At 34.2% G+C, this 52,416-nt stretch overlaps 4 protein-coding genes across 4 annotated transcripts; 3 read left to right on the forward strand and 1 right to left on the reverse strand.

Annotated features, from left to right (window-relative positions):
* The first annotated feature begins 23,202 nt into the window (after positions 1 to 23,202).
* On the forward strand, positions 23,203 to 30,145 carry LOC124444583 (intraflagellar transport protein 52 homolog). The gene is given in 11 exon segments (XM_046995230.1): positions 23,203 to 23,259; positions 23,609 to 23,736; positions 23,817 to 23,904; positions 24,484 to 24,613; positions 24,698 to 24,773; positions 25,117 to 25,138; positions 25,141 to 25,187; positions 25,437 to 25,579; positions 29,271 to 29,340; positions 29,410 to 29,496; positions 29,595 to 30,145. Coding segments are annotated over 11 exon segments (1,017 nt in total). The 5' UTR covers positions 23,203 to 23,229; the 3' UTR covers positions 29,791 to 30,145.
* A 6,006-nt stretch (positions 30,146 to 36,151) lies between these two features.
* On the reverse strand, positions 36,152 to 39,434 carry LOC124442524 (sphingomyelinase phosphodiesterase D-like). Its single transcript, XM_046993031.1, has 7 exons — positions 39,324 to 39,434; positions 38,659 to 39,049; positions 38,283 to 38,588; positions 38,017 to 38,191; positions 37,028 to 37,122; positions 36,574 to 36,789; positions 36,152 to 36,499 (listed from the first exon to the last, which is right to left on the reverse strand). The coding sequence occupies exons 1-7, from the start codon at positions 39,348 to 39,350 to the stop codon at positions 36,219 to 36,221; spliced, it is 1,491 nt and encodes a 496-aa protein (XP_046848987.1). The 5' UTR covers positions 39,351 to 39,434; the 3' UTR covers positions 36,152 to 36,218.
* A 52-nt stretch (positions 39,435 to 39,486) lies between these two features.
* LOC124445922 (FGGY carbohydrate kinase domain-containing protein-like) lies at positions 39,487 to 45,175 on the forward strand. Its single transcript, XM_046996742.1, has 14 exons — positions 39,487 to 39,779; positions 41,084 to 41,436; positions 41,524 to 41,588; positions 41,677 to 41,754; positions 41,966 to 42,094; positions 42,191 to 42,285; positions 42,787 to 42,894; positions 42,996 to 43,057; positions 43,196 to 43,346; positions 43,725 to 43,799; positions 43,870 to 43,990; positions 44,124 to 44,218; positions 44,449 to 44,510; positions 44,709 to 45,175. The coding sequence occupies exons 1-14, from the start codon at positions 39,597 to 39,599 to the stop codon at positions 44,785 to 44,787; spliced, it is 1,656 nt and encodes a 551-aa protein (XP_046852698.1). The 5' UTR covers positions 39,487 to 39,596; the 3' UTR covers positions 44,788 to 45,175.
* A 1,202-nt stretch (positions 45,176 to 46,377) lies between these two features.
* LOC124446023 (tachylectin-2-like) lies at positions 46,378 to 50,704 on the forward strand. Its single transcript, XM_046996847.1, has 3 exons — positions 46,378 to 46,480; positions 46,925 to 47,038; positions 49,872 to 50,704. The coding sequence occupies exons 2-3, from the start codon at positions 46,942 to 46,944 to the stop codon at positions 50,600 to 50,602; spliced, it is 828 nt and encodes a 275-aa protein (XP_046852803.1). The 5' UTR covers positions 46,378 to 46,480; positions 46,925 to 46,941; the 3' UTR covers positions 50,603 to 50,704.
* Positions 50,705 to 52,416: the final 1,712 nt, after the last annotated feature.

Below are 52,416 nucleotides of genomic sequence, written 5' to 3' on the forward strand. Positions count from 1 at the left end.
TCCCCTCCCTACTGTCTAATTCATGGACTATCCCACATGTCTCTTGAATTGCAACATATATATATGTGTATCACATACATGGGTGAATACGAAATTCTGTTTTTCGCCCCCCTCCGCCTCCTACCTCCCACCCACCTAGTCTCCCATGTATTTCCTTATAGCCAATTTCTTCATTTGACAATCGCGGTATGACACACATCCAACGCGTGCGCTCAGCTCCACATCGTCCTATATATAGAAGAAATGTCATATTTTTATCCCACATTCGTTATCATTCATGAATAGTATATAATGCACCACCATATAGACGCTTGTATCACTCTTGTAGAGTCATACTCCTTGCAGTGCACAAGGCAGGCAGTGTTCATCTTTGCCAAAGCTGAAGATATGTTTCGGCAACAAACGTTAGATCGCAATCGATCGATGTCCTAAAAGAATTGTTGTCTCCTTGTTTGTAATTATATATCAACTTAATAAACATTAGAAACACAGAACGTTTGATCGCGATCAATTGATGTCCTAAAAGACTTGTTCTCTCCTTGTTTGTAATTATTTATCAACTTTATAAACATATTTCACGATTTCAAGCAATAACATATATTTATCGAACTAAATTCACGATCGACATTCTTCTTAGAAGCTTTCTGTGTTGAGTCTCTTAAAAAACAAACTTACTCCTTCAACAATAAAATAAGACCAAATAAGACCAAAGAATTCTAATCAAAGATAATCGAACTTATTTTACGATCGACATTACATCGTGATCGATTTCCTAAAAGTTATCTCCTGAAATTATCTCCTTGTTTCTAATGATTTCCTTATCTGCTTTACCTTTTAACTGAAAACATTTAAGGCAGAACAATTCCTCATAGAACATATTAAACAAATCAACAAATTGTCTCCACAAAAAGCGATTCGCTTTTCTTCGCTTTCTTCTTCGTAATAACAACATGGCTGCCATACTTTGCAGTATTTATTACCACAACTCAGTGCTTCCACTTCCACTATAAAAACTTTATTTCCCCCATCTCCTTATTTTCCCCCAATACCTTATATATAAATATCAATCAATATTACATTTTTTTGCAACTACATCAAAACATCATTCAATATTAACATCTTAGAGCAGGTGCTCTAAAACCTGTGATTACTTCTATAGGATTCACCATTACTTTTAGATCAATCCCCCTTAATTTTAAATGACTCCTTACTCTTACATCACTCATCCTTACTTTGATAAGACACACCCTTACTTTTTGAAGACAAACCCTTACTTTTAGATGACGCACCATTAGTTTTAGAAGACTCATCCTTAGTTTTAGATGACTTACCATTACTTTTAGAAGACACACCCTTACTTTTAGGTGAATCACCCTTACTTTAAGAAGACACACCCTTACTTTTAGGTGATTCACCATTTCTTTTAAATGACTCACCCTTACTTTTACATCACTCACCTTACTTTTACATGACTCACCCTTACTTTTACATGATATTGTATTTATTAGTATTGCTTAATGTGATACATAATTACATAGTATTTTCGGCAAAAATGTGAATAGACATTCCATTTGTAAACGATTTTCCTTTCTCCCTACCAAGAGATCCATATTGTTGTGCATCATACTTTGTTTCCCCCCAAATAAATCACCTCTTTAGCTGACTTTATAGATCAGTCAGTATTACATTTTTAAATATCATTCATCAATGAAAAATAAACATTCTTTGCCATGTATCACAATGACACATAACTACTAAATAAAAAGAATAATTGAAGTGAATGACACAGGTGATAAACAAACTTTTGAAACTACAACCTTCCACATTTGACAATTTAACAACAACAGATGGCACAAGAAATTTCAAAGCATCAAATTTTTAAATAAAGCATTTTCGACTAAAAGCTTTAATATTTACATCGTAGAGAACATGCTCTATCTAAAACTTTATGTTTTAATATTGTTAAAGTAAGCATTAGTCACCTAAAAGTAAGGAAGAGTCTTCTAAAAGTGAGGGTGAGTCATGGAAACGTAAGATCGAGTCATCTATAATTAAGGGTGTGCTTTCTAAAAGTATTGGTGCATCATCTAAAATTAAGGGTGAGTCATCTAAAACTAAGGATGAGTCTTCTAAAAGTAATGGTGAGTCATCTAAAAGTAAGGGTGAGTCTTCAAAAAGTAAGGGTGAGTCATCTTAAAGTAATGGTGAGTCTTCTAAAATTAAGCGTGAGTCATCTAAAAGTAAGGGTGAGTCATCTAAAACTAACAGTAAGTCTTCTAAAAGTAAGGGTGTGTCTTCTAAAAGTAATGGTGAGTCTTCTAAAAGTAAAGGTAACTGGTGTAAAAGTAAAGGTAAGTTCTCTAAAATTAATGGTGAGTCCTCTAAAAGTAATGGTGAGTTTTCAAGAAGTAAGAGTGAGTCTTCTAAAAGTAATGGTGAATCTTCCAAAAGTAATGGTGAGTCCTCTAAAAGTAATGGTGAGTCCTCTAAAAGTAAGGGCGAGTAGTGTAAAAGTAAAGGTGAGTGGTGTAAAAGTAACGGTGAGTGGTGTAAAAGTAATGGTGAGTGGTGTAAAGTAAAGGTGAGTCTCTAAAAGTAAGGGTGAGTGGTGTAAAAGTAAGGTGAGCAGTGTAAAAGTAAAGGTGAGAGTGGTGTAAAAAGTAAGCGTGATGTCCTCTAAAAGTAATGGTGAGTCCTCTAAAAAGTAAGGGCGGAAGTCTAAAAGTAAAAGGTGAGTTATTGTAAAGTAAAAGGTGATTGGTGTAAAAGAAGTAAAGGTGGGTCTTCTAAAAGTAAAGGGTGAGTCCTCTAAAAGTAAGGGGCAAGTAGTGTAAAGTAAAAGGGTAGTGGTGTAAAAGTAAAGGTGAGTCCTCTAAAAGTAATGGTGAGTCCTCTAAAAGTAAGGGCGAGTAGTGTAAAAGTAAAGGTGAGTCCTCTAAAGTAAAGGTGAGTCCTCTAAAAGTAATGGTGAGTCCCTAAAAAAGTAAATTGAGTCCTCTAAAAGTAATGGTGAGTCCTCTAAAAGTAAAGGTGAGTCCTCTAAAAGTAAAGGCAAGTGGTGTAAAAGTAAAGGTGAGTCCTCTAAAAGTAATGGTGAGTCCTCTAAAAGTAATGGTGAGTCCTCTAAAAGTAAGGGCGAGTAGTGTAAAAGTAAAGGTGAGTGGTGTAAAAGTAGGGTGGTGGTGTAAAAATGTGGTGAGTGGTGTAAAGAAAGAAGTGAGTCCTCTAAAAGTAAGGGCAAGTAGTGTAAAAGTAAAGGTGAGTCCTCTAAAAGTAATGGTGAGTCCTCTAAAAGTAAGGGCGAGTAGTGTAAAAGTAAAGGTGAAGTGGTTGTAAAAAAAGTAATGGTGAGTGGTGTAAAAGTAAAGGTGGAGTCCTCTAAAAGTAGGGAAGCGAGTAGTGTAAAAGTAAAGGTGAGTGGTGTAAAAGTAAAGGTGAGTCCTCTAAAAGTAATGGTGAGTGGTGTAAAAGTAAAGGTGAGTCTTCTAAAAGTAAGAAGTGATGAGTGTAAAAGTAAAGGTGAGTGGTGTAAAAGTAACGGTGAGTGGTGTAAAAGTAATGTTGAGTGGTGTAAAAGTAAAGGTGATTCCTCTAAAAGTAAGGGCAAGTAGTGTAAAAGTAAAGGTGAGTCCTCTAAAAGTAATGGTGAGTCCTCTAAAAGTAAGGAGGCTGATCAGTGTAAAGTAAAAGGTGAGTCCTCTAAAAGTAATGGGTGAGTCCTCTAAAAGTAAGGGTGAGTAGTGTAAAAGTAAAAGGTGAGTGGTGTAATAAAATTAAGTGTAGTGTAAAAAATAATGGTGAGTGGTGTAAATAAAGTGAAGTGGTCTTAAAGTAATAATGAGTGGTGATTATAAAAGTAAAGGTGAGTCAAAAGTAATGGTGGTCATAAAAGTAAAGGTGGAGTCAAAGTAATGGTGAGTCCCTAAAAGTAAAAAGGTGAAGTAAAGGTAAAGAAATAAAGGTAAGAGTGAGTGCTACTAAAATTGGAGTGGTGTAAAAATAATGAAAGGTGAGAGTAGTTCTAAAAGTAAAGGTGAGTCCTCTAAAAGTAAAGGGAGTAGATAAAGTAAAATTGAGTGGTGTAAAGTAAAAGGTGAGTCTTCAAAGTAATGGTGAGTGGTCTAAAAGTAAAGGTGAGTGATTAAAAAGTAATGGTGAGTCTAAAGTAAAGTAAGGAAATGAGTGTAAAAAATAAAGGTGAGAGTGAATTATAAAAGTAATAATGAGTGAATTATAAAAGAAGTAAAAGGTGGAGTGTAAAAGTAAAAAAGGTGAGTCTTCTAAAAGTAATGGGAGTCCTCTAAAAGTAATGGGTGAGTCCTCAAAAAGTAAAGAACAGTAGTGTAAAAGAAGTAAAAGGTGAGTGGTGTAAAAGTAACAGTGATTGGTCTAAAGTAATGGTGAGTGGGTATAAAAGAAGTAAAAGGTGGAGATCCTCTAAAGTAATGGGTAGTCCTCAAAAGAAATGAAGGCAGTAGTCTTAAGAAATAAAGGTGAGTGGTGCTAAAAGTAATTGAGGTGGTGTAAAGTAAGGTGAGTGAGTGTAAAATTAAAGTGAGTGGTGTAAAAGTAATGGTGAGTGGTGTAAAAGTAATGGTGAGTGGTGTAAAAGTAAAGGTGAGTCCTCTAAAAGTAAAGGGTGAGTAGTGTAAAAGTAAGGGTGAGAGTAGTGTAAAAGTAAAGGTGAGTGGTGTAAAAGTAAAGGTGAGTCCTCTAAAAGTAATGGTGAGTCCTCTAAAATTAAGGGCGAGTAGTGTAAAAGTAAAAAGGTGAGTGAATTGTAAAAGTAGGTGAGTGAGATTATAAAAAGTAGTAATTGAGAGGTGTAAGGAAAGGTGAGTCCTCTAAAAAGTAAGAGTGAGAGTAGTGTAAAAGTAAGGGTGAGTGGTGTAAAAGTAAAGGTGAGTGGTGTAAAAGTAAAGGTGAGTCCTCTAAAAGTAATGGTGAGTCCTCTAAAATTAGGGCAGTGAGTGTAAAAAAGTAAAAGGTGAGTGGTGTAAAAGTAAAAAGGTGAGTGGTGTAAAAGTAAAGGTGAGTGGTGTAAAAGTAAAGGTGAGTGGTGTAAAAGTAAAGGTGAGTGGTGTAAAAGTAAAGGTGAGTCGTGTAAAAGTAAGGTGAGTCCTCAAAGTAGGGAGGTTGTGTAATAGGAAATAAAGGTAGGTATTGTAAAAGTAAAGGTGATTGGTGTAAAAGTAAAGGTGGGTCTTCTAAAAGTAAAGGTGAGTCCTCTAAAAGTAAGGGCAAGTAGTGTAAAAGTAAAGGTGAGTGGTGTAAAAGTAAAGGTGAGTCTTCTAAAAGTAATGGTGAGTGGTGTAAAAGTAAGGGTGAGTTGTGTAAAAGTAAGGGTGTTTCCTCTAAAAGTAAAGGTGAGTCCTCTAAAAGTAAAGGTGAGTCTTCTAAAAGTAATGGTGAGTCCTCTAAAAGTAAAGGCGAATGGTGTAAAAGTAAGGTGGAGTCTTCTAAAAAATAATGGTAGTCCTCTAAAAGTAATGGTGAGTCCTCTAAAAGTAAGGGGAGAGTAGTGTAAAAGTAAAAGGTGAGTGGTGTAAAAGTAAGGTGAGTGAGTTGTAAAATGGTGAGTGGTGTAAAAGTAAAGGTGAGTCCTCTAAAAGTAGGGCAAGTAGTGTAAAAGTAAAGGTGAGTCCTCTAAAAGTAATGGTGAGTCCTCTAAAAGTAAATAGAGTCAGTGGTGTAAAAAGTAAAGGTTGAAATTAGTTGTAAAAGTAAAGGTGAGTCTGTAAAAGTAACAATTGAAGTGAATTGTAAAAAGTAATGGTGAGTGGTGTAAAAGTAAAGGTGAGTCCTCTAAAAGTAAGGGCGAGTAGTGTAAAAGTAAAGGTGAGTGGTGTAAAAGTAAAGGTGAGAGTGAGTTGTAAAAGTAAAGTGGAGTCCTCTAAAAGTAAAGGTGAGTGGTTCTAAAAGTAATGGCAGTGAAGTTAATAAAAGAAATAAAAGGTGGGATCCTCTAAAAAGTAAGGTGAGTAGTGTAAAAGTAAAAGGTGAGTTGGTGTAAAGTAAAAGGTGAGTGGTGTAAAGTAAAAGTAGGTCCTCTAAAATAGGGCAGAGTAGTGTAAAGAAAGGGGCAGAGTAGTGTAAAAGAAATAAAAGTAAGGTGTAAAAATAACAGTGGAGTGGTGTAAAGTAATGGTGAGTCATCTAAAAGTAAAGGTGAGTGGTTGTAAAGTAATGGTGAGTGAATTGTAAAAGTAAAAATGAGTCCTCAAAGAAATGGGACAAGTAGTGTAAAAGTAAAGGTGGAGTCCTCTAAAAAGTAAGGACAAATGAATTGTAAAAGTAAGGGCAAGTCTTTAAAAAGTAAAAGGTGAGTGGTCTAAAGTAATGGAGTGGTGTAAAAGTAAAGGGTGAGAGTGGTGTAAAAGTGTAATGAGGTGAGTGGTGTAAAAGTAAAGTTGAGTGGTGTAAAAGTAAAGGTGAGTCCTCTAAAAGTAAGGGCGAGTAGTGTAAAAGTAAAGGTGAATGGTGTAAAAGTAATGGTGAGTGGTGTAAAAGTAATGGTGAGTGGTGTAAAAGTAAAGGTGAGTCCTCTAAAAGTAATGGTGAGTCCTCTAAAAGTAATGGTGAGTCCTCTAAAAGTAATGGTGAGTTCTCAAGAAGTAAGAGTGAGTCTTCTAAAAGTAAGGTGAGTCTTCTAAAAGTAAAGGTGAGTCTTCTAAAAGTAATGGTGAGTGGTGTAAAAGTAATGGTGAGTGGTGTAAAAGTAAAGGTGAGTGGTGTAAAAGTAAGAGGGAGTCTTCTAAAAGTAAGCGTGAGTCTTCTAAAAGTATGGGTGAGTCTTCTAAAAGTAATGGTGAGTCTTCTAAAAGTAAGGGTGAGTCTTCTAAAAGTAATGGTGAGTCTTCTAAAAGTAATGGTGAGTCCTCTAAAAGTAAAGGTGAGTCCTCTAAATGTAAAGGCGAGTGGTGTAAAAGTAATGGTGAGTCTTCCAAAAGTAATGGTGAGTCTTCTAAATGTAATGGTGAGTCTTCTAAAAGTAAGGGTTACTCTTCTAAAAGAAAGGGTGTGTCTTCTTAAAGTAAGGGTGAGTCTTCTAAAAGTAACGGTGAGTCTTCTAAAAGTAAGGGTGTGTCATCTAAAAGTAAGAGTGAGTCTTCTAAAAGTAATGATGAGTCATCTAAAAGGGTGAGTTGTGTAAAATTAATGGTGAGTCTTCTAAAAGTAAGGGAGAGTCCTCTAAAAGTAATGGTGAGTGGTGTAAAAGTAAGGGTGTGTCTTCTAAAAGTAGTGTGAGTCTTCCAAAAGTAATGGTGAGTCTTCTAAAAGTAATGGTGAGTCTTCCAAAATTAAGGGTGAGTCTTCTAAATGTAATGGTGCGTCCACTAAAAGTAAAGGTGTGTCATCTAAAAGTAAGGGTGAGTCATCTAAAGGAAAGGGTGAATCACCTAAAAGTAAGGGTGAGGCATCTAAATATAAGGGTGAGACACCTAAAAGTAAGGGTGAGTCTTCTAAAAGTAAGGGTGAGTCATCTAAAAGTAAGGGTTACTCTTCTAAAAGAAAGGGTGTGTCTTCTTAAAGTAAGGGTGAGTCTTCTAAAAGTAAGGGTGAGTCTTCTAAAAGTAAGGGTGTGTCATCTAAAAGTAAGAGTGAGTCTTCTAAAAGTAATGATGAGTCATCTAAAAGGGTGAGTTGTGTAAAAGTAATGGTGAGTCTTCTAAAAATAAGGGTGTGTCTTCTAAAAGTAAGGTTGAGTCGTCCAAAAGTAAGGGTGTGTCTTCTAAAAGTAAGGGTGTGTCTTCTAATAGTAAGGGTGAGTCTTCTAAAAGTAAGGGTGAGTGGTGTAAGAGTAAGGGGGATTGCTTTAAAAGTTAGGGTCAGTAGATGTAGATGAGTAAATTTATAGTTAAATACATACCGAAACAATAATACATAGTGCCACACCGCTGAACTTATGTAACTGTGCCATTAAACTTTAATGTCAAAACCCTGTCTGTTCTTCTTTTGTAATTTGTTGACCTTCGGGATGGCTGTGATTCAAATTATATCCGAAATTCTTTTGATTTAAAGATGATTGAATATAAAGTTTTAATGGCTTGACATTTCTTATCCTCATCCTCTAATTGATATATAAACAACAATCAAGCATTATTATGTTAACCATGAAAAGATAAAGCAGTCGTAATTAAAAAAAATTTAAAAAAAAATGAAAATGAAGTTTTGTATTGTTGTTGCTTTTTTGGATTGTTCATTCTGAAACAACAACCCACCAATTTTACCATAAACATGTTTCGACTTGTTTAAGTCATCATCTTTTAGTATGCGAATGAAGTAAGTTGTTTACAATGTCAAATTTATAATATAGGAGGATGCATTTTACATGATACATATAAGTTAATAAAAGTATACTAAAAACTGAACACATTTCATTCTTAATTTTCATACTGAAGATGTATGACTTTATGTAAGTTTATGGTAAAAAAAGTTTTTGTTTATTTTAAATCCTTCTTTAAAAATAAAAACATTGTTGTCTTCTTTATAACAAAAACAAACAATTGTTCTGTTTAACAACAACAACCTTGTTGAGTGTCCTCTCTCTAGACGTAGCCGTTAGGAGTTCTCATATCGACGACGCGACGAGGATTTCAGCATAAAAATAGCTCTTTTTATTCTTTTTCATAGCATTATTCCGCGATCAGCAAAATGCCCTCACACTTGGCGACTTATAAAATGTAACAAATTTCCCTTACTATCTATCGTCGACGTAATTTGCGCTCAAACGCTCATTGACAAAGATCTCTTTTTACTTTGGGATATAAATTTGATTCTCTGTCGTGTGATAAAACGACAAAAAATGTTAAAAACTTCAATAGATCACACAAAGATGATCACATTCATTTGCCCGCCATTCCAGAGTTGCAGGCTCATCATGCTTTCAAAATGTTTTCCTCCCCTCCTGATTTCAATCAACAAGTATTATTCTGTGCTTCTTTCTTATAAAAAATCTGACAAGTAGGGTTTCAAGCACACCCTTTGTTGGTAAGAAAGATTCCCATTGGATACACGTTAAGAGAAATGGAAAAAAATTGTATATATCTCGTTATGAAATATGTTCATTGAAACTCTTTGAGCAAGAAATCTTTTTGAAACATACCTTTTGTCATCTCCTCGTAGTCATTTTAAATCATAAAGTTCACTTCTGCTTATAACAGCATCAAATTAAACCCACCGAGCCATTATCAAATGTTCTCACACAACAAAATGGCCGCCATCTATTCAGATCGGCCCCCCTTGACTTACTTAATACTGCAGATTATATTACAGGTCACGATATTCATCAAATTATACAAATTATGTAGTAAATCATTTAAATTATTCATACCACTACAATATTGTTTTATTGCATTTATTTATCAAATTGTGTGGGACAATTTTGACAGACAAAGCATTTAACTTAAACTTCATCTAAATAAAACTTATAGTGGAGCCAACAAATTGCGAATGTTACTAAAAGAATGTATAATCTTTGAAGATGAGTCATCTCAAAAGCAATATCTGCGAATTATCATCAAAAACAAGCATCGTAAGGCAAAAAGTGCGACGAAGTTTTACTCCCAATTACTCCATTTGCAGCCAGAGTCCATTGATTTTATTTCTTCTTTTTAAAAAAACAGGCATCAAAAACATAAACCATCTGAAGAGACAATAACAAAACATACCAATTCTGTTTTTTATCCAGTTTCTTCCCCTAAAACATCAACATTTCATTGAAATAGTCATTTAGTCCAACTGCTGAGATGTTCACAACTCACAGCGCGAGGTAAATTACTCCAAGTTATTGTACTTTTGGTGAAATTCAACAAACATTACAGTCATAAAACACAAAATAATTCAAACATAATATTACAACAAGCATCACAGCTTTAGTTGTTGCTAACAACCAACCAGTTTTTGACGTTACAACTCCTTTCATTTATTGCAGCATGTTCTTCTTTCTTATAAGGGAGTCCCACACACAAACGAAATCCATCACCTTCTTCCTTTGTGCTTAAAGAGACAAAATACAATTAGTAACATATCAAAACAGTCGTATTAATTGAACTACAGAAATAACAACTTCCCTTTTATTCGGATCGAGAGAGAGGTATATCCTACCTAACCTACCTAACCTTGAGAATGTTAATAAATCTTTTTGTCATTTTGGTACAAGTAGTAACAAGTTGTAATGCTCCTTACTTGTTTGGTAACGATAATTAATACAGAACTGCAAACAAGCAAACTTACCTCAGCAATGCAAGTTTCTTCCATTGTTGCTGAGATGCTTTGTAGCTAAAGGGAGGGAAAAGGAGTTAGTATTAAATGATATGTTTCATTATTAACAATCAATTAATGACCAACAACAGTAACTGTTTTAAAGTGTGTGTGTATTTTTATTACATATTCATGAAAGATTATTATTCTTCGTTTGTGGCTGTGACAACAAAACTACAACGAGAATTTCTTCTTTTAATTTATATTGCTCTATAAATGTATCTTCTTTGAATACGAGATGACTTTCATCACAATACCTTTTTTAAACGTATTCCTGACGCTGGCAAACGTGAAAATCAAGTTGTTATAATGGCCTTTTGCTATCTATAAATACAACAAACAAAACACACTTACTTCTCTAGCAGACTTCCGACCTACTTAACTCCAAATATTGATAAGGATATGCCTTTCAATTTGATTTTCTGTCATGTAATAAAATGACACCACTCCAGTTGATTTTATAGATCAGTCTGTATAAAATTTTAAAATATCATTCAGTAACATAATTTATTCATTTATTGTACAATTTACAATCATAATAATCAAAACTAATTACATTCAATACAATACTTTCAAAGAAATAATATAATTAATAATATAATTGATGATATAATTAATAATACAAATAATGAATCAATTATAGACAATATCTAATATCCATATAATTTTATCATGATATGAGTGCAGTTTAAGTTGATATGAACTTGATAGCAGATATATTATATACACAACTTCGAGGAAAGGAAAAGGGACTCCAATACCCCAGTTATATCATCACTTAAAGATTGCTTAGTGCAGAGTTGATCATCTTCGATTATCAGTGGATATTCCATATAACAATGGGGCCCATCATCATTATATGAACAAACAACTGACATCAAGAATGAATCAAAACTACACATAAACAATCTTGGCCATGAATCACCATGACACATTCGTAATGAAAAACTAGTAAGAGTAATTGAAGCAAAGGACACAGGTGGCAAAGGAACTTTCACAACTACATCCATGTTGGATCTACAATACAAGAAAACATGAAATAATGATATGCAAAGGATTAAAATAATTACACTTCTTCTTCGATAAAAACACAAAATTTACCTTTCTTTGTACAACGTTAAAGTGACTCTTGCAATTGTTAACATTTCTTTAATTGACATCACGACACCTTTCACAAAGACAATAAGTAAACCTTTATACAGCTCTCATTTATTGCAAGTCTACAGCACAATCTGAGAAAACTGTACCTCTATGCAATTACCATTGAGATTAAAAACCATTGAGATTTTCACAAGAACAATAGAGATAAATCAAGTAGCATATAACAAAACTCTTTCCATCTTCTTTTGTAGCTACTTTTTCCACTCATTTGCTTTGATGTTGAAAGAATATCGTAACATTTATATACACAACAACTTCGAGAAAGGAGAAGGGACTTCAATACCCCAGTTATATCATCACTTAAAGATTGATTAGTGCAGAGTTGATCATCTTTGATTATCAGTTGATATTCCATATAACAATGGGGCCCATCATCATTATATGAACAAACAACTGACATCAAGAATGAATCAAAACTACACATAAACAATCTTGGCCATGAATCACCATGACACATTCGTAATGAAAAACTAGTAAGAGTAATTGAAGCAAAGGACACAGGTGGCAAAGGAGCTTTCACAACTACATCCATGTTGGATCTACAATACAAGAAAACATGAAATAATGATATGCATTTCTTTCATATTATATTACATTGACTCCCAAAAACTGTTATAGTCTAAGCCCCTACCTAAATCACAAATATTATAATGAATCCACCTAACTCACTATACTTCCTGCACCTCACACTCAAAAACTACAGTTTATGTTACGAGATGACGTTCATCACAATACCTTTTTTAAACGTATTGCTGACGCTAACTTATATCTGCAAAATATGATTGAAGAAAAACATCGCTTTAAACTTCATCGATAATGGCTTCTACACCAAACTTCAACGAACGGGAATCCAATGATATTATTTTGTAAGGAGTCCATCAGCATGGCGCATATGAAAACCACCAAAAACGGATCGCTTTCAAAACGTTCAAAACGCATCGCTTTCTTCTATGCCAATTGCATGTTAAAAGTTCATTGCCAATGGCTGCTTCATCAAACTAAATGTAATAAAAAAACTGCAACGTCAATTTAAATTTATTGCAATACCAATCAAATTGATTACACTAGTTTAAATTCATAAAAAAATTTTAATTTTCAATCCGTGCCACGCCTTAACACCTTTCTCTTAATTATCTACTAATCTTCCAAGTTTACTTTTTGTAAAGCATTGATATGTGGTTATTCTCGCGTATTTTGTTGTATTAGACAGAATATTTCACAATAAAAAAACCGTCTGTGAAAAACTACACTTTTAAAATTGTAGTTGCGCTATTCACGACAGCTTATCTCTCCGGTAATAAATAAGTAATGATGAGCAAAGTACATACAACATGTGCCTTTCAGCTTCGTAAACATTGTTCTTCGTTTGTGGCGGTGACAAAACTACAACGAGAATTTCTTCTTTAAAGTACATGTTATTACTCTATAAATCTATTCAAATAATCGCGATGATTCTACTGCCCTGAAGCAATTGAATGAAAATTGATGAGACTTGCGGCTCCTTGCGAGATGCGGCCCCTTGCTGCAGAGTATTTGTCTCGCGGAAGATCTTCCACTAATTAAATATAATAGATTTTTATGACATGACTTTCATCACAATATAAAAATAATATAGAAACATAACATAACCTTACCACATCGCTTTCAACTTCATTGACAATGGCTTCTTCAGCAAACTTCAACGAACGAATTGATTCTCACATTCAAAATTTACCTTTCACGGTTTTCAGCCAAAGCTGCTTGTTGCTCTTTCTTGTCTTCATCTCTACAGGCGAACATTAATAATAATTTTGAAAACAGCAATTCTTGGTTTTTATGTGTGTCTTAAGGGAATAACAGACAAAGAAAGGGCATCCACAAATTAATATTTCCATAAATTAACCAATTCACAGTTTAGTTTGAAAACGGGAGGTCATTACCTCACAGTCCAAATTCACTTTAATTCACATACATATGATGAGAACTTAATTTAAATGAATTTTTCATCCGTGCCACGCCTTAACAGCTTTTTCTAATCTTCCAAGGAAGCAATACGAGACGTGTCGGACGTCATTATCTCACAGTCCAATTACTTTACACGTTTAGTATTAGCATGATAATTAATGAATAGTTTGTATATGTTAAGTACCATTATTATAATAATCCATTTTATGTTAATTACTGTCAAGTATATAAGAGTTTAGTATTTGAGATATTAAAGCAGAAGTCTGCAAGGCTTGAAGACTTGAAAGATACGTGAAACACATAGTTAGAATTTGAAATTGCCCAAAACAGATGGAACCAAATAAAAAGATATTCCATCAGAAAGATCTGCCAAAGATAAGGGAAACAAGACGAAAGAAAATGAGACGTGCATCGAACCTAATGATAAAGAACCAAAATTCCGCGCGCACGTGGCTGATGTCGTGAAAGAAATGAGAGAACGGTCCATGGCCAAGATCATGACAAAGTCCTGCTACTCTGATACATTTGGTGTATTTGGTGAAGTCAAAACCAAATAAAAGGCTACCCTTATTCCAGTTTGACTCATTGAAATCGAAATTTGTTGCATCTTTGGTGGGCTCAAAGAAATGAGAGAACGGTCCATGTCCAACGGATCATGACAAAGTCCTGCTACTCTGATGCATAAGCATTCTTTATCAATGATTAGAAATTCTCCTTGACAATGTTCGACCTGCTGTCTTCATTCTCTTCTTATTCATTATCGCAAAAAGAACCTTCGAGTGCAACTGGTTTCATTCACTCTTTTGCTGTTGGGCTCATCAACACTCTTACCAGTTTCTTTACCGACTTTCTCGACGACCTAGGCAGAGTAAGAAACGTTACTTCTGAATAATTCATGCTTCAACGTTTTCTCTCAGACTTGTTTAAACAAATTTAATTGCGCTCTACACAAAATCAAAATCTTTGGATTGTAGTGCAGAGTCATGAAGACATGAACTGATGAACAAGAAGAAAAACTAAAAATTGACTGAAACGCATACCTCATGAAACGTTTCATCGACAGATTTCTTTTCGTCCTTACATAAACTGACAGTGGCTTCGCCGAACAAAGCACCGTCTATCCACGCTTACAGATGCTGACGTTAAAAGCTTGATTCTGAAATTACCCAAAACAAATGAAACGAAAGAAAAAGATATTCCATCAGAAAGATCTGCCAAAGATAAGGGAAACAAGACGAAAGAAAATGAAACGTGCATCCATGGCCAAGATCATGACAAAGTCCTGCTACTCTGATGCATTTGGTGTATTTGGTGAAGTCAAAACCAAATAAAAGGCTAACCTTATTCCAGTTTGACTCATTGAAATCGAAATTTGTTTCCTTATTTTCACCACGTAACCTTTCCAGCAAGATTCCTTGTTGCTTACCAGAAATATACATATATGCTTGCAACTGAATGATGTCATATTCTGGTTGCATAAAATGATGTGCTCTGTTTTTCGCTTCAATAATTGTATCCTGGGCGAGATCATCTACTTCACCAACCAGTGACAATGTCCTATCTTTGTATGATATATCTTTGGTGAACGTTTCCTTTCTACAAACGGCTTTTTCTCAAGCATTGCCAAACTCCATGAAAACATCGTCATCATCACTACTTGAAGCAACAACATATGGGGCGCCAAATTAGACTTTATTCTAAACTTACAAGACAACATAACATACTAAAATTATACAATCCCTACTGCAGAAATCCAACAAGCTACGAAAGCTAGTCGGGGATGCACATTACTTGGGATCACCTTATCTATTTTTAATAGTTATCTTTACAAAAAGATTGCTTACATTTTTAAGGCCTTAATTATGTTTACAACATTTATTATACTGCCTTTATCTTTACAAGGTTGTTGACAGAGGAGTCCTGTTGGCAATATGCACCCTTCATCTTTGGAAAAAACCGAAACTGGCTCCATTTTTACGTCATTTGTAGGACGTACGCCATTTTTTGACCGCTTTTACCTGCGCTATTTTCCTAAGCGCATTCTGAGCTAACTAGCCATGCTGATCAGTGGCATGAAATAACCGATTGGAATGTCTACTACACTGTAAATTTTAGGGGGTAAAAGTTATCTTTTTTTAGGGTAATATTTACTACCTTCAGATGGGTAATTGACTAAAGGGTAATAATTACTCGAAAATCTTGGGTAGTTTGCTATCCGTGGCTTAAATTTTACCATCAACATAATGGTAATGTTTACAATGACCCTCATTGGGTGTAAATGCAACATATGGGTAATATGCCACAACTTAATAGTGGTCTCAAAGCGTGTAAGAAATTATCTCTATTTTAATGTAAGTACTGCCTGATTGTTTAGTCTTATAGTTCTCTAATTACATAACTGTCATTTCCGCTTGTAAATATTATTAAAAGTTTCGCAGCCTGCATTGTAAACTATAAGTCTGATGATATCTTTGGAAAGCAAAATGTCGAAAACGCATAACAAAAATATTGGGTAAGGAGTAAAACGATTTTTTGCCGTTTGTAAAAAGGTTCGTACCTAGAAAAATACTACATTTTATGGCTATTTTTACATCCTTGTTTGTTATATTAAATCCCCATCAATATTTATTGTCTTCTCGGGAATTTCAATGATGGTTATGCTCATTGGTTATTCAAAAATACGTGTTGTCGTTATTTTGATGATTGTTTAGGTGACAAGCAGATGAAAATGCTTAAGTATCTGTTCAAGGATTATCGACAGTGGTAGTAATTATTAAAATTTTTTTTTCTCATTCTTTTTTTTGCTTTACATGATCATCCTATTGTACAAGGCCTGCTCCTTTTCCCTTTAGCTAAGTGCGAAGAGAAAAGTTTTCTTAACGAGCGCCGGTTTGCGAGTTCTTCGTAACAAACTGGCATGGTATGTTTGTTAATGAGATATGTTTAACGGCACACTCGTTTCAGATAATTTTTAAATTCAGCGGCGTTTTATCAATATGCGATTTTTGCTCCTTCGTTATGTTTTCCATCTGAAATTTTGTCGCACTTTTTGCCTTATGATGCTTGTTTTTGATGACAATGCGACTTCTGCAGAACTCTTTAAAAAATGAGTTCACTTTGTTGTGTCAATTATTGAAGCGTTGTTGTAAATGGTTGTAATTTGCAGATATTGCTTTTGAGATGACTCATCTTCAAAGATTATACATAGTAGTAACATTCTTTTTTGCAATTGTTTGAAAAAAGACGAAGAGCAATTTGAATAATGGTAACGGTATTTTTTTGCGTGTTGTATATGTTACAAAATGATCAACCCGATTGAAACATGAAAAATGTTCATTTTTTACTTCATCAAATTGAAATATGTTTAATATAACTTTTTGTGTTTAAAAATCTATTGCAAACACATTCTATTTTCAGATGGCAATATAAGTGAAATTGAAGGGAAACGATGATAATACTGCTGCTAATGGTAATTGTTCAAGGAAAACGAGCCCAGAATGATGTTCAGTGAATATTGCTTGTGGTAATATTGCTTGTGCAATTCCTGTTTTCATTCAAATAAAATCAAAATAGCATGTATACTTACGATAAAAACGTTGGTCATCTTGTACTTGAATCTGTTCTTCTATCAAGATATATTCTTTTTGGATGAAAAATTTAGCGACGACTTCCAACTTGTAATGAAAAAACGATATGACAATAGTGTGCAAAATAATAATGTGAGCAAGCAAATTGGTCTTACAACCATTCTCTTGAGATGTACCAAACAATGTTACACGCCCTCGTCGGCTGGTGCCAACAATAACACTGATAAAATATTCTTTTGTATCACACCACCAACATGGCTGAATTGCAAGTCAAGAATACATCAAAATTTATATGGATATCACAGGTAATTTTCGTGCATGTCAAAATTTATATCTGAGTTTATATTTGTTTTTGTCTTCTTTTCTTCATTTGCAAGTAGAAATAAAACAATAAAAGACACTGGAACGTAAATTGATTTTAAAGGTGCCTGATTGCTTGCATTCTTGTGATTTTCCGTGTCGTGGCTTGTGAAGGATGATAGAAGGTAAGTATTTAAATCACATGGACGAATAGCTTTAGTCAGTTGAGTTTAAAAATCAAACAATGCAATCAGAACTTTCAAAAGATCAAAGGCTTAACATGGTGGTCAAAGCATTATACAGTGAAATCTTTCATAAACTAAGGCTACTACTACTTCATTTCTGCAAGTAACTCATACTTCAGTAATTCGTCAGTAAAAACATAATTTACCTTTCTTTCTACAATGTCAAATTGAGTAATTTTCCGTTGTTAACATTTCTTTATCTGACGTCATGACTAAAATTTTTATGGTGATTGGCTCCTTAGGAGCATGTCACCTATCATAAAGACAATAAGTAATCCTTCAATGTGTTTTGTTTTTAAAAATTAGATTTGATAGATCTCCGGTGGTTTGTTCAAGTAGGAATAATGAATGTCAAACAATCACGTGGAACAAATACACATAAAGGCATGCTTAGCACCATGCATAAAAATGCTATTCACTTCAAGTTTACCACAAATAAACCACGAGGCGTTGTAGAAAGGAGATGTTGTCGAAATGAGATGGAAGAAGACTGTACACATAGGCCACAAGTATAAAGATTTGTGACTGTGCAAAGCGAAATAAAGTTTGTTGCCTTCAACTGTCATCGATAACAAGTTACCGAAAGACTTCTCATTTGATTGCAGATGTATTTGAACGTGGTAAGAAATCAAGACCGCCAGCCAACATCTGTGAATGCGGCAGAACAAGAATTGGAATCTATGACAATGAAGAAACTTTTTTAACACATGGAAAAATACAGTTAACAATACGTTCATTGGACTGAAGTAGCCACAGAAGAAGATAGGAAAAGATTGGTTACAGCCGATAATTTGGGCGTAATCCGATCAACAGCAACTGGCCTTTTCCGATATTTGTAAGAAAACTCGGTTGATATTGATAAGCTACACGCGGAGACGGGAAAACAAGTCAAGTGAGTTTAAAACAGCAGTCAACGAAACATGCATGCGAAGATGAAACTGCTATCAGTATATTTTTTGAAATGTTTTACACACGTACACTGAGGATAAATGATTATTTGCTTTTTGATTTATCTATATTGTTCTTGTGAAAATCTCAATGGTTTCTGTTGATACTGCTGATTTTTGGTTTGTTTTTTAAATACCACATTAGTACATTACTGAATATGCAATGAATATAAATACACTTCATTCGCCATCTGTCAAAATTAGTCACTTTAACGTTGTAGAAGTAAAGGTAAATTCTGTCTTCTAACTGACGAAGTACCAAAGTATGAGCTACATGGAATTATCAATTAGTCTTAGTGTAGACCTTGTAATATGAATGATTTCATTGCAAAATGCTTTGACCACGAGATGTTAAGCCTCTGTTCGTTTGAAAGTTCTTTTCTATTTAACTATTTGAATAGTTAAACTGTGAAATTTGCTCATTCTCTATATATCTGTTTCATATTTTCTTATATTTGTAGATTCCACAAGGATGAAGTTGTGAAAATCCCTTTACCACCTGTGTCATTCACTTCAATTACTCTTACTAGTTTGTCATTACTCATGTGTCATGGTGATTCATGGCCAAGAATGTTCATTTGTAGTTTTGATTCTTTGTGGATGTCAGTTGTTTGTTCATATAATAATGATGGGCCCCATTGTTATATGAGCCCACCTAAAGGTGGCCAGCTGATACTCACAAAAATCAACTCTGCACTAAGCATTCTTTGAGTGATGATATAACTGGGGTACTGGAGTGATCCCCATTCCTTCGCTTAAAGTTACCACCAGAGTGCATTATAAATTGTAATCAATTGAAATGGCAATACAGGATATCAGTAGCTGCTTTATTGGTTAATGATACCGATAACTTCGTGGATGGAATGCTATAAACATATTGAATGGACATCGCATAAGGGCATATCTACGTAAGAAAATTCACAGAATATAATCTACGAAGATGGAAAACAAGCGAGTGGAAAAACACGTTCCATGTCTGGTGGTTTGTAAGTTGAGTAGATAAGTGTTAAAATTGACTTGCATGAGTACCTGCATGAGATAGTAAAGAAAGAATCCCGATGGTCTATTTTTATAATTTGAATCTTAATAATGAATAACACCCAAACTAAAAAAAATGTCAATATAAAATGTCTCTTGCTTTGAGATAATAGCTGGCTTTCACTCGCTACTTTTTACTAATTTTAGTTAACGTTTGTAAGAAAATTTCAATGCTGCAATTAGGGTTCATTAGATTTCTAAGATAAAAATGTTACAATAAGTTTTAAAAAAATACACGTAAAAACCGCGCGGTGAAAAAAAAAGAAGAGACCGACTAAGTCGCCTGGATTAGACGACCAGGACAGCACTTGGATATCAGGTATTAAAGTTTTGTTCTTTTCAATATATTTCATGTCTGTTTTTATTCATTCAACATGCTGACATTTATAATGTGTTTTTATAGAGTAGCTATGTCTGTATGCCTTCTAACTGGACAATGAATGTACAGACCCAGTCGGAAAGAATCACCAAGAATCAAGCGTCCTTATTAAGAGATTCATATTTGCGACTTCAGCAATGCATAATGTTCACCACTAGTACAGCGCATTTTTAAATTTAACCTTGAAACTTTCCGTAAAACATAATTTCTTATTTGTTAAATTTTCTGTCCAAAAACGTGAAAGCCAGCTATTAATGAAGGTCTCTTTTATCTAAGTCAAGACGTCACTTAGGTTATTTCATTTTTCATTGTTTTTGGTAGGTGCATGGTCTGGTCGTAGGTACTGAATGTTTTTTTCGTATGATTTATATATGGCTGCTTTTAGTTTTCATTTTTCGTCTATTTATTAAAATTTCAGTTAACACTCTGCGATCTTTCATTTTTTGTTCTATAAGTTTGCGTTTCTTTTGTTGTAACACAAAATATTTGTCGTGTGGATAGTGTAGTCAGCCTGCTTTTTATCGCTCTGTAAATTTAAATTTTCATACGACTGTAACGCACGATCTGACTACACTGCATGTTAAAGTAGATCATCGGGATTCAGGATCATTGAAAACAACAAAAATATGAAACATCTTAAAACTACAAAAATTTTAGGAAATTTTTCTAAATTTTCGCTCTTTTCTTTCATTTGAGGGTTTTTTACCGGATCCACCGGTTTTCCCTCCCATTTCGTTTTGTTTTGAAAAAAAAACAGTGTCCACATTTGGGGCCAAGTGATGTCATTTGTCATAACATTATTTATCGTAGTTATCATGGATATTCACGTTTCTTTTTCTTTTCTCGGCCTTCGGGTATATCTCCCGAAACACTGTGTTTATTAAATAGCATACATTCTAAAAAATAGGTACATGTGAAATGCGTACATGTTGGTAGCCTTCAAGTTTATAGAAATGCGTGCATGTTGGTAGCCTTCAAGTTTATAGAAATGCGTAAAATGTTGGTAGCCTTCAAGTTTATAGAAATGCGTGCATGTTGGTAGCCTCAAGTTTATAGAAATGCGTGCATATTGGTAGCCTTCAAGTTTATAGAAATGCGTGCATGTTGGTAGCCTTCAAGTTTATAGAAATGCGTAAATGTTGGTAGCCTTCAAGTTTATAGAAATGCGTGCATGTTGGTAGCCTTCAAGTTTATAGAAATGCGTACATGTTGGTAGCCTTCAAGTTTATAGAAATGCGTACATGTTGGTAGCCTTCAAGTTTATAGAAATGCGTACATGTTGGTAGCCTTCATGTTTATAGAAATGCGTGCATGTTGGTAGCCTTCAAGTTTATAGAAATGCGTACATGTTGGTAGCCTTCAAGTTTATAGAAATGCGTGCATGTTGGTAGCCTTCATGTTTACAGAAATGCGTACATTTAGGTAGCCTTCAAGTTTATAGAAATGCGTACATGTTGGTAGCCTTCAAGTTTATAGAAATGCGTACATGTTGGCAGCCTTCAAGTTCATAGCTACTGAGTGAAGTAGATCTAATCAACATAGTTAAAATAAAATTGTATTAAATATTATTTATGTTAAACTTGTTCAAGATTTGAATATGCTGTTTAGTTATATGACCAAGTAATTTCCTAACCCCAGAATCCAATATTTGCAGCTAAGTAATTGCAACTGCGGTAATCCGATACTGCAATCGTTGAAGATCGAAGGTGCAGAATTCCAGAATACCTCAAACATTTTCTTGTCTTATGAAGAAGAAAAGCCCACACCAAAGAAAATTTCTAAAATGCTTGATGCATCTCCACAAAATGACAACGAGCACGTAATGGTAGACCACTTGACCAAATTAAATCTCCTGAAAGTGACGTCATTGCATGTCTACAGTTTACTACTGGTCATACTGGAGGCAGTGTGGTTCTGCCATAAATGAAGTTGAAGATCACATTCACCGACTTAAATGGTCAACCGTCGGTCTTATGCTTATACTTGTGGTCCTTTACTTGAAGTTCCAAGCACTTGCCTATCAGTAATACAATTGACTAGTTGAAGAGTTTTCATCCATTCTTTGCGAGAAAAGTTCATGGACATGCGATATCGTCTAGTGGGACAATAATATCTTTGCATCTAAATATTATATGACATTCCAATCTTATATTTGTTGTTTGTGGTTAAATCCATAATATAAGTGGCATTGTTAGCAAAAAATGTTTAATCATGCCCATAATCATCATGAGGCGCCAACACTTATTTTCAAAATTTAGACCATCAATTACCCACAAAACGATGACAATTATCCAAGCAGTTAATTTTCAAGTAGCCCTTGGAATATACGAAAAAGATGCTTTTAAAAAGCAATATTCTGTTTAAATTAACAAAGCTGTGAAGATTAAGTCTTTTCCTTTGGAGTATTGTTTATAAAAAAGTAGAAAACTAACATGGACACAAGAAATATTCGCAGGTAAAATTGAGAATGCAATTTGTCACAATACAAGACTAAGGCTATTGACAGCACAATAAACAACATGAGCAAACTTGAAACATGTAACCATTTTATAGGTTGTCTTGATAACATAATCAAATTTTAAAACTGGTGGATGATTCATTTTTGTAAATATTCAGGTTGATAAGACAACGGATGTTTCCAACAAAGAGCAGTTAAGTACTTATGATTGTTTGCATAGAAAAAAAGTGAAACATCATTGATTTGTATATGGAACTAGCAACAGAATTGCAACTGGTTATCAGCATTAAAAAAAAGTATGTTGAATAAGCATAGAAAACTCAAAGGCACTTATTGAACAAATTGATGATGCAGCTGAAATAGCAGTTGCAGTTGTATTGCAACAACTAACAGCTACAAATCAAAGCCAACTTCAATGTTACTCCCCATATTATTCATGTGAATATTACTTTCTGCTTTTCAGTGGAAACATCAGTTGTCTCATCAACCCGTAGTCTAACTCCTTCAAAATTTTATCTTGTATGATGTGATCAAGTCAAGAAATCAACTCATTTTACGTATCTCGTGACATAATAGTACAACATGCATCCCATCACTCTTGAGCTGAGAAAATCCATTTTAGCAAAGCTCTTCAGAAAACTTTTCAATTTATTAATAAATTGTGAGAGAAATTATTCTTTCCATAATTTCATAGTAGCACAATAGTCATAAGTCATTTAAAGTATGCGACAAATTCTTTAAGGCAAACATGTTTCGGCATACTTTATGCCATATTTTATGCAAGAAGTGAATAGGAAGTTTACATGGATACAAAGTAACACCATCATCTTATCACGAGGAATCTCCCCCCTGATACCTTAACGTATAAAATTATAACCGGTGGGGACATATTTATTTTAAGTAAAGTATGGCTCCTATCGCTACAAATTCAGAGCAGGTAAACATATCAGTTTATTCACTTTTTCTGTTTATATTTCAATAGAATTTAGTTAAAACAGAAAGAGTGAAAGTTGACTCGATCACTTCTATACATTGTGCGAGGAATTGTGGAAATTGAGTAATTTTTTCATTAAAAGTTTGTGGTGCTGTTGCTTGTTGCCTATGGTAGATAAACAAAGCAATTTAACGGAATTACGTTTCATTGTGCCACAGCCTATAGTAGTGTGTATCTTAGTAATCTCTTTGTTCCTAAACAAAAAATGCGTAAAGATCGATGTAGATAACACATACTAAGTTCCTTGATTAATGTAGTTTTGTTTTTTGACTTTAATATTTGATTATGGAAGCGAACGGAGGACAGTTATGGTCAGAATAACACTATCGTTTTTAATGCATCAAAGAAAGAGCTCTTTACTCCAGCCAGTGGCTTTAGAAATCTTGTGAGGAAACTCAGAAATAATTGGAAAGTTATCATGTATGTTTGTGATACCTGTTTCAGAAAGGTTTAAGACAAATATGATGTGAAAACACTGATTAAATGATGTATTTTTACAGTAATAAGGATGAAATAACCTTGGAGAGATTGTTGTATGCCAATCTGTTTGTTCTTGCTGGACCAAGAGAAAAAATATCAGCAAGTGAAGTAAGTTTGGAGGATATGTATGTGTGCAAGTGTTATTGGGTTTTTCACTTGCTGCACATCAGCATTTTACTTAAACAATTTCTCATCACAAATCGCATTTTCTATTTTGCTTGACAGTTTTTGTGTGATGTTCATATCATTCTTGAAAACATTTCATATCTTAAACGTTTATTCTTCAGTAGAAATACCGCTAAACATGCTAGATATTGCAGACAGCTGAAATAAAATTTGTGGTACTTCATGCATATGTTTTTCTATAAATAAACCACCACAATTTCACATTTAGCCACTGTAACTAATTCAACGAAAAGATCACTTGCATGTAGGCTTGTATGTATAATAGTGTATAATTTGACAATCATTACAATGTAATAAAATACATGTATTTGTCCCCTCCTTCATACTTAGCCCCCTCATTATATAAGGACTAAATGCCCATGAAAACAGCTTGCAAACTTATAAAAGCTCAATGCTTGTAAGCAAAGGTTAACAATATGCATTTCGAAGCAAAGCAAGCATTGTGTCTTGAAACATTAATTAATTTTTTAATCTTTTGTTATACATATTAACATCTTGTAGTTTGAAGCAATGAAATCATATCTCGAGAAAGGTGGAAGTATCCTTGTTTTATTGGGAGAGGGTGGTGAGGTACACTTTAGTACAAATATCAATTTTTTACTTGAAGATTTTGGAATCATGGTTAATTGTGGTGAGGATATAAGATTGGTTTTTGTGATTTTAATCATCATTTCATGTGATCATCATTTCAATTTATAAAACATGTTATTTATAGATTCAGTTATACGTACATCTTATTATAAATACTTCCATCCAAAAGAAGTGTATATTTCAAATGGAGTTTTAAACAGGTACAGATGTCATCATCGTCATCATATCTTTTCGCGCCAGGGCAATCCAAACTCGGGCTGGAAGTTTGGAAGTATTGCGCGTGTTGTAGCAATCAGTCGAAGTCAGGGACGGCACGTGAAGCCTTGCTACTTGTCCCCGGTACAGATGTGAATTTATGGGAATATGTATTGTCTATAATGGATTCCTAGGAGTACATACTGTTCACTGCTGCATGTCCAAATAGTCTCATGTTAAAGTATTTTCTTGGATCAAATATAATTCATTTTCTTATGAGCTTTATTCATCAAAGTAGAGTATGTTTGAGACAGGTATCTTTTGAATATGAATTTTTTGATGTTTAAGAGAGATAAATAATGCTGCTGGTGTAAACATATTCCTGGTGATCTTGATAGTGACCTCTCCACATTCACTCAGTAAGTTCTTTCACTGTTACTATAAATCTTTCATCTTCATGATAGAAAAAGGATTGTATTTATTTTTATATATACCTAAGGGGGAGGGGGTTATTTTCATACATTTTTGCAGCATTGTCAGCAGCAGAAATTTTACAGTATAGTTAGCTTTTGAGGATGAACCTACTGACGCTAGCTATTATTTAGTTGCTGTAACAATTTATTTACTGAAATTTTACTTTGAAATTTGAATTGTTTGCTTTCTTATAGATCATTAAATTTTGTCTATCCATTTGGTGCGACGCTACATGTTGTAAAACCAGCGATTCCTGTGTTATCGACTGGGACAGTTTCATTGCCAGTAAATCGTCCGGTTTGTGCATTTCATTCTTCAAAGGCATGTGTATCATACTGTATTTCATTCTTATGTTTAAAATAAAATGCCAATTTTTACTTCGCGTCTCGGAAGTAATGGCAAAACAGAAATTGTTGAAAGTTTTTTCAATATATATGATTGAATAGATTAAATACAGCAGAGGTTTATAAACGTAACAAAAAGTTCCCGTCAATCGGAGAACATAGATGATGACGGTACAATGTTAAACTGTAAAACTGTATATGAAATGGTTGTTATTAATGTCATAACGTAGGATAATAATTTTGTGTTAGATGGTTGTTATTGACGTCATAACGTAGGATAATAATTTTGTGTTAGATGGTTGTTATTGACGTCATAACATCGTACAGTTTTTATTAAGTGAGATTTTATTTCGGCGATATTTTGTTTCTGTAGCGTTCCGGTGGAAAACTTGCAGTGATTGGTTCAGTTCACATTTTCACGATCAATATTTTTGATTAAGAAGAAAATACTAAAGTTCAAGTGAGACTTTTACATTAGATTTGGAAATAAAAATTTCAACTGAACATTCCTCTCAACGTTTTCTTTCTGATCCTTTTTTTAGGATGTCGTTTTTCAATGGTTGACGTCTGATGTGGTTTCGTCTTAACATCATTGATGCTGAAGATCCAGAGTTTGTTACAATATAAACAATCCGTAGGTTTTGTGTTCAACTGCTAAGATCTATACACATTTTATGAAAGAAAAAGTTGATAAAAAACCACGAGCTACAAAGTGAGAAATGATTCAAACATTTGACACATCAAAATTAGCTGAGAGTCCTAAAGTCTGTCTTCATGAAGGAGAGGAGGTAAATTATTGAAAAGAAAACTTTTACTCTCAAGAAATTTCTGTACAGAACCACAGTGTAGTGTATTTTATTCTGTCATCAACCATAGAGAAGTGTATGTTGCACTGTCATCAACCACAGAGAAGTGTATGTTGCACTGTCATCAACCATTGAGAAGTGTATGTTATACTGTCATCAACCCTAGAGAAGTGTATGTTACACTGTCATAAACCATAGAGAAGTGTATGTTACACTGTCATCAACCATTGAGAAGTGTATGTTATACTGTCATCAACTATAAAGAAGTGTATGTTACACTGTCATCAACTATAGAGAAGTGTATGTTCTACTGTCATCAACCATAGAGAAGTGTATGTTATACTGTCATCAACCATAGAGAAGTGTATGTTATAGTGTCATCAACCATTGAGAAGTGTATGTTACACTGTCATCAACCATTGACAAGTGAATGTTACACCGTCATCAATTATAGAGAAGTGTATGTTCTACCGTCATCAACCATAGAGAAGTGTATGTTATACTGCCATCAACCATTGAGAAGTGTATGTTATACTGTCATCAACTATAGAGAAGTGTATGTTATACTGTCATAAACCATAGAGAAGTGAATGTTACACTGTCATCAACTATAGAGAAGTGTATGTTATACTGTCATCAACCATAGAGAAGTGTATGTTCTACTGTCATCAACCATAGAGAAGTGTATGTTCGACTGTCATCAACCATTGAGAAGTGTATGTTCTACTGTCATCCATAGAGAAGTGTATGTTATACTGTCATAAACCATAGAGAGTGTATGTTACACTGTCATCAACCATGGAGAAGTGTATGTTATACTGTCATCAACCATTGAGAAGTGTATGTTGCACTGTCATCAACTATAGAGAAGTGTATGTTATACTGTCATCAACCATTGAGAAGTGTATGTTATACTGTCATCAACTATAGAGAAGTGTATGTTATACTGTCATCAACCATAGAGAAGTGTATGTTGCACTGTCATCAACTATAGAGAAGTGTATGTTATACTGTCATCAACCATTGAGAAGTGTATGTTATACTGTCATCAACCCTAGAGAAGTGTATGTTACACTGTCATAAACCATAGAGTGTGTATGTTACACTGTCATCAACCATTGAGAAGTGTATGTTATACTGTCATCAACTATAAAGAAGTGTATGTTACACTGTCATCAACTATAGAGAAGTGTATGTTCTACTGTCATCAACCATAGAGAAGTGTATGTTATACGTCATCAACCATAGAGAAGTGTATGTTATAGTGTCATCAACCATTGAGAAGTGTATGTTACACTGTCATCAACCATTGACAAGTGAATGTTACACTGTCATCAATTATAGAGAAGTGTATGTTCTACCGTCATCAACCATAGAGAAGTGTATGTTATACTGCCATCAACCATTGAGAAGTGTATGTTATACTGTCATCAACTATAGAAGTGTATGTTATACTGTCATAAACCATAGAGAAGTGAATGTTACACTGTCATCAACTATAGAGAAGTGTATGTTATACTGTCATCAACCATTGAGAAGTGTATGTTCTACTGTCATCAACCATAGAGAAGTGTATGTTCTACTGTCATCAACCATTGAGAAGTGTATGTTCTACTGTCATCCATAGAGAAGTGTATGTTATACTGTCATAAACCATAGAGAAGTGTATGTTACACTGTCATCAACCATAGAGAAGTGTATGTTATACTGTCATCAACCATTGAGAAGTGTATGTTGCACTGTCATCAACTATAGAGAAGTGTATGTTATACTGTCATCAACCATTGAGAAATGTATGTTATACTGTCATCAACTATAGAGAAGTGTATGTTATACTGTCATCAACCATAGAGAAGTGTATGTTGCACTGTCATCAACTAGAGAAGTGTATGTTATACTGTCATCAACCATTGAGAAGTGTATGTTATACTGTCATCAACTATAGAGAAGTGTATGTTATACTGTCATCAACCATTGAGAAGTGTATGTTCTACTGTCATCAACCATAGAGAAGTGTATGTTATAGTGTCATCAACCATTAAGAAGTGTATGTTATACTGTCATGAACTATAGAGAAGTGTATGTTATACTGTCATAAACCATAGAGAAGTGTATGTTACACTGTCATCAACTATAGAGAAGTGTATGTTGTACTGTCATCAACCATTGAGAAGTGTATGTTACACTGTCATCAACCATAGAGAAGTGTATGTTCTATTGTCATCAACCATTGAGAAGTGTATGTTCTACTGTCATCAACTATAGAGAAGTGTATGTTATACTGTCATCAACCATTGAGAAGTGTATGTTGCACTGTCATCAACTATAGAGAAGTGTATGTTATACTGTCATCAACCATTGAGAAGTGTATGTTGCACTGTCATCAACTATAGAGAAGTGTATGTTATACTGTCATCAACCATTGAGAAGTGTATGTTATACTGTCATCAACTATAGAGAAGTGTATGTTATACTGTCATCAACCATAGAGAAGTGTATGTTGCACTGTCATCAACTATAGAGAAGTGTATGTTATACTGTCATCAACCATTGAGAAGTGTATGTTATACTGTCATCAACTTTAGAGAAGTGTATGTTATACTGTCATCAACCATTGAGAAGTGTATGTTCTACTGTCATCAACCATAGAGAAGTGTATGTTCTACTGTCATCAACCATTGAGAAGTGTATGTTCTACTGTCATCAACCATAGAGAAGTGTATGTTATACTGTCATAAACCATAGAGAAGTTTATGTTTTACTGTTATCAACTATAGAGAAGTGTATGTTATACTGTCATCAACCATTGAGAAGTGTATGTTCTATTGTCATCAACCATAGAGAAGTGTATGTTATAGTGTCATCAACCATTGAGAAGTGTATGTTACACTGTCATCAACCATAGAGAAGTGTATGTTCTACTGTCATCAACATGGTAAACTTCTTAGGTAAACATGCTGTTGTAGCTTTAAGACAATCCCTGAATTTTATTCATGACTATCTGTGATTTCTTATAGGAGTTGTGATGAAATGCACGTGAAATACGAGGCTCTACAGTTGATTCCTCCCCAGTTTGAGACGCCGTTCCCTCCTTTACAAACAGCACTATGTTGTCACATAATCTCACCACAACTGACCTAAACTTAAATTGTAGGTCGAGAGGAGAAGCATGTATTTTTAATTTTTTTATTTCATGATTTCAGGTATTCCCGCCGACTTTTCGTGAATTGTCTGGTCCACCAATGGAACTTTTTGATTTAGATGATCATTTTTCATCAGAAAAAGTCAGAATTGCTCAAATCACCAACAAATGTACGAAGGAACTGAATGTACAACACGTCAATAATCTCTTTTACTTAGGTGTCCAACACACTACCTGCATAAATGACCAAGTCTAACCGTTTATAAGAATATTTATTCACTCCCTGATTATGTCAAGATTGTGACGTATGTGTAGTGTGAAGTGTCCTTCGACATTACTGACACAAACGATATTTTTGTGGATATTTGAATACAGTTTCGTTAGACTTTTTAGGTCTTTCAGATGACGACAGGGCAGTTCCTCGTGGCGTGGATGAACAGCAAAACTGAGGTATTTTTTTTAATTTGTGCGGTTGTAGATGATCAGTAATGTCGGCAATGAAATTTATTTACGCACTTCGTACAAAATATGTTTTTATATATTATGCATGTAAATTTACTTTTCATAATTTGGAAAGGTTGTCGTTTAAATAGATTCGTGCTCAGCTACAATTTTTTTCTATGAAAATTAGATTGTCCCCCCGCTTTCTAATTTTAATTAGAATCTTAGCCAATTGTGAAGTTGTTTCAAAGTAGTTTGCCACCTACTTCGAACTGCTGAGCACAAAGTAATTTCGCTAACTTGCAATGACTGTTCGTGCGTATATTTTGAAAATACTATAATTTATACACATAACTCCCAAAGACAAAATAAACCAAACTTTTAATGACTATACTTAACGCATTTAAGTCCAAAAACTTATTTCAAGCACCTAATTCCCAAAGACTGTTCATGCGTTCGTTTCTCCTCTCCGCGTGGCATCTTATGAACCGTATTTTCTTACAATTAGTGGAAAAAGGCCTGTTGCTGCTGATTTCATTTTGTCCATCTTAACTTTAATTTTATTTGCACAATCACTAATGTCTATAGTGTTGTTTTATCTCATTTGAACAACATCTGCTTTCCACGACGCCTTGAAGTGAATAGTATTTTTATGCATGAAGTTAAGCACGTCATTAAGAGTATTTGTTGCACATAATTGCTCAACATTAATTGTTCGTATTTGAACAAATTACTGGATATCCATCAAATCTAATTTTGAAAAATTGTAATTCTTATTGTCTATTTGAAAGGTGAAATGCTCCTAAGGACCCAATCACCGTAAAAAATTTTAGTCATGACCTCATTCCACCTAAGCACGTGTACTTTGATCCCGTTTCAATAAAGCAGCACTTGTTCCGCAGGTGTATAGTAAAACTCCTTTTTCGCTAATATTACGCTGAAAATAAGAAATGAAACAGGTCAACCATCGATCGAGAAATCGTGTTAAACGTGATGAACAAACATGTTGAATTATTCCTTGCCCAATTCCTATTTTCATTCAAATAAAATCAAAATAGCATGTATACTTTCGATAAAAACGGTGGTCAGCTCGTACTCGAAGCTGTTCTATCCATATATATTACTTTTTGATGAAAATTTAGCGACTGCTTCCCACTTGTAATGCGATAATGATAATAATGATAGGACAATTGTGTGCAAAATAATAATGTGATCAAGCAAGAAAATTGGCATTACCAACTAACTATTCTTGACTTTTGAGATGTACCAAACAATGCTAAACGCCCACGTCGGCTGGTGCCAACAATAACACTGATAAAATATTCTTTGTATCATACCACCAACATGGCTGAATTGCAAGTCAAGAATACATCAAAATTTATATGGATATCACGGGTAATTTTCGTGCATGTCAGCATTTATGTCTGAGTTTATATTTGTTTTTGTCTTCTTTTCTTCATTTGTATGTAGAAAAAATAAAACAATAAAAGACACTGGAACGTAAATTGATTTTAAACGTGCCTGATTGCTTGCATCCTTGTGATTTTCCGTATCATGGCTTGTGAAAGATGATGCAAGGTATATATTTAGATCACATGGACGAATAGCTTTAGTCAGTTGAGTTTGAAAATTGAGCGATGCAATCAGAACTTTGAAAAGATCAAAGGCTTATTATCGTGGTCAAATACTAGTTCATTTCTGCAAGTAACTGATACTTCAGTACATCGTCAGTAAAGAGACATAATTTACTTTTCTTTCTACAATGTTAAAGTGAGTAATTTTCCGTTGTTAACATTTCTTTAACCGTCGTCATGACTAAAATTTTCATGGTGATTGGTTCCATGGCAGCATGTCACCTATCATAAAGACAATAAGTAATCCTTCAATGTGTTTTGTTTTAAAAATAAGATTTGATAGATCTCCGGTGGTTTGTTCAAGTAGGAATAATGAATGTTAAACAATCACGTGGAACAAATACATGCTTAGCACCATGCATAAAAATGCTATTCACTTCAAGTTTACCACAAATAAACCACGAGGCGTCGTAGAAAGAAGAAGTTGTCGAAATGAAATGGAAGAAGACTATACACATAGGCGACAAGTATAAGGATTTGTAATTGTGCAAAGCAAAATAAAGTTTGTTGCCTTCAACTGTCATCGATAACAAGTTACCGAAAGACGTATCATTTGATTGCAGATGTATTTGAACGTGGTAAGAAAATCAAGACCGCCAGCCAACATCTGTGAATGCGGCAGAACAAGAATTGGAATCTATGACAATGAAGAAACTTTTTTAACACATGGAAAATTAGGTTAACAATACGTTCATTGGACTGAAGTAGCTACAGAAAAAGATTGGTTATAGCCGATAATTTGGACATAATCCGATCAACAGCAACTGGCCTTTTCCTTCAATATTTGTAAGAAAATTCGGTTGATATTGATAAGATACACGCGGAGAAGGAGAAACCAAGTCAAGTGAGTTTAAAATAGTTGGCAACGAAACATGCATGCGAAGATGGAACTACCATCAGTATATTTTTTTGAAATGTTTTACACACGTACACTGAGGATAAATGATTATTTTCTTTTTGATTTATCTATATTGTTCTTGTGAAAATCTCAATGGTTTCTGTTAATACTGCTGATTTTTGGTTTGTTTTTCCAATGCCATGTTAGTCATTACTGAATATGCAATGAATATAAATACACTTAATTCGTCATCTGTCAAAATTAGTCACTTTAACGTTGTAGAAATAAAGGTAAATTTGGTTTTCTCACGGACGAAGTACCAAAGTATGTGCTACAAAAATTATCAACTAGTCTTAGTGTAGACCTTGTAATATGAAAGGTTTCATTGCAAAATGCTTTGACCACGATGTTAAGCCTTTGTTTGTTTGAAAGTTCTTTTCTGTTTAACTATTTGAATAGTTAAATTGTGAAATTTGCTCATTCTTTATATTTCTGTTTCATATTTTCTTATATTTTAGATCCCACATGGAAGGAGTTGTGAAAGTCCCTTTACCACCTGTGTCATTGACTTCAATTACTCTTACTAGTTTGTCATTACTAGTAAGAGTAATTGAAGTCCATGACACAGGTGATTCATGGCCAAGAATGTTCATTTGTAGTTTGGATTCTTTGTGGATGTCAGTTGTTTCTTCATATAATGATGATGGGCCCCATTGTTATATGAGGCCACCTAAAGGTGGTCAGCTGATACTCACAAAAGATCAACTCTGCACTAAGCATTCTTTGAGTGACGATATAACTGGGGTATTGGAGTGATCCCCATTCCTTCGCTTAAAGTTACCACAAAAGTGCATTATGAATTGTAATCAATTGAAATGGCAATACATGATATCAGTAGCTGCTTTATTGGTTAATCATGCCGGTAACTTCGTGTATGGAATACTATAAACATATTGAATGGACATCGCATAAGGGCATATCTAAGTAAGAAAATTCACAGAATATAATCTACGAAGATGGAAAACAAGCGAGTGGAAAAACACGTTCCATGTCTGGTGGTTTGTAAGTTGAGTAGATAAGTGTTAAATTTGACGTGCATGATTAACTGCATGAGATAGTAAAGAAAGCATCCCGATGGTCTATTTTTATACTTTGAATCTTAATAATGAATAACACCCAAACTAAAAAAAATGTCAATAAAAGATGTCTCTTGCTTTGAGATAATAGCTGGCTTTCACTCCCTACTTTTTACCAATTTTATTTAACGTTTATGAAGAAAATTTTGATGCTGCAAGTAGGGTTCACTAGATTTCTAAGATAAAAATGTTACAATAAGTTTTAAAAAAATACACGTTAAAAAAGCGCGGTGAAAAAAAACGATACCGACTAAGTCGCCTGGATTAGACGACCAGGACAGCGTTTGGATATCAGGTATTAAAGTTTTGTTCTCAATGTATTTCATGTCTGTTTTTATTCATTCAACATGCTGACATTTTTTGTGTTTTTTATAGAGTAGATATGTCTGTATGCCTTCTAACTGGACAATGAATGTACTGACCCAGTCGGACCGAGTCACCAAGAAACAAGCGTCCTTATTGAGAGAATCACATTTGCGACTTCAGCAATGCATAATGTTAACCAGTATAGCGCGTTTTCTAATTCAACATTGAAACTTTCCGTAAAGCATAATTTCTCATTTGTCAAATTTTCTGTCCAAAAACGTGAAAGCCAGCTATTAATGAAGGTCTCTTTTATGTAAGTCATGACGTCACTTAGGTCATTTTATTTTTCATTGTTATTGGCAGGTGAATGGTCCGGTCGTAGGTACTGAATGTTTTTTTCATATGATTTACATATGGCTGCTTTTAGTTTTCATTTTTCGTCTATTTATTAAAATTTCAGTTAACACTCTGCGCTTTTTCATTTTTTGTTCTCCTATCTACTAAAGTTTGCGTTTCTTTTGTTGCAACACAAAATCTTTGCTGTGTGGATAGCGTAGTCAGCCTGCTTTTGTCGCTCTGTAAATTTAAATTTTTATACGACTGTAACGCACGATCTGACTACACTGCAAGTTAAAGTAGATCATCGGGATTCAGGATCATTAAAAACATCAACAGTATGAAACATCTTAAAACTACAAAAATTTGAGGAAATTTTCTAAATTTTTGCTCGTTTCTTTCATTTGAGGGTTTTTTTACCGGAGCAACTGGTTTTCCCTCCCATTTCGTTTTGTTTTGAAATAAAACAGTGTCCACATTTGGGGCCAAGTGATGTCATTTGTCATAACATTATTTGCTGTAGCTATCATGAATATTCACGTTTCTTTTCCTTTTCTCGGCCTTCGGGTGTATCTCCCGAAACACTGTGCTTATTAAATACAATGGCAACATTCTAAAAATAGGTGCGAAATGCGTACATGTCGGGAACCTTCAAGTGTATAGCTACTGAATGAAGGTACATGTGAAACGCGTACATGTTGGTAGCCTTCATGTTTATAGCTATTGAATGAAGGTACATGTGAAACGCGTACATGTTGGTAGCCTTCATGTTTATAGCTACTGAATGAAGGTACATGTGAAACGCGTACATGTTGGTAGCCTTCATGTTTATAGCTATTGAATGAAGGTACATGTGAAACGCGTACATGTTGGTAGCCTTCATGTTTATAGCTACTGAATGAAGGTACATGTGAAATGCGTACATGTTGGTAGCCTTCATGTTTATAGCTACTGAATGAAGGTACATGTGAAACGCGTACATGTTGGTAGCCTTCATGTTTATAGCTCCTGAATGAAGGTACATGTGAAACGCGTACATGTAGGTAGTCTTAAAGTTAGGGTGAGCTCATTTAATTGACTTTAAATTTAGGGTGAGCTCATTTATTTGACTTTAAAGTTAGGGTGAGCTCATTTATTTGACTTAAAGTTAGGGTGAGCTCATTTAATTGACTTTAAAGTTAGGGTGAGCTCATTTATTTGACTTTAAAGTTAGGGTGAGCTCATTTATTTGACTTTAAAGTTAGGGTGAGCTCATTTATTTGACTTTAAAGTTAGGGTGAGCTCATTTATTTGACTTTAAAGTTAGGGTGAGCTCATTTAATTGACTTTAAAGTTAGGGTGAGCTCATTTATTTGACTTTAAAGTTAGGGTGAGCTCATTTATTTGACTTTAAAGTTAGGGTGAGCTCATTTATTTGACTTTAAAGTTAGGGTGAGCTCATTTATTTGACTTTAAAGTTAGGGTGAGCTCATTTATTTGACTTTAAAGTTAGGGTGCGCTCATTTATTTGACTTTAAAGTTAGGGTGCGCTCATTTATTTGACTTTAAAGTTAACGGGCTCTTCCTTAAATGCTAGAAGATGGGAATGGTCGCGCAATGTCATGCGATATCCTTGTTCATGAACAACAAGCTACAGAATTCCAATCAAACTTCAACTTAAACGTAAATCTCATTGAATTTTAGAATTATAACATACAGCAATGACATATGTTTCACACTTGAAGAGCATAATTTGAGTTAATACACCATACTTGAAGTTAACTGTCATTAAAACACAATAAGACAAAATGTCTTTTTAAAGATGGCCTTTGTCAAATGTTCGGAAAGCTGGTTCAATCAATGAAAAGACTTGACATAAATGAAAAGGAGATCGAAGGAATTATGTCAGAAATATTTGCAGTTAAGAACTGACACCACAAAAAATACAGTATAAATCTCTGTTATATCATGAAAATACAATATACAAAAATATAAATTTGGGAAATATTCGTTTTTATCCACCGGGAACGAGATATTTTTTACGACATACATCAAACTCTTCTTGAGAGTAAAATGTGATGGCACAATAATATTCAAATCTAGAAAATGGATCCGGTTGATAATGGACTTGTCGTGAAGCAATGAATCCATTGAAGTAACTATCATTAAACTGATTAATTATGTTATCACTAAGATGCTTTATTCTTTTGCCGTTAATTACATTATCATCATCACCTTTTGCAGGATATCTCGAGGAGAATTTATAGTCTAGTTGCCACACAGGATTGTCGAATTCTAAACATTGGTATAATAACATTTGTAACATCTGCATGTATAAGAACAAACTTATACGAACAAAGAATTCTCACCAGTTGCCATTACAAGATTCATGTACCACTGCTCATAATCCGTGATGGCCAAAGCATTTGAGTCAAGATGGACTATGCGAAAACTGGGATTATTTTTATAGACAGGAGTAACAGCAGGAATAAGCAAAATATAGGAAGAGTTTCTAAATGACAAACTGTCTGTGTTTTTTTGAAGAAAACGAAAATCATCTTTGTGAAAATGTGCATAAATTTGACCTAGAAAGAAAAGCCCAATTGGAAATATTCACTCGATATAAAACTTTAAAACATTAAAAATTCTCATCGATTTACATGTACTAACTACTATATTATAAATTGTAAGCTACTTCTTGAAATTTTAATAACTGCTAATGCTTACAGTGTATCGAAAACGCCTTTCGAAAATCTTTTCACTCTCTTTTTTATTAGCTTATAAGAGCTTAGGATACGCTTTTAATAAAACAACAGTACTTACCTATCACAATGTCACTAAAATCGTTCGCGACGAGATTCATGTATATTTCTGTATAATTACTTAACCACAACGATTTTCCAGAATAAGAGTCGATGCTAAAGTAAAAAGGAGTATTCAATGTAATTAGCCTTTTATAATTTGTTGTGTAAAATCAACTGTTCACTTTATGAACTGAGTTTCTGATCATGAATTTGTAACAAATTCGAAATATAACTATTCAAATAAAAATTGCCTTGTTTCCTTCTCAAATAATGAGTTAAACATGAACATTTTATTCGGAGTATGCTTCATTTTGTTCCACATAAAATTGTTACTATAAATCTGATTATAGTGCGCTGTATATACTAAACGAGAGGAATCGAGCACAGCCTGTGTGTTTCACCATTGTACTGTAACACAAATTGTGACCTGTGGCATGCTTGGAAAAATTTCGCTATGAGGGGGGGAGGCTTGGCTAATCGCTTTTCACTCAAAACGCGCCATAAAAATATTGCTCTTTAGAAAGGAAGACAAACATCTGAGTTGCGCACCGAAAGTGTGAGTTGTGCTTGGGGAATCAGGGGCATGCTACTCCAGTAAATTTTTAAATTAACAAATACTACTAAAACCTTATTTCATGGATTTGGGGGAGTGAAATAATATTAACGGTATAATTTCAAAAGCGCTTTTCCAACACAAATTCAAACTTGGACACTCCTTATTCATTTCAGCACCACCAAAACTCAACAATAGGGTAGGGGCACTGCCCATGCCCCCTCTTTAAGTACGTATATTGTAGTCAAAGAACTACATAAATATTTAAAATCAGAAGGCCAAGACTTTTGTGGAAAGCTATTTTCCAGATTTTGACATATTTATGCCTGAAAAAATTTTGTTTTGTTAATCTGTAACCTTGCATTGCGTGTGTCACCTTTTTAAGCCATGTAGTTAACTTTCATTAAATATAAATCCTAATTATATAAATGTTAAAGTACTTCATAAATACTCACCCAGGAGGAATGTGACTTGTTATTATTATCTTTAGTCCAGTTCTTCTTGCATGGTTTAACTGCATTTCAATCCACTTTAATTGTTCATTAGCTCTTTCCTGAAAGTATTTATCGTGTTTCCATGTACTTTTAGTCCAATACATTGAATTCAACACCAATAATAATATTTTACCATCTAAAGAAAAATTGATTTAACATTGGCTTTATTTCATGTTTTAATGTCATAATAAATTTGACTGGATCTATTTGATTCAGCCCTGATGTACCTGCAATAGAAACCCTGTAATATCCTCCATACAAAAAAGTCTGACGGAGTTGATCGACATCTGTTGTGTTTTTCTTCACATTACAATAAGTGCACAAAATTGCATCTTGCCAAATATTCAATACATCTGAATACCAAGTGTCATTTTCACCTGGCATGACATAATGTCCAGGTAAATCATTGTTACCAATACTTGGAAAATATGGAATGTTTGGAAATGCTGATTGAACTGCACTTGTAGTGATATTCAATATAGCCAATATTTCAGCTCTACGGTTTATGTTTATCCTGTGAGCACAAGAGTCACCTAAAACACAAAAGTAAATTTAGTTAAGTCTTCTAAAAATCTTATTATTATGAATTAAAAATAAACCTGCCTGACATCATTATGAAATCTATGTGTGTCAACTCTTGGGCATGTTCAGTCATAACACGTAGAGTTTCCTCCAATAAACTGATAGGAGAGTCACATCCAATCCTTCCTAAAGGTGCATTATATGTACTTGGCTTGTTAGCATTGCGACAAAAACTGTCTTTGCCAGCAACAGGTGTGTACCAAGGATCAAGATGGATATCAGAGAATAACATGAATGATGTTAAACTTCTATTTTCAACTGGTTCATTGGTGGAATGGTATGAATTGTTCTTTTCATACTTCAGATAGAAAACATATGTCATTCCAACAATAAAACATAGTCCAAGAGTTATTGTCAGCAAAAGTATAGCAAGTACTGTCCATCGGGAACATTTTTCACTTTTTGCATTACACTAAACAAAAATTGAAAAAATTACTCATCCAAGCTGTTGTGTTTTCTTAACTTATGGTATAAAATTGGCATCAACTTCAAATTATTTATGCTAATCACACATAGAAAGTTATGTTGACAAAAGGTGCATGACCATTTACTAAGATTATTAATATAATAAATAGCACAAAAATTCTGTCAAAATATGCAACTTGAAACACAAATTAAAAGTCAAAATTAGAAATCAAGTTTTGAAGTCGTTGATTATCACAATTTCTAAAAACATGGCTCGTTACCTCTCCAATAAGAGTATAATCAACCATGTCTCTATACTTCGAAATAAACAGGAGTAATAACCAAATTTCAAGAAATTGATTATCAGGAGTGTGCTACCTACGACATATGAGAGTTTTCACCGGAACTAGTACATAATATTTTTATCACGTGCGGAGCATGTGTTCCCGAGTGTCGGAAATTTTGAAACTGAAGAAAAGTTAGAAAACCATTACGTATTTGAGCAGAAAGAACATTTGGGCACCTCCTCCAGAGACTTGTAATCGATTTCTTACATGGATGAACATTGTTATGTTGCAGTTGACGTCGGCACAACTAGTGTACGGGCTGCAGTCATCAGTAAAACGGGAAAATTATTGACGTTTTCATCTCAGGATATTGAAATATGGAAACCTTCATGTGACATGTACGAACAATCATCTGAAAATGTATGGTCTTGTTTATGTGCAGCAGTTCAGGTAGACGCATGGCTAATGATTTTTAAATAATGGATGTTTTTAGGGATAAATTGTTGAATGGATGGATTGTTGTTGGATGGATGGTTATATGGATTGATGGTTGTATGGATGGATGGTTGTATGGATGGATAGTTGTATGGACAGATTGTTGTATGGATGGATGGATGGTTGTATGGATGGATGGTTGTATGGATGGATGTTTATATGGATAGATGGTTGTATGGATGGATAGTTGTATGGACAGATTGTTGTATGGATGGATGGTTGTATGGATGGATGGTGTATGGATGGATGATTGTAACATGAATGGTAGGTTATATGGATGGATTGTGTATGAATGGATAGTTGTGTTGATGGATGGTTATATGGATGGATGGTTGTATGGATGGATGGTTGTATGTATGGATGGTGTATGGATGGATGGTGTATGGATGGATGGTTGTAACATGAATGGTAGGTTATATGGATGGATTGTGTATGAATGGATAGTTGTGTTGATGGATGGTTATATGGATGGATGGTTGTATGGATGGATGGTTGTATGTATGGATGGATGTATGGATGGATGGTTGTATGGATGGATGGATGGTTGTATGGATGGATGGTGTATGGATGGATGGTGTATGGATGGATGGTTGTAACATGAATGGTAGGTTATATGGATGGATGGTGTATGAATGGATGGTTGTGTTGATGGATGGTTATATGGATGGATGGTTGTATGGACAGATGGCTGTTTAGGTGGATATTTGTATGACTTGATGGTTTTATGAATTGATTGGTTCTATGCATAGATAGTTCTATGGATACATAGATGTTATTGTATAAGTAAGTTTGTAACCACAACCCAATTTTTGTTTTGCAATATTGATGAATGATGATTGTGTGGATGTTATATATACAGATGGATGGTTGCATAAATGGCTGTTGTATCATGCTCTGACTAGAACATGTGCTATTGTGCCATTGAACATCACAGGCCTATTTGTATTTGTAGTTGTATTTTGCTTAAATTGTTGTTCATAACATTTTATAAATCCTTCAATGCTTTCCACTGCAGAAAACAACAAAATCTATGTTGAAAATGCAAGTAATGCATTTTAGAGACTACTAAGTCTAAATTTTCAATTTTAATGGCGAGTGTAGTTTTCAGCCCCCTTCCAGTGGTTGAAATTGCTAGGCCCCTAAATTTGTAGCTTGTGGAGTCTGTGTTACATGGATGATTAATTTGTTATGTGTTGATGTTTCTATGTTGATTTAAAAAGTAATACAGTCTAAATTAGTAAAATTTATGTATAATTTAGAAAGCCTGCATCTCAGTCAATAAAGATAAAATTTTTGGTATTGGATTTGATGCAACTTGCTCTCTAGTTGTTTTGGACAAATACGGTAAACCAATATCAGTATCTGCAAATGAAACAACAAATCAAAACATTATTTTGTGGATGGATCATAGAGCTGTGAAAGAGGCTGAAATCATCAATAATACTCATCATCATTTGTTGAATTATGTTGGTGGGAAAATATCTCCAGAAATGCAAGCTCCCAAAATTTTATGGTTAAAGAACAATCTTGACTGTGAGAGATGGCGTAATATATCGTTGTTTTTTGATCTTCCTGATTTCCTAACATACAAAGCTACTGGTTATACATCAAGGTCATTTTCTTCGTTATACTTTCTATGATGCATTGAGATTTTTCTTTATAGTAGAATTTCAATAAAGAATCTGCTCTTATTTTGAAGGTCTCTTTGCTCTGTTGCTTGCAAGTTTAACTATTTTGTTGAACCATTTCACAAACTGAATAACGGTAAATGATAAGTTTTTATGTATGTTACCATATTTTAATCGAAAAGCAAAGAAATTAATTGCAATTCGAGATGTTTCGTACATTTTAGATAGTTCGGGGTGGATTCCTTCTTTTTGGGAAAGTATTGGTTTAGAAGAGTTCGTTTGTGATGACTTTGAAAGATTGGGTAGATAAATTTCTATTGTGTTGTATGTCGATGTACGATGACATATGATTTTAAAATCCGTTGTTAAAGTTTTTCCTGTCTCACATTTTTGTTTTATAAATTGACGGAGATATTTAAGTAAAATTTTGTGATTGTCAAATCATATATGATTAAAAGACACTTACGTGTATTCTATAATTGATAACGAAATGCATTTTTTCTTTCTTCGGAGGCAAATTGATTTGTGATCCTGGGACAAAACTTGGCAAAGGTTTGACAATAGAAGCAGCTAAAGAACTTAATTTACCAATTGGTCTCCCTGTCGCTGCTTCACTTATTGACGCTCATGCTGGTGGACTTGGTACGTAAGTAGATTTTATTCATGATCTATGTGATGTTTTTTGAGATGCGTTTTTACTTAGAAAACATAAACCTTTCCTCTTTCATGTATGTTTAGGAATGGTTGGAGCAAACATTGAGTATGAACTTTCTTCTGTATCTCTTACGTCAAGATTAGCAATTATTTCAGGAACATCCAGCTGTCATTTGGTGGTATAATTGTGGAATTCTTTTTTAGTCAAATACTTGCATAAGACAGCCCAGCTTCATACGTAATTCTCTTTTTGTTCTCATCAATCTTGCGCAAACCACAATGTGCTGAACTGCGCCGATAGATACTTGTTAATTTCAGTAGTTTAAGCAACAATTTGCGTTTCCTTAAATCTAAATCAACATCAAAGATGCATTTAATGAATTCTAATATAAAATAATATTTTTTGTCTTCCACTTCAAAGGTGTTTTTCTAAATTATGAAACTAAATATAATGTTCAAGAGATAAAACGCAACCATAATTGTCCAAATTAAATTTAACTGAATGAAAGATGTCACGACCCTTGTATATACATTAGATCTTAGGTTGTCTTATGACAAAGACCACCATTTCATTGAAGCTCTCCACCGTTTTGCCCTTAATTTTTTTTAGTACTCGGCCAAAATTCGTTGTAGCCACATGATTGTACTCGTATTTATTTCAATTTCATTTTATTGCTAAGGTGAGCAATGATGCAACGTTTGTTCCTGGAGTCTGGGGACCATATTACTCAGCAATGATTCCTAAATATTGGCTCAATGAAGGAGGACAAAGTGCAACTGGAGAACTGGTTTGTTTAAAATGACAAATTTCGACATATATATAATTAGGCATGATTTACCGTGGTTTGCCGGTGGTTTAAGTTTCACCGTTGGTCTCGTTATAATATAGATCGATTACGTCCTTCACACTCACCCTGCATGGAAACTAATTGTTGAAAAGGCTAATTTGAGGTGATTTTGTTTGTATGTTGATTCATAAGTAGCACAGTGAGGACTTTTTTCAAATAAATAAATAAAATTCCGACGTATTAGATTTTAGACCAGATGATTTTTCGGGAATTGTTTGAACCTCTCCATATTTTTTTTAAGTAAGTCAACAGTTCATGAAGAAGTTGAATTTACTGTGAACGAGTTTGCAAAAAATCTGGAACATTATGCTTATCTGGCTGAAGATTGTCACGTCTATCCTGATTTTCATGGCAACAGATCACCAATTGCTGATGCTAGTTTGAAAGGCATGGTTGGTGAAGCTATTTATCAATTTATAAAAAAGCGTCTTCTGATTAAAAAATCTTGATTACCATATAAATTAGAAATTTCCTTGCCAAAAAACTAAAATAAGAGTGACATCATATTTATGATTGTTTGATAGCTAAAGTAAATTTCCTAAATATATATGAGTCTATCAAATTATTTACTTCGCTTGAACATATGCTATTTTTTGTAAATATATGTGTTTAACACAATGCTAACGTTCGTTTAGTTCACTTTACATCAAATGATATATAGAGGGGGGGGGTTGCCGTGCCCCCCAAGCTTTGTTACATTACCCTTTTTGAGTTTTCTTTTTGCCTATATACAAAGTTTTAAATGCATTCTTATTTTTTTGCTTATATAGTTAACTGGCTTATCACTAGCAAAAGATCTCAAAAATTTAGTCACACTGTATGTTTCAACGATTCAAGCGATTGCTGTGAGTTATTGAACAACAAGTCAAACTTCTTGCAATATTTTTTATCAAACAATTACTTTATTCGTTTCAGTGCGGAACCAAACAGATAATCGATCGTTTAAATGCATCTGGATTTCTTATCAAAGTCATAATGCTTTGTGGTGGTTTATCGAAAAATCGAATTTTTGTTGAATGTCATTCTGATGTCACAGGTGTGTTTTATTTTTTTATAACTTGGATTAAAAATGTGTTACCAGGACCATCACCTCTTCCGATCCTCCTGACAGACCGTATCATTTTGAATTTCATTATCTCTATGCTTCAATACATTCTTTTACCGTAAAGGACTTCCTGTCATTTTGCCACGCGAATCAGAGTCGACGCTTGTGGGCTCAGCCATCTTAGCAGCAAATGCTGCTGGAGATTTTAATTCCATAGAAGTAGGTGAAACATTTTTATTTATGATGACTTAAGTGTGATGGAAGAGTTGCAAACTCGTAGAGAGGGGAGAATCTAATAATTATTACCAACGTCAAAATTATGCAGTCTTAAAGAGCCCCTTTTTCAAGTCTCAATTATAACGCAAAAGTTTTGCAGTTTTTGGTTTGGGACCTTGCTTCGGTAATATTTTGCCTCGATAGTTTCCTAACATTTGTTACCTATGCTCCAGGACGCTATGACGGCGATGAGTGCATCTGGAAAGACTTTTTATCCAAATAACGATTTGAAAAGGTGTTATATTTTTTATTCCTGTCCATATTCAATGTATGACATTCCTTTATTTCTCCAAAAAAAGTCATAAGAAAATTCGTTAGACTTTATTCATTATTTCATTGGTTTTCATTGGAAACGATTTTGCTGTCAATATAACGTTTATGTTTACAAATAATTCAAAATTTCTGTCGATCACGATTTGTGTCGATTTTTTAGATTTTACGAAAAAAAATATGAAATTTTCATGAAGATGCAGGAAGATCAACTTGTATATCGTCAAATCATGGCGTCCTAGCAAATTTTTGCTCAGCTGTCATGGAGGAAGCTCGTGATAATAAATTAGATGATTTGTATAAGTCAGATGCTTTGCCCAAACAAAGTTTTGTCGGTGATTGTTGTGCCACTTGCCTTATACACATTCACTATCGTTTATTGATTGTTAACTATAGAAACTTCTGTAATTACGAAGTATCTTTGTCATAAATTAATTTTTAAGGCTGATGATTTTTGCCCTATGTAATCTTCATATCTTCGATGATGAAATTGTCTCGCTTACCTCTTTTACCATGTTGTTGTACATGATTCTGCATTGTATTTTGGCAGATGGAAATCAGTTTGTCATTACGCAATTGATTAGGTTGTTATTATTTGTTATTACATTCTTGTCTTAATGTCCTAGTTTACATTATCCATGTTTTTCATTTACCACAGATGTACTCAAAGGTCCCCAGGCAATGACACTTTATCTTAAAACTTTAAATGAAATGTTAAACAAATTACCCAAAAAAAGTATGGAAGCTTTTTGTTCAAATAATCTTCTTCATATGACTTATGCGTTCACAATATTTATTCAGAAGAATAACAAACAAAACGACCATATCAATTTTGAATTCATATACTATACTATACAACTTCAATTGCAGAATGGTTATTTAATTGTACAAAATTGATTAATTTTACTGTTGTTTGTTATCAGCGGCACAGTAACCATAGATTTTTAGTTTGTCAACGTCACTTTAACCATAGATTACCCAGTTTGTCAACGTCACTTTAACCATAGATTACCCAGTTTATCAACGTCACTTTAACCATAGATTACCCAGTTTATCAACGTCACTTTAACCATAGATTACCCAGTTTGTCAACCTCACTTTAACCATAGTTACCCAGTTTGTCAACGTCACTTTAACCATAGATTACCCAGTTTGTCAACGTCACTTTAACCATAGATTACCCAGTTTGTCAACGTCACTTTAACCATAGATGACCCAGTTTGTCAACATCGCTTTACCATAGATTACCCAGTTTGTCAACGTCACTTTGACCATAGATTACCCAGTTTGTCAACGTCACTTTAACCATAGATTACCCAGTTTGTCAACGTCACTTTAACCTTCTTCACGACCTGTAGCTCCTATTTTACAAAATGTAGTTTTACATTAATGATTTTTCTTTCATAGGAAATGAGATATGGGGTTAAGCAATTACATTCACGTGACACAAGACTACATTATTGTCCTCCAAATCATTGGTTTTCTTTGTCAACAATGTAAATATGCATATTATCAAAGGTTACATATTTGTACTTGCAAATGACACATAGGTTTAACATTAATTGACTGTATTTGTCCGATCAATTTCGAGAAGCTTTCAAATTAATGTTGCGAAAATCATTATCAACAAAATAGTCAAAGATAAGGGTCTATTTTGTTGTGTAGTTGAGCTGTATTTTAATTAAAGCTCTATGATAAAAAAAAAGATTTTAATTCATTTATCAGTGTCCAACCAAATCACCGCTTATGGTCAAGCATGAACGGTTTACACGCTTCACCACTGAACTGCGATGATTTGATCTTGGGTGGGTGATTAATGTTTCATAATTTCCGTAGGGTTGAACCAAAGCACATCGACAGGCAGACAAGTCAATATATTTTCTTCTGTCTTCAGCATCGACCAATCGAAGGAACTCATAAGAGTGGACAAGTTAAGTAAGTGTATACGAAATTTATGCCAGAACCCAACAATAAATCCAGTGCAACATCAGCTCAAAACCAAATTTAGGATGTTTTAAATGAACCTCAAGCAGTTACAGACACTAAGACGTAGATTAAAACAGACACTAAGATTGACTTTACAACGAGAGCTATCTGCACTTATTGAAAGTTATCATGCACGTAATAGTTTGCTTGTTGGTTTAAAAGCAACCTGATCTTAAAATGAGTGTTATTTTTCTTCTATCTCTAAGTTTGGAATATCAGCTATCTACAAAGGCTGAACAACACATGACATGCACTATAGATTATATGTATATTTTATAAGACAAATAATGATATTGTAAACTCCACATATTTTTCCAGGGTGATGCAAGGTATAGCCCGCATTTTATGAAATTTAATTTTCCTCTAATTTCGCGTGTTTTGTTGTTTCTTCAGATAAACTGACAGTAAAGATGACTTTAAAACATTTTCTGCTTTTCCTCATCTGTGAGTCGCTACTGGCATGCATTACAACAGCATTCTATCCTTTGGATCTCATGGATGATGGAGGTGGAGTTGTTTACATAATAAAGGCATCATCAAAATGTTTATTTCTCTTTCTTCTTTACTTACTTCCAGTATTTCTACCTAAATAAAACCAAGCAGGTCAAAGAAAAAGAAGTTTGATACTTTGACATGAGATGCTAGGGCAATTTAGTGCAGCAAACATTTACTTATTTAAATATCATAAGAAACTAGAGTTCTTTACTCCCACCGTTAAAGTCAAGTTACTTTACTGTTTATTCTTACGCACAAATGAATACAGCAAAATAAGGTGACTTGTTGAAGCAAAGATAAGCACAATTGGAAAATATAGCAACATTTTGTAAATGGGATAAAATTTAGGAATTATAACAACTGGTCCGTGTGTTTGTGCTAACAGCACTGAGCTAATCTTACAATTCTTATCCTTTTTGTGGGGAGGAATGCGCATTTGCAAGATTTTCTCTATAGCATGTTGAATACTTTTATTCGTAATGTTTTCATTTTGCTTGGTTCATTTTGATCATTGGTGCATTAAATGCAAGGCTAAATGCGCATACTACAACCGTTTGCTTTGGAATATCATCAAAATGACAATAAAGCTATGAGCAGGAAATAAAAGTAAATACTTGAGATCATCTTTAACGTACAAACTTCAAACACTACACTAAAACGTTGTTGTACAAGTCGTATTATATTTAAATTTATTCAAGTCATAAGCTTGTTGATTAATCGATTGAGTGCGTCTTGTATACGTTTTGAAAAACAATCAACAAGCTGTGTCTTCGAGATCTGGTCGTAAGGCACATTTATGAGAAACACAGCACTAATGGATGAAGCTACGGCAACACTGCTTTCAGCTTAGATTAAAAATCTAACGATACTGGCTACAAATGATCTTTTATTATCTTGACATGACTCCACCAAGTCCTTCCGGCCAATATAAATACTGGTGAATTCTCGATTTGATTCTGTCTGTCTGTCTATATATTTTTTTCGGGGTTATCGGTTTGAGGAGGAGTGTACAATGTACAATCTCATCAATGTAGAAGTTATTGGAATGTCTGTTCAATTTTCATGTCTGGAATTCGAATGAATGTACCACAAACAACCTACCTTCAATACGGTAAAGACTAAAATCCAGGGCCGGATTAACCAAACGCCATAACAAGCCAGGTGCCTAGAGGCAGAGTATAGAGAAATAAAGTAGGTCCACTTTGTGTGAAATTGGCTGCTGTATATTTAGTCAGATTAATGGCTGCCGTTAGCCATTTCATCATTTCTACTGGTCAAAAAAATCAATTGACTGGCTACCACTATTTAATCACTTGCATGTGTAACAAGATATGAGGCACGAAAAATTAAATGGAGCGGCTCTACTGTATATACTCTAAACTACGCCAGGGGCCTCTGGAAACAAGTGCCTCCATACTATTTAAAGGAAAACTAAACATTGTTGCTTTACAGAACAAGAAAAAATATTTTGTTAACTCCTTAGGTCAATTTTAGTTGATGAAGAGCATAGTACGTATGAAAATGAATCACGGTAAACTTAGCAATTTTGCTTTAATGAGCATTGAAGACGATATTCTAAGGAAAATTATTATGGACCAACTTATCAAAGACTGCCAGAATCAAATTCCGTTAACTACTTTATATCAAGTAGAATTCAGTCGTGGAATACAAGTGCCTTACTTCCTATATTTTAACTTTATACTTTTATCAGATTCTTTGCGAAAGTTTTATTTGAATTTTGCTGTTTGAAGTATAGGCAGCTAATGGCCTTAAGAGCAGGAGGAAGGGGCCTTTACGTATTTTTGCGTCCTAGGGCGTTCACACACTAATCCAGCCTGCTAAAATACCCATGCAGAGTGATCATTAACATCAATTTTATGTCGTTTCGCGAATAACACGACACTTGATTCATTGTGCCGGCCGTTTTGCCAGTTCGAATTTGCCTTTCCTATCCAGTTTTTTCACTGTGCTCGGGTAAAGAAAATATAGTACTGGTATGGATTTCACAAAACGTGAAAAATAACAAAGAATTGATAATGCCATGGTGCGAGTCTAGCCATGGCATGAACAAAAAATACAATAAAGTATTTGGTATGTGCGACGACTCCGCTATCAAAGATTAAATATCATTTAATCGCAGTCATCACATAATAAAAGGCAATAAGATCCTACCTAACAAAATGTTTATGAGAAAATATTGGCAACAAAATACAGTTGTATTAAATTTTTGTCATGTCAATTTCGTCTGCTTCTATGCAAGTAAAGTTGTAAACATGCGTTCGATTTATCGATTGAGTGAGCAAAGTATCATGCTCTTCAAAAAAGCTTTTTATAAAGATAAATTGTTGGAAATTCATCGCTGGGTTTCCAAGCGCATGACTTTGTTTCTTCCCAATCAAAGCAAAGTAGCACTCATCCCCTATAAGGTCAGCAGTACATTACATCATTCACATGTGGCACGTTGATTTATTTAAAAAAGCTGTATACATCGCAGAGCGCTAAACCTAAACGCACAAACTTCATCAGAGTTGCCTTGAACTATTTTATCCAAGCTAATTTGCAACAAATGTTAGAACACGAAATCTGGTGCACAAAATCGTGGATCTTAGAGTGTCTGACTGAGTGTACCTGGCAATTTTGGGTGACAAAGGGGAAGGCAGAGAAGCCTTTCCTTTTGCGATAGTAACTTCTAGTAATATTGCATATATTTACATCTTTCAGCCTAAACAATAGTTATTATTTAAATTGAATTCTGTGGAGCATATAGTAATTTCACATCAAGCACAAAGATATAACAAATATCCTCGTTACATTGTCACTTTTCAAGTATCTTCTTTTCCAACAGGTTGTTCAATCGCATGTACAAGTGAAATTTATGCAGTTAAAAGGACTGGCTCCTTTTACAAGCGTTCACCGCCAACTGAAGCGAGTGAAAAATGGATAAATTGTGCACAAAAAATAGGCACTAACGGTTGGGCTAGCTTCAAGTTCCTTTTTCTCGGACCAGATGGTGACTTGTATGCAGTTCGTAAAGATGGGACATTTTGGAAAGGTTATCCACCTAAATATGCACGCGACAATTGGAGTGGTCGTGCAAAGAAAATTGGCAATGGGGGTTGGGCTAGCTTCAAGTTCCTCTTTTTTGGTCCTGGCGGTGACTTGTATGCAGTTCGTAAAGATGGCACGTTTTTAAAAGGTTCTCCACCTAAAAATGCACGTGACAACTGGAGCGCTCGTGCAACCAAAATTGGCAACAGGGGTTGGGCTGACTTCAAATTTCTCTTTTTTGGTCCTGATTGCAACCTGTACGCTGTTAAAAAAAATGGGCCCTTCTTTACAACGTACGAACCAAAGAACAGGCGTGACCCATGGTTAGGTCGTGCAACAAAGATTGGCACTGGAGGTTGGCAACATTTCAAGTTCCTCTTTTTTGGTCCCGGGGGGTATTTGTACGCAGTATCACGTGATGGTTCGTTACGTCAAGCCCCTCCTCCAACCTACGCAAAGGATAACTGGACTTATCGCTCAACTAAAATTGGTGCTAAAGGATGGGCGAATTTTAAATTTTTGTTTTAACTCTCTTGATTTGATTCAGTAGTTACTAGCAGTCTATAATTATGCTCTTGTAATTGTTTTCTACGTATTGAGTCTTGAAATATAATAGCGATACTAAACCAATTTCTTCTTCCATTCCATTGCCTGTTAGATATTTCTCAAACTTCGCGTGAAAAACTTAATTCCTTGATATCTTTTAAATTTTTTTTGGATTAATTAGAATGCTTATATTTAAGTATGATTTTGTTTCCCCACACGCTTTGTAAGAAATGTACAAACTTATGTATGAAATGCTCAAATTTCGTTGATAAGAATTTAGATGGATTATTTCTACATGATCTACATTTCGAAAAGAACTAAACATTTCACATCCTATGACAATTGCCTTTCTCTTCAAGAACCGTCGTGTGATGTTTGTCAACAATGGTCCCATTGCGTTGGCATTACTACGGTTGCCCGTATGTGCAATTTACAAAACAAATTTGTGAATGCAAAACTGAAGATTCTGATGCCAAAAATTTTTCCTTGTGAACAAATTAAGTTTGGTAAAATAAAAAAGAAGGTAATGCAAAACAAAGACCTTAATGTAAAATAAATTGATTTACAAATCAAACGAAATTTGATCCTAATGCAAAACAAATGTCTTTAATGCAAAAAATTGTTGCAGTGCAAAAATATTAACCGCAAGCCACACTCATGAAAGATATTGCTGCATTCCTTTTTATTCGGCCGTCTGGCGTATTTTTTAATTGTTTTGGTCATTTCACATTTGAAATTCTGAAAGCTAAGACTAGGGATCCAAGAATAATGCAAAGTTTCAAACGGCAAATTTTGTTCAACATGCATTGTAATCATGTAAAATTGTACTTAAGAAAAGATTTGAATGTGGCTTTGTGTAAGCACCACAAATGTATATTTATTTATTTATGGCACTAAGTAGAGTTAGCGTGCAGTTGCTTGAATGAATATTGATTTCGTGTACGAACTTTTATTGCAGTCTGTTCATTTTTGCGACTCACCGATTGATATGCATACGTATTCATAACAGTGATTCATTTATTTCTCGTGCTCCTTAATGATTTGTTCCTAAGATGCAATATACAAATATATATATTTCATTGCTTTTAATTTTCCTAGTCAGATCGGTGAAAACATTTGGGATCAATCTAAAGCGAAATCACTTATTCGGAGATTAAAGATTCAGCTAGATTTTAATATCAGTTGCAGATAAACATACCTTTACTATTTTAACATTGAATTTTAGACACGTTTAACAAAAATCGTCAACGGTACCACAGCCAGTAAACGTCACGGGTTATATATGGGAATGATCAGTGGAGGAAGTAAAGCTCCGTAAGAAATAGAACCTGACTAGTGTCCTACTTTATCATTTTTGTATAAAGGCAAAAGATCTGTTGACTGTAGTCAAAGAAAGATCAACAAATACCATTCAATCTCTTGATAAAGCCAATTCAACGAACATCAACTGCATGTATAACGTTCTTTTCCCTAAGGTTTGTTGTTTATCTAACGGCAACTTTCATTAAGTTTTTTTGTTGTGAAAGCTATGTGAAAGTGAGATTATTACATTTTATATAGGCCTTCATGTCTATACGTTTTTTGAGTTTTACCATCTCGGGTTCGAATAATTCGGCAACTAATTGTCTGACTTCGTCTTCTTTTTCTGATACGCTTATAAACGGTCTCGCTTTGTATATTTCACCCATAATTCCACCAAACACACCGACGACCAAACGTTCCGCTATTTCTCTCAAATTATCGTCAAACTTTTCCGTGACATGTTTTTCTTTCAAATCTAAATACTCGTACTTTTC

This window comes from Xenia sp. Carnegie-2017, unplaced genomic scaffold (assembly GCF_021976095.1).
Source record: "Xenia sp. Carnegie-2017 unplaced genomic scaffold, XeniaSp_v1 HiC_scaffold_1, whole genome shotgun sequence".
Classification (NCBI taxonomy): domain Eukaryota; kingdom Metazoa; phylum Cnidaria; class Anthozoa; order Malacalcyonacea; family Xeniidae; genus Xenia; species Xenia sp. Carnegie-2017.

What these genes read in the sequence shown, in the direction of transcription:
- LOC124445922 (XM_046996742.1), top strand. Translation starts at nt 39,597, where the DNA reads ATGGATGAACATTGTTATGTTGCAGTTGACGTCGGCACAACTAGTGTA. An exon ending in GTTTATGTGCAGCAGTTCAG is followed by an intron (nt 39,780 to 41,083) that starts GTAGACGCATGG and finishes TGTATAATTTAG; the next exon opens with AAAGCCTGCATCTCAGTCAA. An exon ending in GTTGAAAAGGCTAATTTGAG is followed by an intron (nt 43,058 to 43,195) that starts GTGATTTTGTTT and finishes ATTTTTTTTAAG; the next exon opens with TAAGTCAACAGTTCATGAAG.
- LOC124442524 (XM_046993031.1), bottom strand. Translation starts at nt 39,350, where the DNA reads ATGGTTGATTATACTCTTATTGGAGAG. An exon ending in ATTATACTCTTATTGGAGAG is followed by an intron (nt 39,050 to 39,323) that starts GTAACGAGCCAT and finishes ATTTTTGTTTAG; the next exon opens with TGTAATGCAAAAAGTGAAAA. An exon ending in ACAAGTCACATTCCTCCTGG is followed by an intron (nt 37,123 to 38,016) that starts GTGAGTATTTAT and finishes TTTTTACTTTAG; the next exon opens with CATCGACTCTTATTCTGGAA.
- LOC124446023 (XM_046996847.1), top strand. Translation starts at nt 46,942, where the DNA reads ATGACTTTAAAACATTTTCTGCTTTTCCTCATCTGTGAGTCGCTACTG. An exon ending in GGATCTCATGGATGATGGAG is followed by an intron (nt 47,039 to 49,871) that starts GTGGAGTTGTTT and finishes CTTTTCCAACAG; the next exon opens with GTTGTTCAATCGCATGTACA.